General features: G+C 44.2%; 4 protein-coding genes and 1 pseudogene across 4 annotated transcripts; 3 read left to right on the top strand and 2 right to left on the bottom strand.

The window, feature by feature from the left end:
* Window positions 1–16100: 16100 nt before the first annotated feature.
* LOC139367324 (elastin microfibril interfacer 3a) lies at window positions 16101–19837 on the bottom strand. The gene is made up of 4 exons (XM_071105538.1): window positions 19683–19837; window positions 19321–19440; window positions 18353–19035; window positions 16101–18073 (listed from the first exon to the last, which is right to left on the bottom strand). Exons 1-4 carry the CDS (start codon window positions 19835–19837, stop codon window positions 16101–16103), a joined length of 2931 nt encoding a protein of 976 aa, XP_070961639.1.
* A 9524-nt stretch (window positions 19838–29361) lies between these two features.
* Window positions 29362–35124, top strand: LOC139367643 (sterile alpha motif domain-containing protein 10-like). Its single transcript, XM_071105913.1, has 5 exons — window positions 29362–29457; window positions 32109–32287; window positions 34356–34524; window positions 34807–34947; window positions 35059–35124. The coding sequence occupies exons 1-5, from the start codon at window positions 29445–29447 to the stop codon at window positions 35082–35084; spliced, it is 528 nt and encodes a 175-aa protein (XP_070962014.1). The 5' UTR covers window positions 29362–29444; the 3' UTR covers window positions 35085–35124.
* A 2885-nt stretch (window positions 35125–38009) lies between these two features.
* Window positions 38010–43370, top strand: LOC139367323 (uridine-cytidine kinase-like 1; annotated as a pseudogene).
* Window positions 43371–48552: 5182 nt separating this feature from the next.
* On the bottom strand, window positions 48553–65854 carry LOC139367642 (uncharacterized). The gene is made up of 7 exons (XM_071105911.1): window positions 65645–65854; window positions 52125–52347; window positions 51980–52037; window positions 51778–51856; window positions 51058–51617; window positions 49954–50091; window positions 48553–49712 (listed from the first exon to the last, which is right to left on the bottom strand). Exons 2-7 carry the CDS (start codon window positions 52256–52258, stop codon window positions 49155–49157), a joined length of 1527 nt encoding a protein of 508 aa, XP_070962012.1. The 5' UTR covers window positions 52259–52347; window positions 65645–65854; the 3' UTR covers window positions 48553–49154.
* A 1132-nt stretch (window positions 65855–66986) lies between these two features.
* On the top strand, window positions 66987–70630 carry LOC139367641 (sodium/potassium-transporting ATPase subunit beta-1-interacting protein 3-like). Its single transcript, XM_071105910.1, has 7 exons — window positions 66987–67040; window positions 67983–68120; window positions 68641–68721; window positions 68896–69093; window positions 69393–69453; window positions 70009–70078; window positions 70272–70630. The coding sequence occupies exons 1-6, from the start codon at window positions 66987–66989 to the stop codon at window positions 70062–70064; spliced, it is 588 nt and encodes a 195-aa protein (XP_070962011.1). The 3' UTR covers window positions 70065–70078; window positions 70272–70630.
* The last annotated feature ends 879 nt before the right edge of the window (window positions 70631–71509 follow it).

The following is a 71509-nucleotide window of genomic DNA, read 5'->3' as shown; positions in this document are numbered from 1 at the left end:
TCGGGTGATTGTGGAGGCCAGGTCATCTGAAGCAGCACTCTATCACTCACTCTGCTTCTTGGTCAAATGGCCATTACACAGTCTGGAGGTGTGTTGGGTCATCGTCCTGTTGAAAAACAAATGATAGTCCTACAAAGTGCAAACCAGATGGGAGGAGATAAGTCAGCTCACTCCAGAGCTAGCTTGAAATGTTGCCAATGGAGTTAACGAATTGGATCCTTTTCTATAGCTCAACTGGTCTGTACATTGTCAAGGAGGATATGTGTTTGCGTTCAGAGGCCCACTGGTTAAAACCCAGTATTGGGACAGGGACAGTGGAGGAAGCTAGTTTCCATTTATCATCATTGACATCCATTGTTTGGTATGATTGTGTGCTTGCTGTGTGTAAAGGCTCCTTATCTTAGCTATTTAAATGATCCTGCTTTGTTATGTTTAGTAACTTTGATAAACATTCAGGTATGGCTGTTGATTGTCCAATTGGTTACGAAAGCTATACCGTTGATTTGAGTCAGTATTTAGGAATATTAGTCCTGCTTTGTGTTGCTTTTTGTGACATACCCCCCTGGTCATTTTTCACTGGCTGCGCTGCTAAAAAAAGAAATAGTTTCGGCATATTAGACTTGCTTCCATTTCCTCTGTTACATCTCCGTAAGAATTCCGAAAGAATGTCTGACGTCTTGACAAATAGAGTTAGCTAAGACAGGCTAATGGGCATGTGAGTGTTGGAGAGCCTTCCTAAGACTACTCTGCTCCCATGGGAAGGAGATCAGCCCAGAGGAATGCAAATAAATGTTTTCGCTGCCCCAGCTACTCATGTCATCATCATCACTCTGTTCTGCCTCAAGATTCTCCCCCCCCCCCTCCCCCTAACCATATTACATAACCACCCTGTTATTTAACTAATAATAACACTACCACATGTACTACATGGAATATCAAATGTCATTGATTTACTAATGGGCAATTCTCACACTGTCAACTGACCTGATGTGTTGTCTCTGACACCATTGGTAATCAGTGGCTCCGCTAATAGGCTATATAGCCCTGATAACCTGTTGTATTTGTATCTTTATATGAGTAACATACATTTAACTTCTACAAAGTTTCAACGCTTTTGCTTAATTAAGAAAAAAAGATTAGACCTCCTGAACCAGTGCCCACTTTTCTTTGGAAAAATCCTCCACATTGGGGTCCCTGAGAGGTAAGAGATGGCTTTTTTTCTCCTGGGAGGTGAGGTGATATTTTGTTGTTGTTCCTAGTCAGGGCAACTGCAGGTGTTATGCAGCATTCAGTTAGTTAGCCTCATTCACAGCCAGTTAGTATGTAATGGTTTGATTCGTGTTTGTGAGCAAACATTACATAAGACTGCAACATGCTACTGTTGCTGACATCAACGATGCTCAAATCCATAAAAATCTAAAAGCTAGTACTAACATTAAGTCTTTTACTCTTTTATATATGCAATCCTCAAAAGTGCCCTCTTAAGATGTTAGCTTAGATATACAGTACCAGTCAAAAGTGCCCTCTTAAGATGTTAGCTTAGATATACAGTACCAGTCAAAAGTTTGGACACTCCTACTCATTTCAAGGGTTTTTCTTTATTTTCACTATTTTCTACATTGTAAAATAATATAGTGAAGACCTCAACAATTAATGAACAAATATGGAATCTTGTAGTAACCAGAAAAGTGTTAAACAAATCAAACTATATTTGAGATTCTTCAAAGTAGCCACCCTTTGCCTTGAAGACAGCTTTGCACACTCTTAGCATTCTCTTAACCAGCTTCATGAGGAATGCTTTTCCAACCGTCTTGAAGGAGTTCCCACGCATGCTGAGCACTTGTTGGCTGCTTTTCCTTCACTGTGCGGTCCAACTCATCCCAAACCATCTCAATTGGGTTGAGATCAGGAATTGTGAAGGCCAGGTTAGCTGATGCAGCATCACTCTCCTTCTTGGTCAAATTGCCCTTACACAGCCTGGAGGTGTGTTGGGTCATTGTCCTGTTGAAAATCAAATGAAAGTCCCACTAAGCGCAAACCAGATGGGATGGTGTATCGCTGCAGAATGCTATGGTAGCCATGCTGATTAAGTGGGCCTTGAATTAAAATCACATTTTATTGGTCACATACACATGGTTATCAAATGTTAATGCGAGTGTAGCGAAATACTTGTGCTTCTAGTTCCGACCATGCAGTAATATCTAACAAGTAATCTAACAATTTCAAAACAACTACCTTATGCACACAAGTGTAAAGGAATGAATAAGAATATGTACATATAAATATATGGATGAGCGATGGCCAAACGGCATAGGCAAGATGCAGTAGATGGTAAATTCTAAATAAAAGTTTTAATAAATCACAGACAGTGTCACCAGCAAAGCACCCCCACACCATAACACCTCCTCCTCCATGCTTCACAGTGGGAACTACACATGCAGAGATCATCCGTTTACCTACTCTGCGTCTCACAAAGACATGGCGGTTGGAACAAAAAATCTCATTTGGACTCATCAGACCAAAGGACAGATTTTCACCTGTCTAATGTCCATTGCTCGTGTTTCTTGGCCCAAGCAAGTCTCTTCTTATTATTATTGGTGTCCTTCAGTAGTGGTTTCTTTGCAGCAATTCAAGGCCTGATTCACGCAATCTCCTCTGAACAGTTAATGTTGAGATGTGACTGTTACTTGTACTCTGTGCAGCATTTATTCGGTCTGCAATTTATGAGGCTGGTAACTCTAATGAACTTATCCTCTGCAGCAGAGGTAACTCGGTGTCTTCCTTTCCTGTGGCGGTCCTCATGAGGGTCAGTTTCATCATAGCACTTGATGGTTTTTGCGACTGCACTTTAAGACATTTTCAAAGTTCTTAAAATTTTCCGTATTGACTGACCTTCATGTCTTAAAGTAATGATGGACTGTTGTTTCTCTTTGCTTATTTGAGCTGGTCTTGCCATATTATGAACTTGGTCTTTTACCAAATATGGCTATCTTCTGTATACCACCCCTAACTTGTCACAACACAACTGATTGGTTCAAACACATTAAAAATGAAAGAAATTCCACAAATTAACTTTTAACAAAGCACACCTGTTAATTGAAATGCATTCCTCATGAAGCTGGTTGAGAGAATGCCACGAGTGTGCAAAGCGGTCATCAAGGGTGGCTACTTTGAAGAGTCTCAAAATATAAAATATATTTTGATTTGTTTAACCCTTTTTTGTTTACTACATGATTCCATATGTGTTATTTCATAGTTTTGATGTATTCACTATTATTCTACAATGTAGAAAATAGTACAAATAAAGAAAAATCCTTGAATGAGTAGGTGTGTCCAAACTTTTGACTGGTCCTGGAAATCATTTAAACATCAGCAGCATTCAGATTACAGCAGTATTATATGTACTATGTGTGGGATGGCAGGGTAGCCTAGTGGTGACAGTGTTGGACTAGTAACCGAAAGGTTGCAAGTTCAAATCCCTGAGCTGACAAGGTACAAATCTGTCGTTCTGCCCCTGATCAGTTAACCCACTGTTCCTAGGCTGTCATTGAAAATAAGAATCTGTTCTTAACTGAAAAAAACAAAAACATGAAGCACATTGTTCTTTCCATGACAGGCTGGCCAGGTGAAAGCTGTAATCCCTTATTGATGTCACTTGTTAAATCCAATTCAATCAGTGAACGGGAGGAGAGGTTAAAGAAGGATTTTTAAGCCTTGAGACAATTGTGTTTGTGCCATTCAGAGGGTGAATGTTGTGTGTATCAAGATATGGACACCCAAAGGACATCCAGCCAAATTGACACAACTGTGGGAAGCATTTGAGTCAACACGAGCCAGCATCCCTGTGGAATGCTTTTGACACCTTGTAGAGTCCATGGGCCAACGAATTGATTCTGTTCTGAAAAAAGGGGGTCCAACTCAATATTCCTAATGTTTTGCACACACACACACACACACACACACACACACACACACACACACACACACACACACACACACACACACCCTGTGTGACCTGTTCCTCCTCTCCCTCTCATACATTCTCTATCCAGGCGCATCTAAACATTTCCATACATCTCCATCTGTCAATAAACACAAACGCTTTACTCCCCAGGCCTATAAATACACAAGCAAATGATTGTGTGAAAAACAACCTCAGTCAAACAATTTTGTGAAATAAATAACTTGGTCTAACACACCAGACTCGGTCTAACACACCAGACTCGGTCTCTCACACCAGACTCGGTCTAACACACCAGACTCGGTCTCACACACCAGACTTGGTCTAACACACCAGACTCGGCCTCACACACCAGACTCGGTCTAACACACCAGACTCGGTCTCACACACCAGACTCGGTCTCACACACCAGACTCGGTCTAACACACCAGACTCAGTCTAACACACCAGACTCGGTCTCATTTAGGACCCCTTTCTGGAGTCTCCTTGCATTTCCAATGTCTCCATTTCTCTGTCTGCGTGTTTATACCAAAGGCCCCTGTGTAGGTTAGACTCCATGGTACTGAATGAGCTTTAGAGATGAGCAGACATCAAGGGTAACTCAATACCAAGATCTACCATGTCGTTCACTTCCCCGACCTCATCTCTGCCTTAATTTGATGCAGTTCTTGGAAAATGGTCAATAAAGCCTTGAGTTTATCTTCCATCATTATAGCTTTGGAAACCAGGGATTTGCCAGAGTGCCAAATCACATCATGGACTTTTATAAGCTGTAGCAAGAAGATGCAATACATTATTTGTGATCTGAACAAAAGTCCAGCTTGACACATGAGGAGAAGGGGTGACATTGTTGCCTTCATCTAATCAGTAGAGACCCACAATGCAGAACATTTCAATCTAAAACAGTCACTTAAATCTACTCCAGATAGTGCTTCAACCTTGTTAGATAGCCTCCATGTACAGTACATATACACATACAACACTGCTGTCACACTTTTGAATGCTGCTTTTTCAACCATTTCCCTGACAACAACACCACATCAGGTGATGTGTCAAATACACTTAAACAGTAACAAACTAACCAATATAACATCTTTGAGAGAACACAAGTGCGGGAGACAGACATACAGAAATGCAAAAGACAGAGACATGCAGACAGTGTGAGGGTAAATATAACAAATGACATTCTCTCTACGACATGTGTGCTTCCCTTATATCAAATGTCATGCCTGTACACTATCCCTACACTAAAATAGTCCAATAAAATAACATCAGCTAAAACCTGTAAGGTCATGTAGCTGCGTCAACAACAGTGATCCCCATGAACCAGCCCTGTAATCCTCTAATCCCCAACACTGAACTGAAAGCAAACAGACAGAATCCTCCATGCAGCCATTTCCACAGCCTTCCTTAATTTAAAGCCCCACACCATGCAGCCCCATACCATGTCTGCCCATGGTACCTACCTTCCAGGGAGGAGATGTGTGTCCTCAGATAAACTCATGAAGGCCAGGTGGAGAGCCAGGATTGCATTAACAGACACACTCATTCATTCATACATACATACAGACAGTACATTTGCCTGCACACATTTCCTTGGAGATACAGTGGGTCATTGTAGTGCAGCCAGGAAGAAAAGGCCAAGGTGATGCTAATGTAACCAGAGAATGAGAGAGAGAGAAATCAGCATAACACTGACTGGGAGGCGCTGAGTGTCACTGACGAATCAAAGTATCACCGTTCCCCTACCCCTCTCTCTCCCTCCACTATACAACTCTCTCACTCTGTTCCTCCCATCTCTCTCTCTCTCATTATTTTACTGACTGTCTCTCTCTCTCTCCCCCTCTTTCTCTTTTCTGTCTCTGCCCCTCTTCTTCCCCCGCTCTCACCCTCTCTCTTTCTCGCTCTCTCTCTTTGTCCCCTCCCTATCTGTTTACCACTCGGTCTCTCTGTGTGAGGGCATACTTTCTCTGTTTATCTCTCACACACAGCCTTTCTTGTTTTTAAGCACCACAAAATGCCACCATCAGACAAACTATAAAATTCCGCAATCAGTAAATACCTATTTTAAATGCGTGCTTGACATTAACAGAAATTAATTAACAATATTGAAAAAAGTGATATACCATTGTTTGTTACTTGACCATACAAAATTGACAAACACTAATATCTCAACTGAACACAGGACAACGAACTAGTCACTGAACAGATACATAACAGAAGCTACTTCTGCTTGATATCAATCAATAGCATCACCATGCAACAAAACATTATGAAAAGCCTTTCTATTCTAACGTTATTCTTTCATTAATAAGACAGTCACAGGACCAGGATGGAGGTGGTCATGGCTGGCCTGTCCCCATCAGCGTCGCCCCTCTCTGCTGCTCGTCTCATGTAATCATGTCTCGATTTGCTGAGTGACTCGCCAGACTCATAGAAACACAAAGCAAACCTCGAAACCATTTGCTGTGTGCGTATGTGTCTCTTACATTTTATGCCAGAGGACAGACACTTCATAAACTGAGAATATAGATGAGACCAGCTGCAAGCTGAGCCTGACAAAACTGTCTGTCCAGAAATCCATGTATCAGATATACAGTGCCTTCAGAAAGTATTCAGATCCCTTGACTTTTTCAAAATATTGCTACGTTAGTCTTATTCTAAAATGTATTAAATAACAAAAATCCTTAGCAATCTACATACAATACCCCATAATGACAAAGCGAAAACAGGTTTTGAGAAATGTATTGCAAATGTATAAAAAAATGAAAACATTATTTACATAAGAATTCAGACCCTTTGCTATGAGACTCAATTGAGCTCAGGTGCATCCTGCTTCCATTGATCACCCGTGAGATGTTTCTACAACTTGATTTGAGTCCACCTGTGGTAAATTGAAATGATTGGACATGATTTGGAAAAGGTCCAAGAACACAGTGGGCTCCATCATGGAAGAAGTTCCATCCTAAATGGAAGAAGTTTTGAACCACCAAGACTCTACCTAAAGCTGGTCGCCTGGCCAAATTAAGCAATCGGGAGAAGGGCCAGAATTCCTCTCTGGAGATGGGAGAATCTTCAAGAAGGACAACCATTTCATTTTCTCCCATTCTTCTCTGCAGATCCTCTCAAGCTCTGTCAGGATGGATGGGGAGCGTCGCTGCACAGCTATTTTCAGGTCTCCAGAGATGTTCGATCGGGTTCTAGTCTGGGCTCTGGCTGGGCCACTCAAGCACATTCAGAGGCGTGTCCTGAACTCACTCCTGTGTTGTCTTGGCTGTGTGCTTAGGATTGTTGTCCTGTTGGAAGGTGAACGTTCACCCCAGTCTGAGGTCCTGAGCGCTCTGAAGCAAGTTGTCATCAAGGATCTCTCTGTACTTTGCTCCGTTCATCTTTCCCTTGATCCTGACTAGTCTCTCTGTCCCTGCCGCTGAATAACATGATGCTGCCACCACCATGTTTCTCTGTAGGGATGGCGCCAGGTTTTCTCCAGATGTGACGCTTGGCATTCAGGCCAAAGAGTTAAGTCTTGGTTTCATCAGACGAGCTAATCTTGTTTCTCATGGTCTGAGAGTCCTTAGGTGCTTTCTGGCAAACTCCAAGCGGGCTGTCATGTGCCTTTTACTGAGGAGTGGCTTCCATCTGGCCACCCTACCATAAAGGCCTGATTGTTAGAGTGCTGGAGAGATGGTTGTCCTTCTGGAAGATTTTCCCATCTCAACAAAGGAACTCTGGAGCTCTGTCACAGTGACAATCGGGTTCTTGGTCCCTGACCAAGGCCCTTCTCCCTCGATTGTTAGTTTGGCCAGGTGACCAGCTCTAGGTAGAGTCTTGGTTGTTCCAAACTTCTTCCATTTAGGAATGATGGAGCCCACTGTGTTCTTGGGGACCTTCAATGCTGCAGAAATGTTTTGGTACCCTTCCCCAGATCTGTGCCTCGACACAATCCTGTGTTGGAGCTCTACAGACAATTCCTTTGACCTCATGTCGTGGTTTTTGCTCTGACATGCACTGTCAACTGTGGGACCTTATATAAACACATGTGTGCCTTTCCAAATCATGTCCAATCAATTAAACCTACCACAGGTGGACTCCAATCAAGTTGTAGAAACATCTCAAGGATGATAAATGGAAACAGGATCCACCTGAGCTCAATTTTGAGTCTCATAGCAAAGGGTCTGAATACTTATGTAAATAAGTTATTTCTGTTTATTATGTTGAATAAATGTGCAAACATTTCTAAAAACTTGTTTTGCTTTGCTATGAGACTCAAAATTGAGCTCAGGTGGATCCTGTTTCCGTTTATCATCCTTGAGATGTTTCTACAACTTGATTAGAGTCCACCTGTGGTAAGTTTAATTGATTGGACATGATTTGGAAAGGCACACATGTAGGTTGATGTGTGTAGGTTGATGTTTTATTTAATCAATTTTAGAATAAGGCTGTAACGAAACATAATTGAAAAAAGTCAAGAGGTCTGAATACTTTCCGAATGCATTGTATATACAGTTTATTGGGTACACCACTCTGTTCACGAAAATGGTTCGCTCCTACAGATAGGTGGCTGTGGCTTGCTATATAAAGCAGGCAGACAGTCATCGAGGCATTCAGTTACTGTTGAACGTTAGAATGTGTAAAACGATTGACCTAAGCGACTATGAGCAGGGTGTGATCGTCGGTGCCAAGCGCGCCGGTTCCAGTATGTCAGAATACTATACCACACACTATAGTATCCCCCGATCATGTAGTGCTTACTTTAGAATGTTGTAGTATACTGTGTAGAATACTATACTACACACTGTAGTATCCCCCGATCACGTAGTGCTTACTTTATAATTTTTGGATTGATTGAACTGCTAGCTAGCTTTACTTCTAGCTGCTAGCTTTGTCGATGCTGTTTTGATTTGAACATGCTGTCCTTGGGGAGCTCATGTCGGGAATTCCCTCTGGGGTTCCCGCTCAATCGTGTAGTGCTTACTATATATAATCCACACTGTAGTATCCCTTGATTGATTTGATTTGATTATTTAAAAACACTATAGAACCACAACCGTAGGTACAATGCATTTAGACATTTGTCGAGAATAACAACATTTCAAATGTATTTCCATTGTGGTCCTGGTTCATACATGGTACACATTTACAGCTAACCCACATAAAAATATACTATAGTATAATAAAGCGCTAAACCTGGGGGGGGGGGGGGGGGGGGGGGGTGTGGTGTATGGTCAATACTGTTCTTAGCACGACACAACGCGGTGTGCCTGGATACAGCCCTTAGCCGTGGTATATTGGCCATATACCACAAACACCCGATGTGCCTTATTGTTATTATAGACTGGTTACCAACATAACTAGAGCAGTAAAAATACATGTTTTTTCATACCCGTGGTATACGGTCTGATATACCTTTAGCCAATCAGTCAGCATTCAGGGCTCAAACCACCCAGTTTATAATATGGTCTAAATAATGTTGTGTTATTATATTTATATACTATAGTAGTCACTGTTTTGTTTTTGCGGACATGACTGTAATACACAATAGACGGGTTGGTTGTTTAGCAACAAAACCGACGCATGCGCAAATATGGGGCAAAACTGACTGGGTTAGAACAGGTATTCCCAGGGGGTTTGTGTACCCCAGTATGTTATTCACATTTTCAAACAGTCCATTTTTATTATCCAACAGGGATATACATTTGGGTGAGTTTTTTTTCTCGCCTAAGTAGCTTCGTTTCACTGCCAAAAATAAAATGAAACCATCTAGTGTTCAGCGAAATAACAACACAATGTCAAATACAGCTAGCCTAGTCAAATAATTTAGGACACAACAGTAAACATTGTTAACTTTGTTAAAGCAAGGCCCCTGAACTCTCGTCTATTTTCTGCACTATGCAATGACATGGGCAGCGACCATGTAACGCTTTTACAACATACAGAAGTTATTTGGTTATCAAGGGGCAAAGTATTGACACGTTTTTTTAAGTTGAGAGACGAGCTTAAAGTTCTCTTTACTGACCATTTTCACTTGTCTGACTGCTTGCATGATGACGAGTTTCTCACATGACTGGCCTATCTGGGTGATGTTTTTACTCCCCTGAATGATCTGAATCTTGGATTACAGGGACTCTCAGCAACTATATTCAATGCGCGGGACAAAATTGAGGCTATGATTAAGAAGTTGGAGCTCTTCTCGGTCTGCATTAACAAGGACAACACAGGTCTTTCCATCATTGTATGATTTTTTGTGTGCAAATGAACTCAAGCTTACGGACAATGTCAAATGTGATATAGCGAAGCACCTGAGTGAGTTGTGTAATTGCGCACCCAGGTATTTTCCCGAAAGAGATGACACAAACAACTGGATTCATTATCCCTTTCATGCCCTGCCTCCAGTCCACTTACCGATATCTGAACAAGAGGGCCTCATTGAAATTGCAACAAGCGGTTCTGTGAAAATACTATTTAATCAGAAGCCACTGCCAGATTTTTGGATTGGGCTGCGCTCAGAGTATCCTCCCTTGGGAAATCGTGCTGTTAAGACACTGATGCTCTTTGCAACCACATACCTATGTGAGAGTGGATTCTCGGCCCTCACTAGCATGAAAACCAAATACAGGCACAGACTGTGGAAAATTATTTAAAACTGAGACTCTCTCCAATACAACCCAACATTGCAGAGTTATGTGCATCCTTTCAAGCACACCCTTCTCATTAACCTGTGGTGAGATATTCACAATGTTCAATTAACAAATAAGGTTTTATATGTAAGATGGTTAAATAAAGAGCAAAATTATATTATTTGTGCTCTGGTCTTATAAGAGTTCTTTGTCACTTTCCACGAACCGAGTTGTAACGAAACCTCACTCATTCTTATGTTTAATAAATGCATCGTATAATGTGTGTGGCAGGCTTACAATGAAGGCAAAAAAACATTTGAGTGCGCTGACCCTCACTGATGGTCAAACTCAACACATACCATTCAGAACAATCGACTACACCCCAAACATTTCTTCAAGACAACAAGGCCACAAAATGGTTGCTCACTGAAATAAACCAACAGCAACAACGCCATACAGCAAATAGACCTTCCAGGTACAAAGCTTTCTCCTGAACAAGTTCTCATTTGCAACTGTGACCTGGCCAAGATAAAGCAAAGCAGTTCAACACATACAACACAGAGTTACACATGGAATAAAGAAACATACAATCAATAATACAGTAGAAAAATCTATATACAGCATGTGCAAATGAGGTAGGATAAGAGGTAAGGCAATAAACAGGCCATGGTGGCGAAGTAATTACAGAATAGCAATTAAACACTGGAATGGTCGTGTGTGCAGAAGATGAATGTGCAAGTAGAGATACTGGGGTGCAAAGGAGCAAGATAAATAAATACAGTATGGGGATGAGGTAGGTTGGATGGGCTATTTACAGATGAGCTATGTACAGGTGCAGTGATCTGTGAGCTGCTCTGACAGCTGGTGCTTAAAGCTAGTGAGGGAGGTAAGAGTCTCCAGCTTCAGAGATTTTTGCAGTTCGTTCCAGTCATTGGCAGCAGAGAACTGAAAGGAGAGGCGGCCAATGGAAGAATTGGCTTTGGGGGTGACCAGTGAGATACACCTGCTGGAGCGCGTGCTACGGGTGGGTGCTGCTATGGTGACCAGTGAGCTGAGATAAGGCAGGGCTTTACCTAGCAGAGATTTGTAGATGACTTGGAGCCAGTGGGTTTGGCGACGGTAATCTGTTTGTTAACTTGGCTTTCAAAGACCTTAGAAAGGCAGCGGAGATATAGGTCTGTAGCAGTTTGGGTCTAGAGTGTCTCCCCCTTTGAAGAGGGGGATGACCGAGGCAGCTTTCCAATCTATTGGAATCCCAGGCGATACGAAAGAGAGGTTGAATTTGGAGGGCGAGTTCGTTATGAGGATATCTATCTGTGTTTACAGATTTGGGGTTGTACCTGGTAGGTTCATAGATAATTTGTTTGAGATTGAGGGCATCAAGCTTAGATTGTAGGATGGCCGGGGTGTTAAGCATGTCCCAGTTTAGTTCACCTAGCAGTACGAGCTCAGAAGATAGATGGGGGACAATCAATTCACATATGGTGTCCAGGGCACAGCTGGGGGCAGAGGGTGGTCTATAGCAAGCGGAAACGGTGAGAGACTTGTTTCTGGAAAGGTTAATTTTTAGAAGTAGAAGCTCAAATTGTTTTGGCACAAACCTGGATAGTAAGACAGAACTCTGCAGTCTCTCTCTGCAGTAGATTGCAACGCCGCCCCATTTGGCAGTTCTAGCTTGGCGGAAAATGTTATAGTTAGGGATGGAAATTTCAGGGTTTTCCTAAGCCAGGATTCAGACACGGCTAGGACATCCGGGTTGGCAGAATGTGCTAAAGCAGTGAATAAAGCAAACTTAGGGAGTAGGCTAACATGCATGAAACCAAGGTTTTACAGTTACAGAAGTCATCAAATGAGAGCACCTGGGGAGTAGGAGTGGAGCTAGGCACTGCAGGTCCTGGATGAACCTCTACATCACCAGAGGAACAGAAGAGAAGTAGGATAAGGGTACGGCTAAAAGCTATAAGAACTGGCTGTCTAGCACGTTCAGAACAGAGAGTAAAAGGAGCAGGTTTCTGGGCACGATAGCATAGATTCAAGGCATAATAGCAAGTTGCCCCAAACTGAACTATAAACTTAAATACGTTAAATACAAAAAGGGTAAACGGGGGGGGGCACAATTAAAATTACCCTACCAACTAACCCTACACTCATTAAAAACCCACCACCTTATTCCACTACTTTGACCCTATCTGATACTACCCCAGGCTAATGACATGAGAGGACAGGACACTACCACTCAACACACCCTGTAACTCTTCTGAAGTCAAATCTCATATACCCAAGTACTTCTCTGCAGCTGCCACCACATCTATGTTCTGCCTTACATTTAATCTCTGCAGTACCATTGATAACCATTGCTATGAAGGCTAAGAAGCCAACCTTATGGAAACATATCACTCATTGGCCTTGCCCTCTGTTCTGGCACAGATCTACTATTCACAGGGATCCTCTCAGAATCCCTCACCCTTCATCCACCCTCCATTATCTTCTTCCCTGCCGTAGCATACAACATCTTCTACACTACTCGCCTCTCTCGCACCGGCCAACATCACAAGCACCCCTATAGTTTCTCACCTGAACATGGCCAAGGGGTGCTTTTATACATATCCTAAATGTCCTCCCCTAATAAGGGTGCCCAGGGGAAACGCTGACCAAAACTTTGGTTCCTAGCCTGCCACACAATATTGTTCAGTTACAAGATTGTAGCTGAGTGATGTTTAGGTGAGGGTTATGGTGATGCCCATCTACTGTGGGACCCCAGTTAAAAAGCAGGCAGAGGCAGAGATACAGTTCAGTTTAAGGGTCTTTATAGGCTCAGGTAATGGAGATGATACATGGCAGAGAATGATTGACAATTGTTGACATGAGACTCTTGTCTTGAATTGAGACTTGGTTGGCTTTGCATGGAGTATGGTTCATCTAAAAGGAGACAGACACAGAAAGGTGCAAATAATAACTGTCAATAACAGCAATGAGCATGCATAATTAATCAGCAATAATCAATGGCAATATGCAAATGAAATAAGCATATAAATGGGTAAAGCATAAATATAGCAGCAGTTAATAATGATTGGCCAGAAAGGGGGTGCAGTAGCCTGTGGCATGGTAGACCGAAACTATAGCAGGCTAATTTAATGGTTACATAGCATAGCAAGCAAACAATATAAAGCTAACAGAAGTAGCAAGATTAGCCATAAAGGAGGCCTAGTTAGCATAACAAAGGCAATGCACAAAAAATGCACCAATTATTAATGTGGCCATTAACACTACAAGTACCAAAGAGAACAGATCAATAGACTCAAAATGGCTATTTGACTGATCCGCTAGAATTTTGCGGCCATCCGATTTTATAAGATAAAAGGTTTGTACTCACATTTTAATGACACATACTGGTTGTTGTTTATGAGAGTTGTTTGTCGTGCTCAACTACTCAGCTCTGTCTGGGTGAAAGGATTAGTTTGAACCTGCCCATATAAATACCTTGTAGAGTCCATGCCCGACTAATTGAGGCTGTTCTGAGGACGAAAGGACAATGTTCCTAATGTTTTGTGCACTCTGTGTATACTACGGTCATGTCCACAAAAACCCTACAGTGAATACTATAGTATACTATAGTCATGTCGGCAAAAACACTACAGTGATTACCACAGTAAAGTCTGCAAAAACACTAGTGACAATAGTATAATGTAGTATTCTGATACTATCAAAATTAGGCTTCTGTTAGTTTTTGTTCTTGTCTTTTTAATTTTAATCAGTTACTGAATTATATGATCCGGGAAGCCTAGTGAGTGCGCTGCACTCTCCGACCACTTGTGACAATAATGGTCAATTAAGTGTAGGTTAAATGAAAAACAGCAGGACTGCAACCTGCGCAGCCATGTTCTGTTGGAGTCAAGCCGAGAAGTGAGGGCTCTGCATTTCAAGATGGCGCCTTGCTCAGACAACATTTATCTCCAATGTAATGGATTTTCTGTCATGCGGCTCCCTTTCTGACCATCCCGTTCCCGAGACATAAGAACGTTTGATGGAAAGGGATATTCCTATCGCCTTTTTAATAAGAAGATCTGAGGTTGTCTTGTTTGTCCTGAGGAGAAATACAACTGAGTTGATTAGGAGAGATATGATTATAGGATTGATTTGTTTTGGTGTGATGCTGATTTAAAGGGAGGAAGTGGATGGTAAGGAGGCGGTGCTTAAGAGAGTGTTCTGAAGGTGATAACGTGTGACAGGGCCCACTGGATACAACCAACCGCAGTGCTGTGTGTGTGTGTGTGTGTGTGTGTGTGTGTGTGTGTGTGTGTGTGTGTGTGTGTGTGTGTGTGTGTGTGTGTGTGTGTGTGTGTGTGTGTGTGTGTGTGTGTGTGTGTGTGTGTGTGCATGCAGATGACTATCCTTCAGCACCCAATCTTGCCTCCTGCCTCTTATTTTTTTTTCTCTCCTCTCCCTCCCAGACATTGCATTAATATGCACCACCATTCTCCACCTCTGTGGCCAAAACACTTTCACATAACCGCAGTTCATCTCACACAAATCAGTCATTTTAATGGTGGGATGTCAGATGGGAAACAGGGACCAACAGGGGAGGGTTAGTAGGAAGGTCACCTATGGGCCGTCATAAGGACCCATCAGAGATGGGTGCTTTGGGAACAGAGACAATCAACAATCTCGGTATCGAGTGTCTGTCTAGTCCTCACCCTGATGATGCTTTTAGTTTCCTTTGATATGTATTATTTGCATTCAGGAGCGCCATGCACCACATTTTCACGAGGGCTACTGAATGGCCAATTTTAATATCAAATTCAGTTTAAGCAAAACTACATATTTTATTTCATGTTTTACAAATGGATGAAGTTGAAGGTACAAGTGACCCTTCAGTATCAATGGACTTGGCCAATATGTGTAATAAGACAGACAGACTGATTTGTCCAAGCTCAGTATTTTCTTGAGTCTGCATGCAGATGCTTCTCAGTGGGTAGTGACAGAGTAATCTGTCTCTCTGTTGCCCTCTGGTGGCTTTATATGTGGCCTAATGTCATACTTTTGCCATTGTGTTCACTCACTGATGGATTTAAGTGCATCCTTTTATTTACTGTTGTCAAATTGATACTTTTATTCTTACAAGTATATACATTTCAGACCATAGATCAACAGTGACATAACGCCTCTTTATTATACAAACAATACTTTAACAGCAAGAGGAAGGGAGGTCACAAAGAACTGTAATGTTTTATAAAAATGTCAAATACAAAAGACGATAATCATACAAAATAAAAATATAGTATCTTGGATACCTGTAAACTCAAAGGCCTACGAAAGAACAGCAATACAAAAAAATCAAGTGTAAACATTTTGCTAAACAAAACTCAACACAGTTAGAAATTCTCTATGGATTGCCAGTGGGTTGAAACATTAGCCTTTTGTTTCTACCACCAGCCCTTGTCTCTGGGGCTCACGATTATGGTCCATTATCATTCCGTACAGAACACTGGCCTCCCTCTTACAGTAAATGGTTTCATGACAAGTTACTGGTCTCCTCTTAATTGTTCTGGCTCTACGAGGAATAGGTTCTGCTGGGTGGGCTCTGCCTTCGACGTGCAGTTCCTGAGTTCCTGTCTTAGCTCAGACAGTTGGTGAGCGTGATTAGTGAGGGTGCCGTTGACCTTGGAGAGGTACACATCTGACTGCCTCTCCAGCTCTGCCCTGATCCTCTCCAGATCCTCGGCCAGGTGACTGAAGCCTTTACACTGGCCCTCCATGCTGGCCAAGCGCCCCCCCACCTCCACGACCTCCTTCTGGACTCCCAGCGCAGTGGAGCGGCAGCCCTGCACCTCACCGGCCAGCCGCCTCCTCAGCTCCTGGAGCTCTCCTTTTAGCCGGGTCAGCCTCCTCTCTCCCGCCCCCAGCATGGAGGCCTGGCGCCCCACCAGCTGCACCACGCCCTTCACCTGCTGGGCCAAGCGCTCCTCTCGCTCCTGCCATGTGGTGTTTGCGTGCCCCACATCCCGGACCACTGACACTACAGAGTCCTTCAGGCCCTTCAAGATGCGGTTCACGGAGCGGACGTTGAATTTAAGCAGCATGATTTCACCCTGGACTGAGCTCCCCTCTCCTTCCCGGTGGTCTTCCCTCTGGGACAGTCTGGTCAGGAGGCTCTGCAGGGTGAGATTAACGCTGTTCAGACGGTCAGCCTGCACATCCAGGAGACCCTTCAACTCTCCTCCTCCTTTCTTATCCTCCTCCTCCACCACATGAGTGTTCAATGTGGCTGTGTCTCCCTGGTGGATGGGCTGAGAGGAGGACATGCAGAGGAGTTCCAAGCCACGCAGCTGTTTCTGCACACTGTCCACATCCAGCTCCAGCCTTCTCCTGAGGGACTCCAGCTTTGTCTCCAGCGTGGGCACGACGTGGCCCTCAAGCAGGGCAGGGGCTGTAGCGTTCCCCAGCTCCTCCACAGCCGTCAGAAGACGACCCTCCAGAGACTTTAGCTTCCCCTCCAGACGGGCCTCCAGGCCACCTGGCCCCATCCCTCCCTCTAAGCTGCTACCCTGGACCCCGCCACTACCACTGCTCCCACTTCTGCCCCCCCTGACCTTTCCACTCCCTGTCAGGTTGAGCTTAGCCTCCACATACCCCAGACGGCCCTCCAGCATGCCCTCTACATGGGCCTTGTGCCCACCCAGCTCCACCCTCAAGTGCTCCTGGGACTGGTTGAGGACTGCCACTGACTGTTCCAGCATATGCACCCTCTCAGCCAGGCCAGTGACTGTACCACAGCATCCCTCTGTCAGGTCATGTCCCTGAATCTGAGCCTGCACAAGTCCCAGCTCCTTCCTCAGTCCCGTGGCGCTGCCCTCCAGGGCCTGCTCCATCTGTTCCTGCCTCTCCTGCTGCTCTCTGTGGCATTGCCGCCTCACCTCCCCAGCATTCTCTTCACAGCGGCTCTCAGCACTCTCCACGCGCTTCTCAAACCCATCGATGATCTCCGTCCGGACCCCACCCAACTTGACGTCCACTAGATCCTCCATGGCCTTCTGGGTGTCTCTCAATAGGGTCCCTGTTAAGCTAACCATCCCTCCTGACATCTTCTTCAGTGTATCGTCGTGCTTGATAACCGTGCCTCTCAGCTCCTCCAGCTCAGTGGCCTTTGTCTGCAGCTCAGCCCGGAGCTCCTCCACCCTTCCCGTCAGCTCGCCCAGCCCTGGGAATGCCTGGCCACCATCCAGGCCCTCTGCATCAGGGTTCCCTCCTGGGATGTCTGCAAAGCCTACAATGGAGTGGGGGGAGGAGGACAGAGCGGGGGGAGGGCCTGGTGATGCAGACAGAAGGGCGGAGAGCATCCTGCTTGCGTCCTCTCGTAGTGAGGCACGCAGGCTGTCCTCCAGACCGTTCACTGTCCCACTAAGTGTCTCCAGACCCTGCGATAGATGCCGCATGTCCTCCTCCATCCGATCCAGACGCTCTCCAGACTCACTGCCCACTGTGTCTAGAGCCTGGCCTACAGCGGGGAGAAGAGTGTTACATACACAATCATACATCAGAGAGATCGAGAGAGTAAATGTAATGTAACATAAGTGTTCATTTTTATGAGTATTTGTCTGCATAAAGCCTTTGAAGAATGTTGCCAAAATCAATGGAGTTTCTGTGCATTTATGCACTCTAAATACATATAGATATCCTCTTCCAGTAGAGGAAGCAATGCTAGAATCTTATGTACATGTAATATTCACGAATTGCAGCAGTACTGAAAATGCATTGGAATAACACTCTCTCTTACCATCGATTTCTTGGCTGCCAACAAGGGGAGCTGTTTCTTCAGCAACGGGCTCCAGCTCTGAGTGATCTGTGTGGTCTGGATGATCAGGTTGGTCTGGTCCAGGTTGCTGGTGATGGTGATGGTCTGGCTCTAGATCAGATTCAGGCTGGTGGTGGTCTGGCCCCTGGTGGTCTGGTTCCTCATGGTGGTCTGGTTCAGGTTGATGTTGGTCTGGCTCGTGGTGATCTGGATCTGAGTGATGGTCTGGTCCAGGCTCGTGGTGGTCTGGCTGTCGGTGGTGCTGTGGCACAGAAGGGTAACGCTCAAAGGAGGACACTGGGTAGGAGGGGTGGGTCATAGGAGGCCCAAAGTGACGTATAGGGTAGGACTTGCTGGGAAGAGGACCTTTTGCTTTCATGGGGTAAGACTTCATAGGAGGAGGTCCCTTCATGGGAGGGTCCTTGGCAACCATTGGGTAAGATTTCATGGGAGGAGGGCTCTTGGTCTGACTCCAGGGATTTCCTTTAATGGGTGGGCCCTTGAATGGTGAGCCCTTGAATGGAGGCATCGCCTTAATTGGGTGGTTGTAGGCTGGGGGTCCCTCCATGCAGCCATAGCCAGAGTAGCCTGGACAGCAACGCCATTCCAGCTCAGTAACAGTCTTATGGGCAACTTTATAGACTGGCTTGTACATCAGACGGTACCTGTGGGTCGATGGAAAAAATATTAAAAACATGACTCAAGAAACTGCATAAGGTGACGTCTGTGAACAGCAGAAGGAAAATGGCAGTACTGTTTTCCTAACCTTTTCATATGGTAATAGCAGCAGAAACAATAATAGCGGTTGTTTTTACAGCAGTTATACACATAGTAGCCATGGTATTGGTAGGCGGCAGTAGAAGCAGCAACAACAGTAGCAATGTCAAAGGCAGTAGGTTTGTTTGTAGAACTATTAGGAATAGTTGTCTCGTGTAGTATGGATCACTCACATGAGGGTTGAACACTTCTGACCCCAGGCACACTTGTTGTACTCAGCCTTGACATAGGGTGCTACACCATTCTGCATGGTGAATGACATAGTCTTCTCAACCACATAGGCACAGTGGTTCCTGTCAGAGGGAGGATGATGGGGGGGGGGGGGGGGGGAAATACATCAGATAACAGTCTTAAAAATGTATTTTATACCTAAAAAACAAACGTACAACATTTCTAACTGGCTTGAGAAAACTAGGTGAAAGAAAATTGACCAGGACAACCGATAATCAACTACAGTATGCACTGAATACTGAGCACATCTATAGTCAGCCCCCTCTGCCCTGTATAGCCTAGTATAGTCCGAGTGAGTACTCACTTGTGCCTGCTGGTGGGCTTCCCATGGACAAGGTGGTGAGGATTGGGTCCAGCTTTGTAGAGGTTGGACTGGTGGGGTCTGTAGGATTTGGCATCAGCCAGTGACAGAGTGACTGACAGGAGGAGAATGGGATGTAATGCCACCACAATGTGCATTGTTACTCCCACTCAAGGAAAGGTAGACGAAAAATAAAATAAACTGCTGACAGAAAGAATGGCAGTGTAGTTTCTAAAGAAAGCGTAAGTCTGCCTTACAGGCAAGTTTTGAGTTCAGCTTGAGGGAAATCCTAAAAGTTGAATCCTCAGAGGTGTCAGACGTTACAAGGATGTGTAATTCAGATGTATAGCATCTCACTAAAAACACCTCACAGAACTAGAAAACGGTCAGTTCTAAAGCAAAGGCTTCATGCTGAGTAACCAAAATCCATAGATGAGAAGCTGACATGGAAAAAAGTTGTCAGAGAAAGAGTTCTTCAGCACTTAGGAAAAGCCAAGTCAAGTGCAAGTCTGTCGGTTGGTGTGGCCCTGGTGCAGTCTGTAGCTACGGGTGTGGTGGACTCTCTGTCGGGGTGACAACAGTCCACTGTGAGCTGACAGGGCGGCTGCCGGGCCCTAATAGGGGGCACCCCTGCATTTATTTGCATATCCCCCTCCCACACTGCCTTCCTGAAAGTAACACAAGTGTGAGAGTAGAGGGAGAGGGCCCAGTCCTCTATTCCTTCATATGTGTCAATGCTCATTAATACTATATAATAGTGCTACCATGAATAGGCCTAGCTAGGGCCTCTACCATCACCAACATTACTCTGGCTGCGGCTTCTTATTCAACTTCCTCATGCAGGAATGGACAAAGGGCTTTCGAAGGAATGCAGGATAGTAACAGTATCCCTTATCCAACATACACAAATTCAGTATCTACTGTCTCCCTATCAAAATGATGACAGGGCAATATCTATTTCTGGAAGCCGTTACATGTGGGTTATTCTCTAACTGATATGATCTTAGCCATAATGAACCATGGGTCATGTCTAAAAGTTAGGTTTTTCCCATGCAGTTGAAGGTCATCTGAGGGGACAGTCAGGGTCACAGAATTAAATCAAACACGTTATTTAATGTCTCTCTATGGTCAGGGTTATGTGGGTTATGCCTCTGAATTTGAGCCCACTGCTAAGGGGACATCAGGACAAACTTACATAAGTCATTTCTCTGTTCAGATAAAAACAGCACATTTGCAAAACAAACGGCTCATGATGGAAATGAAGCTCGGCAGTTGACACTTCCCCTGCTCTGTCCACTTCATACGATTCGTACAGTAGATATATTTTATCCACAACTGAACAAACCTATGAGAAATAGCTACTGCTACGTTATATCTGTTACACAGCTGGACTCACCTCACTCTCACACACACCCCACCCAGACCTAACAGCTAACCACCTGGACCAACCAGGAACAAATACAAACAAATAGCCTGTGTGGAAACACACCCACCCTTCCCAGTACCTCATCCCCCAGTAAACCAACATGCTGAATCACAACATGTCTTTGTTCAGCAGGGCAGTGCTCAGTGAGGTTGTTGGCTGGTTAGTAATTATATCATAGGGGGATTTTAGGCCTACAAGCTCACAGTTAAAGTACATTTACATTTTCAATAACCCAATCTATTTGCATAGTGTTGCTAACTTGCTCGTAGAGAAAGTGTGACTCATCAGGTAGGCTACATACATGTGAGGCGTGTGCCTGTCTTAGAGACATCTTATGGGTTAAAAATAGAAAATAGTGTAATTTTGCAGTCATTGGTCTTACCCAGGACTCAAGCCCCTCAGTAGTGGCCACAAACCATGTACCACAGAATGTTTAACTAAGCAGCTGGTGCAGATCACTAAACACAAAAGTATGTATACTGAATAAAAATATGAACGCTACATGTAACGTGTTGGTCCCATATACACAAAAAGATCATTTCTCTCAAATTTTTGGCACAAATTTGTTTACTAAGTGAACAATTCTCCTTTGCCAAGATAATCCATCCACTTGACAGGTGTGGCATATCAAGAAGTTGATTAAACAGCATGATCATTGCACAGGTGTACCTTGTGCTGGTCACAATAAAAGGCCACTCTAAACTGTCCAATTTTGTCATACAACAAAAGGCCACAGATGTATCCAGTTTGTCTCAAGTTTTGAGGGAGCATGTAATTGGCATGCTGACTGCCGGAATGTCCACCAGAACTGTTGCCAGAGAATGTAATGTTAATTTCTCTACCATATTTGGTAGTACATCCAACTGGCCTCACAGCCACAGACCACAGGTAACCAATTGGCTGATTTCCTTATATGAACTGTAACTCAGTAAAATTGTTGAAATTGTTGCATGTTGCGTTTTTATATTTTTGTTCAGTATAACATGTACTAAATGTTACTTTGTGGTAATTTAGGTTAAAAGTATCCCATTTGTTTGTGTATTTATAATGACGGTATATGGAAGAACCATGTTAAATGTTGATACATGAAACTGCAGTGGTCAGTTTCTCCCCAGAAATGATTTATCAACTGGACCTTGTTAGCCTGCACTCTGTCAGGAACAGGACTAACATTGTATCCATTATTTCAGAGCAGGCTTTTGATTAGCCCTCGTTTTAAAGGGTCATTTCCTGTATCCTGTTTGTGCCTGGTCCCACCTTCTTTACCTGGGAACTCCCTGTCACGCGCTGATACAAAACAACAGAATTGTGTGTGTGTGTGTGTGTGTGTGTGTGTGTGCGAGCACAAATGTGTCCGTGTTTCCAATCCCTTAACTCTTAGCTATGCCACCATTTGATCTGTCAACAACAAGTCTTCATTGTGCCATAGGCAGGACTTGACATACTCTCAAACATAGGAGCTAGGCTTGATCCTGGACTGGTAATGCAACACAAGCACACCATTATTCTAATAGCTAGAGCAGGCCACTCCACCAGGAAGTGCACTGAATGACATCACAATGTAGCAGCTGTTCCAGGCTCTACTCCTCTACTCACCTGCCCATCGTAACTCTGACTTCAGAATGTAGAATGTTCACATACCTATTATCACAACTGTTTTCTGAATAGGGTGAGGTGTAATTTACCTGCCACATGCTTTTCCGCACACAGCAGAAAAGTGTTGAAGCCATGCAGTGACTAGAAGGAATGGAGCATGTGAGATGGTGTGCGTGTCCACATTACTTTCATGTCTCTGTCTGTCTCTGTCTGTTTACTATTGACACCAGACATCTACATTCAGAGCCTGCCTGTGAATTATTTTAAGTCAGGTTTATGTTGTCTATGTTTGTTTCTCCAAAGTCGGTGTGTCTAAGAGGAGTGTGACATTGTCAGTGTTTAACTAGGAATCTGCCACTGTTTTGATCGCTGGGATATTGGTTGGTCTTCTGCCAGATTCACAAACCCATGTATTTTTGCTATCAACTTAACCATAGATTTTTCTTGTGCAAAAACAATCTACTGCACAGTACTTTGTCTTGTTGAGATTTTATTTTAGGTCTGGCATTTAAGTGTCTGCTGGTCAGACTTTTCAAAGTTGCGTTATTTTCAGGTGTGTGTGTGTGTGTGTGTGTGTGTGTGTGGTTTCCGATTCTATGTGCATCGTGGAAATGTACATGTTAAAGGTTACAAACGCTATCATCATCCGCAGTGTCATATCTCTCGTAGGGGTACCTGCCATCGCATCATCTAGCTCCGAGCATCTTCCCTCTGAGATGAGGTCATTCCCCAAACAATTTAATAAAATGTTATGCATTCTGTCTCGGTCTTACTTTCAGTCTATACTAGACTGAACTTGATTTTGAGTAGGCCTACTGACAGCCATGTGGAAGAACAAACAGGGGTAATTGGTCACACCCCTCCATCAACCTAATGTGTTTCCTCTGCAGCTTCCTGAAGATTCTACTGCACCATCATACTTCCAAAGTGACAGTTGTTGTGGTTGTGTAAAGTACCTGTTCAAGTATTATTGTCTATGTAAGATGGAACTTCATGTCTTTCACGTGGTGTGTGTGTGGGAGAGGTAGCCTATTTGACACATTCTTGTGGTATGTCGATAAACTATTGATACAAATGTTAATACAAATGTTAATAAGACCAAAGCTCATTTGATGGCCACATGGGGAAGCAGTAGCTGGTGGCACACTTAACACCCATGTTAGAGGTTGTGTGTTTGTGTTAATCTGGTCTCATACCATGTGGCTCTGTAGTGTCCACACATCTGTAGACACAGTCAACACAAGACCTGCCTACACATACAGAACACCTCGTCAGTCCTCCTGGTCAATTGGAACAAGCCATTGTCATGAAATGTTCCATTTCATAGCAGGACCTGCTGTGTGTGTAGCAGAGGAGGCTGGTGGGGGAGGACAGCTCATTATAATGAGTGGCCTGGTATCAAACACGTGGAAAACCAGATGTGTTTTATACCATGACATTTATTTAGTTCCAGGCATTGCTATGAGCCCATCCTCCCCTTTTTTTAAATCTTTTTTTTTAAAGTGCCACCACTGGTGTACTGTGGCAATGGGTGTTTTCCATTTCCATACACAGTGAGAACCATGTTTGAGGCTGCCCCCTGTTGTAGCCTTCAGTGAAGTCCGTAGAGAGCAGCTTGATAGTGCCAGTGTATTCTTTCTTCTTTAGGGAGGAAAAAGTTTGGCCACACTCATTGTGTTGCTATGTCTCTATTGGCTGAATGGCTTGCTAGTGGATGAGGTATTTTAACCATGTGCCCTTGAAATCCACCTATTGTTGGATAATGAATAATTCTCCACTGATACACCATGTGGGAAAAAAAAAACTTTTTCTCAGCGGAACCTCAAATGTATTGTTAATTTTCTATGCGCTTTGATGTTCCCTCCAGCAGAAATGTTCTCATTCTAGGGGTTCCCTTTCATCTTTTAGCCCTCTAACGAGGCCAAATATGCCCATGCTAATATGTCAGCCCCTATGTGCCCCCTAAAGTCTCTGCTGCTCCGTAGATAGTTATGTTGTCATAGCAACAATGGTAGGCATACACCCCAGGAAGTGCCCATGCACTAGTAATTAGACCTAAAGGAATTGGCTGTTTGTTGTCACTGGGTCAGCATGTCCCACATGTGGTTTGTGGGACTGATTGATCCAGTATGTATTCTGGGATTTACCATCAAGTGCTGCAGCTGATCCAACCACCAGACATGATTGTATACCCAACTGTGAGAAAATAGGCCTATGGGTGGTACAGACTACAAAATGCACATGATTTTCTTTGGTGTAACATGACGCTTTGGTGTAACATGATCAAGCTATGAATGATTGTATACAATTGGATAAATTACTGATTAACTCAAGTCTTGACACTCGGCAGCCTATTGATGTGTCAAACTTCTCATTTACAGTAGGCTACCACTCCTGAAAGCCTTGGGTTTCCACAGTGCCTGGGCTTGGGCTTCTGCCCCGGTTGTTTTTGGTCCAGCCCCGACCCTTTTGAGTTTCCATAACCACACATAATGCTATGCAGTATTTAAACCAAATGTTTCTCCTGACACATTTTGATGACAAAAATAAACAATACAATATATTGCACTAGGAAGTAGTAAGGTAATGCGCTAGGCAGTAGTAGGGTTGTCACTAGTTAACACAGCAACAAAGTCTTAATTATGGTTAAACTCCCTCCCATTTCGAAAATGTATCTTCTTTCAAATCTGATTTTAAACCAAACCTTAAACACACTGCTAACCCTTCTTAACCCTAACCTTGAAATATGACCAAAAAAAATATTTAGATTTGAGGGATTTTGTAATGGGGAATCCCTGCAGTAGGCATTGCAAGAAGCCCCTGAAGTGACGCGGTAGCTACTGTGATTGACCAGGATTTTATAACGCAGTGGACCGTTCACGTCCCCTACAACTATAGCACCGTTTAGATGGCATTAGCTTTCCATCCAATTGGTTAGATTTACAAGCCAATATTATAAAATCCGCATAAAGAACATATTGTTGTGTTTCCACCAAACGGACTGCAGATAATCAGTGCGTGACGAAGTGCAAACAAAAAAAGTGTCAATGTACTACATTAAAAAAATAAATTTGTTTCCATTGCATTTTCAACTGTACAGATAGTTTTGTCACAAACTGTTGCTTTTAAATGGGAAATGTGCCTACTCTGGTCTTGGCACATGCACGCTAGCCAACACTTCGCAGATACAATAGTAGGCTGTGTGGGTAGACTAGTCTACATGATTCCATTTTTATGGATAATATTTACATTTGTCAAACCGCAGTCAATCATCATGTCACCAGAATTTAGACCCTCGATATTTATTGGAAAGGCATCAATATCACCGTGCACTTTCACCACCCAGTGAAGTTCATAATTTGTCATCTGTAGCCAAATTAACTGCATTGTTTCCGGAGTCGTAGTGGGAGCACCACACATGTCATCTCGTGACTCCAAGTTTACTTCAATATGATGGTTGTTATATCAATATTTGCGCATAAAGGCGTTTCCACCGGCTCTTCTCGCATAATTTTACCGAAACAAAAAGATCCCACCATGTCGAACGAACAAATGATCTGTCAGCATTTATAAAATTGTACCGAAACTTCCTTTCCGAAACTTCCTTTCATCACAGCTTTCTTTCTTTTTTTTTTATATGGTATGACTTTAAAACATAAAAACTGTGGCTGGAAACGTGGTAATTGTCATCATTCATCAAAACGCCTGTCATTCAATCTGCAGTTTAGCACAGCACAGAGCAAATACGGATATTCTGAGTTTCTCATGTTGAGCAGGCAGCAGTGAATGAGGCGGAAAGGGCAGAATAGCCAGAAAGTAAAAGTGCAGCTGCAGAGTTGGCCACTGGTTTGTGCAGGGTTAGTGGTAGCTAACTAGCTAGTCTCCCTCAGAATAAGTGTTGACTAACGCTAATGAGCTTGCGTTATCGCTCAGCGCGGGGGGGGGGGGGGGGGGGGGGGGGTCATTGGTTCGAGCCCTGAATGCTGATTGGTTGAAAGCCATGGTATATCATACCGTATACCATGGGTATGACAAAACATTTGTATTTTTACTGTTCTAATTACGTTGGTAACCAGTTTATAGCAATAAGGCATCCCAGGGGTTTGTGATATATGGCCAATATACGACGGTTAAGGGCGAGTGCTAGGACACAGCCCTTAGCCATGGTATATTGGCCATTTATCACAAACCCCCGCCAATATTCCACGGCTAAGGGCTGTGTCCTAGCACTCCGCGTTGCGTCTAACATAGGAACAGCCCTTAACCAGCCCTTAACCGTCGTATATAGGCCACATACCACACCCCCTCGAGACATATTGCTTAAATATCCCACGTCTGTCAGCCAATCAGCATTCAGGGCTCGACCCACCCAGTTTATATTTAACAGTATATTTTGTGAATGGGCAAGTTAAGGATGTTATAAGTCATGATATTAGGAAAAGTGTTTATTTCCAGCGAGTGTATTTCATGTGTTTCATTTCTGTAGCTACGGTACTTATTTATTTGACCTTTTATTTAACTAGGCAAGTCAGTTAAGAACACATTCTTATTTTCAATGACGGCCTAAGAACAGTGGGGTTAACTACCATGTTAAGGGGCAGAACGACAGATTTTTACCTTGTCAGCTCGGGGATTCAATCTTGCAACCTGTCGGTTACAAATCCAATGCTCTAACCACGAGGCTACCTGCCGCCCCATATAGTGTAGCTCGACTGGCTAGCCACGTTGCTAGCTAGCTCAGACTAAAGAGATTTGTTTTTCTGACTAAATCACATACGGTATCTTCTGACAGTGCCCCGCTGTGGACTGACGCTGAACGTTACTACAGCTTGAAATAAACGAGGCCAAGTCAGGAAGTGCCGTCGCCCTTTAAAACAAACTGGTGACATGTAACTCTACCTTGCAGATGAGCCCAGGAGGAAGACAGATGAGAACAGCAGGCCAGTGGAACACTTAGAACAGCAGGCCAGTGGAACACTTAGAACAGCAGACCAGTGGAACACTTAGAACAGCAGCAGCCAGAGGCAACTGGTAGGGAAGAAGATGATTTAGGTGGCCCAGACACCGGCCCAAAACAAGTTAAAGCTACCCTAGTATCCCCTTGACCATTTTTGGATTGAAAAACTAAAGAGACACACCAGACAGAGACAGCAACAGAAGAGTAGATGATGGAGAGACACCAGACAAGACACAGAGACAGCAACAGAAGATAAGGATATGATGGAGGGACACACCAGACAAGACATAGACCAGAACAGAAGAATACGTGATGGAGAGAGATACCAGAATAACAAAATGGGCCATGACAGAAGAGGATAGACAAAGAAGACATTAACAAACAAACATGAGACAGCAACAGACAAGACGCAGACAGCAACAGACAAGTGACAAAAGGGATGCAGAGAGAACCGTGGTGGGTTGAGCACACATTAGACTGTATCACTTCAAGCTGCTCTATAGATTCTAATTTGTTTTATTTATTTGCACAAATTATAACACGCGAGATACAGACAGTGAACAAGTACAAAATGGTTTACAAAGAATTTGCGGGTGAGGTGAAAAGGTCTGTAATTACAATTAAAACCATTTTTACAACCAGGACAGGATGAGAGAGGAGGTAGACAAAAGAGACCTCAACATAGAAAATGGAAGTGAAAAGTTATGGAGGCTTTTGGCAATACACTGTGGGTGTATGCGTTTCAGAGTAGATAGTGTTCTATGGTAGAGAGAACCACAGTAGCTAGTGTAATTGAGTACTGGCAGTGTCTGCTGTGCCAGGAGGGAAGGTGCAAGTTACCTGAAAAATATATAGTCTTTCAATGTTCTCAAAATGCACCAAATTCATGCATTTAGCTGTTTAAATTATTATTTATTTTTTTGCAGGGGGAGGATTCCCCAGGGCCCCCCTACTGGCTTTGGGCTATGCCCCGGATGTTTTTAAATCCTAGAAATGCCCCTGGGTCTCTCTCTGGGCTTTATAGCTCTGAGGCTCCACCACAGAACATGCCATCTTGGGAGCCCACAAGCTCTGGCTCCATTGGGCAGGGGGATTCCTTATGCTGAATGTTCTCTATTTTATTTATTGGGCTGGCTTTTCATCAGCCCGTTTTCAGTAGCTCTCCACTGGCTGCGCTAATTACAGGGCTCCTGGCAGCACTTTGAGTCAGCTCGTTCTGGCTCTTGAGAAAAAGCAGTGCGCCTGATTCTCACGAGTAGATAAACCACACGCATATAGTTCCGCACTGACAAAACCAGTCAGCCAACTTCATTGGGACATTCCGCATCGAAAGGGACATAACGTCACCCGGGACAGGACACTATGAGCAGCACCATCTGATTAGAGGTTGCTAAAGAGCGCATCCCTATTATGGATTTTTTTTTTTTACTTTAAAAAAAACTTAGGCTACAGTCATGCTTCGTGTCAATTTAGGCAGTTGGTAGCCTGTTCCATGTGGTTATTTCTCACCTCACCACTGCATATAACCGGGCAATTTACGAGATTGTTGTTCACCGGCAGTGGCACCTGTGCGACTGTAAAGAGGAGCTAACTTGCGCTTCTGCAGTCCTGTTCAAGTAGGCTATAATTGGTTGTCCGTGCTGTCAAGTTTGGCGGAAAGGACTATGCTGTAGCAGAACAGAGAGGTGAGGAGAACGCAAACGGGGATTACCGGTCGGTCAGCGGTTACCGGAGAGGATGGGATACTTTTACTAGTGCATTCACTGGGAAGGGAAGGAGACACGCCATGGCTGTGGACGGTAATAGAGATCTAATAGTTTTGCATGCGGACATCTCAAATATCATCTCCCATCTTCTCCTCTAATAGCCTTTTTTGTTGTTGTCGGTAACTAGGCCTATTAACTACAGGCTATTCGATGTGCAGGCTAAGCTAAACAAGTGTACATAAGTTTTGCTGAATTTGCCTGACCGGTTTTCCATCTTATTTACTTAGGCTTCAGCATTCAGTTGGGATTTTGTAGCCGAATAAGACACCACTGTTCAGACCTTGTGGTGCTGAAATGGACAGCGACTTAAGGGTGACAGTGGCAACTGACCACAGTCCATTTCTTTCAAGTAGTAGCCTATTTTGATCACTTATGGCCGTCTTTAAGTGAAATCGAATTACATTGGGTACATTTTCTAAGTAGCATAATTTCTTATTTGTGGAAAAACATGACATGGCCAAAAGTATGTGGACACCTGCTCGTTGAACATCTCATTCCAAAATCATGTCCACTAGATGTTGGAACATTGCTTTGGGGACATTCTTCCATTAGAGCATTAGTGAGGTTGGCCACGCAGTCTGTGTTCCAATTCATCCCAAATGTGTTCAATGGGGTTGAGGTCAGGGCTCTGTGCAGGCCAGTCAAGCTGTTCCACACCGATCTCAAAAAAACATTTCTGTATGAACCTCACTTTGTGCATGGGGCATTGTCATGCTGAACCAGGAAAGGGCCTTCCCCAAACTGTTGCCACAAAGTTGGAAGAACAGAATCGTCTAGAATGTAATTATATGCTGTACTGTTAAGATCTCCCTTAATTCGAACTAAGGAACTAGCCCGAACCATGAAAAACAGCTACAGACCATTATTCCTCCTCCACCAAACTTTACAGTTGGCATTATGCACTGGGGCAGGTAGCATTCTCCTGGTGTCTGCCAAAACCCAGATTCGTCCGTCGGACTGCTAGATGGTGAAGAATGATTCATCACTCCAGAGAACGCATTTCCACTGCTCCAGAATCCAATGGCTGCAGGGTTTACACCACTCCAGCCAACGCTTGGCATTGCATATGGTGATCTTAGGCTTTTGTGCGGCAGCTCGGTCATTGAAACCCATTTCATGAAGCTCCCGATGAACAGTTATTGTGCTGATGTTGCTTCCAAAGGCAGTTTGGAACTCTGTAATGAGTGTTGAAACCAAGGACAGATGATTTTGTGAGCTTGTGTTCTGTGAGCTTGTATGGCTTACCACTTTACAGTTGACCAGGGCAGATCTAGCGGGGCAGACATTTGAACTGACTTGTTGGAAAGGTGGCATCCTATAACGGTACCATGTTTAAAGTCATTGAGCTCTCCAGTAAGGCCATGCTACTGCCAATGTTTGTCTATGGAGATTGCATGGCTGTGTGCTCGATTTTATTCACCTGTCAGCAACTGGTGTGGATGAAATCACTGAACCCACTCATTTGAAGGGATGTCCACATACCTTTGTATATATAGTGTATGTGTAGGCCTATTATTAAAGTGACTAAGTGTCTTATGAAGACACACACATGCTCCATGCTGAAGAGGTTTGATATAAAAGGGTTGTGTTCATTATGGCAATGTTCTTCACCAGTGACATTGGAATGGCTTGGGTTGATAACAAGAGCTGCCTTTGCAGAGCCCGGCTCTGTTGGGGGTCTGTGATAAGGGGGATGCTGAATGATGCAGAGGAGGGGTACAAGCAAGAGAGCCAAAAACTCACCCTTTCATCTCCTCTGTCTCTTATTCTGTCCTCATTTCAATTAAACCTTCTGTGTCATTTAGAGAGGAGACATTTTAATGAGCATCACACACATGCACTCACACATGCGCACACTCTGACACACACTCTGCTCAAAACATTGCCTCCAACACAGCCAGAAAATCAACCCAATCTGGCACAGAATCAGTAATGACCTGTGGCTGGTTGCCAGGTTCGGTTTCAGTAATGGTGTGTTTACTCTAGCTAGCACCTTTCCCTTCATTATGGTACTGAAGAGACACCTGCTGCCTGCAGAGTGGGATAGGGTGTGTGTCTGCCAGTAACTTAGCATAATGATGAGCGAATGGCACATCTGTCGTATATACATCCTATATGATTTATATACAGTAGTCCATATGACGTTCCCATAATTCCCTGGGAGCTATCTGGGTGAAAGTTGAAATCCCTTTGAACAACAGCTTGTAACGACTCAGTTTACTGGCTCCGCTATTATAACACGCGCCTGGGCTGCCTGGAAAAACACCTAGTAATGATGTTTGAGATCATCTCTCAATGAGTAGGCACACATTTTAGTCCTTTGGTACACACAGGGTTGGGTAGGTTACTTTCTAAATGTAATCTGTTACTAGTTACCTGTCCAAAATTGTAATCATTAACGTAACTTTTGGATTACCCAAACACAGTAATGTAATCTGGTTACTTTTGGATTACTTACTCTTAAAAGGCATTCGATTTTTGCTGGTAACGTAACTGATTTCGTTTTTTTTCTTCTTCGTGTAATCAGTTACTCCCAACCCAAGGATATTTTTCCAGATCTCACATGCCTTTTTAGGGCAAATTACAGACTTTGAGGGTGTTTCAAGTAAGAACCACGAGCTTGTGTATTGGCTACTAGCACTGTTCACTCATTTCTCATTTCTCTCTCGCTTCTTATCTTCTAGCAGCCTCCAGTTTCAGTTTCTGCCGGCCTGCTGTGGAGTATAGGGCACTGCCTGAGGACTTCAAGCACCTGAGTCGACAGACGGGAGGGAACCTCACCTGGCATGACGGGCGTGGTCAGAAAACAGCAGGGGGCCGGACAGTGAAGCTGCTCCAACAGCCTGGGACAGAGAGCTATCAGGTAGAGTACCTCAACTTCTCTGGATCTCTGTGATTTTCTGCATATCATATCATGATCACAGATCAGATGCAAAATCAAATTGTATTGTTTGCATACACATATTTAGCAGATGCTATTGGGGGTGTAGGAAAATCCATGTTACCCCATTTCTGTATTGCTTTTCAGCCATGATGATAATGGATGTCTTTTTGTGCTTTATCTGCTTCTCGTCATCCACCCCATCTCTCATCATTGTAGGCCTATTCTAGATGCACATGCAAATAAGAAAAGGAAAGAGCTTCCTAGGTTTTCATTCATCTCAGATCAGTCTAAGAAAGCCTTTGTTTTCCATTATTAATTGATGTGTACAGTATGTAAGCTCCTCTCTAGCCTTCTGTCGTATGCCAACATAAAGGCTCCTCTCTAGCCTTCTGTCGTATGCCAACATAAAGGCTTCTCTCTTCACAAAGAAAAAATATTTAAAAAATAATCTGACAAATGCAATGCACTATCTGGTGACCATCCATTGTTCCAACATGAGCAGCACTTTGTTTGTGGAGAATGGAAGATGCTGTTAACCCAGAGGGCTATGAGGCACTCAGCCGGTCCAGCATTTTAGAATGGATTTAAATAGAACTGCTGGCCTTCCTATGTGCAGAAGCTCCAGCACTTGTCTGTGGACTAAGAGCTTAAAGGGGCATGATAAACTGGGTGGTTCCAGCCCTGAATTCTGATTGGCTGACAGCCGTGGTATATGAGACCGTATACCATGGGTATGACAAAACATTTACTTTTACTGCTCTAATTACTTTACTAACCAGTTTATAATAGCAATACGGCACCTCAGGTGTTTGTGGTAAATGGCCAATATACCACGGCTAAGGGCTGTATCCAGGCACTCTGCAATGCGTTGTGCCTAAGAACAGTCCTTAGCCGTGGTATATTGGCCATATGCCACACCCCCTTATTGTTTAAATATACTGTATGAAATATAATGGCTGTAGTGAACCTTACAGTATGTGCTTTTACGGATATGTTTTCTAACAAAGCATGTCTAGCTATTTCAATTAATGGTATCTGATATATTATGGTATCTCCTTCATGTGGTATTACAGCACAGTGCACCTTTTGTGTTCTAAATGTACTTTTAAATCCTGCTATTGTAATTTTGACATGCCTGGTTGTTGACCAATTAATGAAAAATGTCTCACCTATACATTAGGGTTTCCGAGTACCCTACAAATTTGGGTTGATGACAGAGGTACATAGTTTTTTTGCAACCGTTTTTTCAATCCCCTTGCATGTATGCATGCATAGGCTTCACTCTTTGTGTCTTTCACGATCACTGCAATATGTTACAGAATTTTGTATCATGAATGTCTGTGCTAAAAAATGCAGGGAGGGTAAGGGGGGGGGGGGCTAGCACTAGCATGTTGCGTTCCAACCTTTTGAACTTTACGCGGGGCTGCTCTACTCTGGAGAAGAAGATCAGAGCAGAGGGAACACTGCATTCATTATTTTTTTTAAAGTGAATGAATGATCAAAGGCTTCATTTGATTAGTCACCCACATCCTGCTCAGATTCCAAAGGAATGAATTTGGTCTTTGGATACGACTGACCCACATGCACCCTGGTCTGATGCTTATTCCTCACAAAACTATGCTCCCTGATCTTCGGGCTTCATATGTATGTATGCTTTGATCTGCAGGGGGACCTTTTTATATGATAGTCCTTGTTAGTAATGGGTTTAGTGTGTGTGCTTTTGTCAGAAGTGCAGTGGTTGCAGAGAAAGTAGTATGTGACCATAAATAAAGGAAAGTCACTCACATCACTATATTCTTGGCAACTGCATTGACATGCATCATATCTGTGTGGCTAACATCATGAAAGTGGTCCCTGGTTAGGGTTAGGGTAACAGAATTAACATTTAAGGAAGGACCTCTGGGTGTCTGAACAGATTCCTTGATGGATGTGCTTACGTCTGACTGGAGTGGTCATCCCTTGGGGTACTCAAGGTTAAAACACTGTACGTACAAGCAGTAGCGGTCCATTACAGAAACGTTCTCTGTGTGCGTGCTCATGTTTCCAGCATCGTTCAGGTGACTCCTATGGAATCTACCACACCAGCCCCACCCAGCCCAGTCTGATCCGACCTGTGGTGTTGTGGACTCAGCAGGACGTCTGCCGATGGTTGAAGAAACACTGTCCTCACAACTACCTGACCTACGTAGAGGCCTTCTCTCATCACGCCATCACAGGTATCAACCAGGGAAAATGGCACTAGCACAAATCAGCATTTCCAGTCCTAAAATGAGAGTGGAATGCAGTTAACGTGAGTGGCTGGCCGAGTAGTGTCAGTTGAATCAATAGGGTTGCTGGGATTTACCCTTCATGCCATCACAGGTATCAACTACTGCACGAGCACAAAAAACATAATTCATAATAATATTAAAATGTGAGTAAAATACACAATACAGTGGGTATGGTTGAGTGAATTGCTAAGCTTTTAATGGCAGCCTCCTCTCTCTGCTCCCTGTCAGGCCGTGCTCTGTTGCGTCTGAATGGAGATAAGTTGGAGAGGATGGGCTTGGTGCAGGAGACGCTGAGGCAGGAGCTCCTACATCAGGTGCTTCAACTGCAGGTGCAAGAGGAGGAACGTAATTTGCAGCTCCTTAGCAGAGGTGAATACTGAGTTGTTTTTTTGTATCGTGATTATGTGTAAGATGACTGGTTAAGTTTGGATGCCATTCTAATAGTTACTGTTTTTTCCCCCTCATATTTTATTTTCCTAGGTGGCTCTTTTGGGAACCTGTCGTAACATGGATATTATTTTCCTAACTGGGCTGTTTACACTGAACACTGGAAAAATGTATTCAACAGTGTGCATGCAGGGAGACGGTCAGAATTCATATGAATCACATGGAAACCATGAACTTTAAAGAGGACACATGGGATGATCACATGCAGCATCAAACTTGGATGGGACAATCAATAGAGCACAGCCCCAAGTTTACAAAGTTGAGTATCTGTTTTCCATCAACCAAATCTGTCTGGACTGAAGACTATAATCATGATTATAGACTTTGTCAATATTGGTTGTGTCTTGTAGCCATTTGTATGCTATTCTATGTTTTACCCTAACAGTTGCAAGGTTGTGAATGATTCCTTTTTGTCTCACTTTTTCTTTAGAAGTATCCTATAGATTCAGTGTTTAATTGTGAATACACTCTAATCTGGATTTTCAAATGGGTTTATTTGAAAATATTTTTGTGAGATGCATTTTTGGGTAAAGGCTCATTATTTCTGACAAATAAAATGTATTTTACATTGGTTTACATTGTTTTTGTGTATCATCTGACTGGAGATAAACTACATTACCCACTATTTATTTATTTATTTTTTATTTCACCTTTATTTAACCAGGTAGGCTAGTTGAGAACAAGTTCTCATTTGCAACTGCGACCTGGCCAAGATAAGGCATAGCAGTGTGAACAGACAACACAGAGTTACACATGGAGTAAACAATTAACAAGTCGATAACACAGTAGAAAAAAGGGGAGTCTATATATACATTGTGTGCAAAAGGCATGAGAAGGTAGGCAAATAATTACAATTATGCAGATTAACACTGGAGTGATAAATGATCAGATGGTTATGTACAGGTAGAGATATTGGTGTGCAAAAGAGCAGAAAAATAAATAAATAAAAACAGTATGGGGATGAGGTAGGTGAAAATGGGTGGGCTATTTACCAATAGACTATGTACAGCTGCAGCGATCGGTTAGCTGCTCAGATAGCAGATGTTTGAAGTTGGTGAGGGAGATAAAAGTCTCCAACTTCAGCGATTTTTGCAATTCGTTCTACTATCCACATCTAAGATAGTATTCCTACTGAATGCCAGTGGTGGTTCCTCAGAGGAGGAAGGGGGGGACCATCCATCATCAGTGAATTTCATAAATACAAATAGTGAAACATTAAAGTTAACCCTTTTAGATAAAACTATACTAAATCTATTCACGTCACCAAATAATTAAAACACTGTTTTGCAGTGTTCTACAGTAGCCTCAATAGCACTCTGTAGGGTAGCACCATGGTGTAGCCAGAGGACAGCTAGTTTCCATCCTCCTCCAGGTACATTGACTTCAATAAAAAAACCTAGGAGGCTCATGGTTCTCACCCCCTTCCATAGACTTGCACAGTAACTATGACAACTTCCAGAGGATGTCCTCCAACCTATCAGAGCTCTTGCAGTATGAACTGACATGTTGTCCACCTAATCAAACGATCAGATAATAAATCTAGTACTGAAAGCTACAGCTAGCAAGCACTGCAGTGCATAAAATGTAAGCAGTTAACTCCAAGATAAAGACAAAAGAACAGTTTAGAACAAATACATGTCTTTAAAAATTAAGGAGAAGCAAGAGAGCTATATTTCAGTGGGGGTTTTTCACTTAGAGAATATTGTTTAGCCTTCCCGAACACCTGGCTCAAAAAGAAAGGGATGCTATGTTGGATAGCCATAGCCAGCTAGCTAACTCTGGAACCCTTCCAAGTCAAGGCTTTTGGTTTTATTAATTTATTGCCACCGGGGACCGCCGGTGAAAATGCTTTCTGACTGTACACTGTACTGCATGATTGTAGCGGATTTACTGTTGGCTATGATGTTAGCTAATATGATCACTATGATGTAGGTTGTGTGAGCGGTTAGTTGATATGATATAAAGGTTTGGCTTGTATAATTCCTTCTCGCATCTACATGCTCTCCTCCCCTCATCTTTCCCTTTGCTTGTGGACTTCAGTGCACAACACATCAGCTGTCTGTGACCAGGCGAAAAAAAACTTTCCAACGAGCAATATTATCATGCTGTTGGTATGTGGCTGCTGTCCAGACTGTATCACATCCAGCCGTGATTTGGAGTCCTATAGGGAATCGCTCAATTGGCCAAGCATCATCTGGGTTTGGCCGGGGAAGGCTGTCAATGTAAATAAGAATTTGTTCTTAACTGACTTGCCTAGTTAAATAAAGGTTAAATAAAATATGGTGAACTGTGTTTGCATGTGATCCGGAGTGTATTCATTCCGCCGATTCTGTTAAAAAGACGTTTCGTAAACTGAAGCAAAAATGAACTAAATGAGGATAAACATACCTGAATTTGTCCAATAGAAATGTTTGTTTGCAACTGTTGGACTAATGATAACCCATCAGCTAGATGCAAGCAAGAGTGTGCAAGGCGGTATTGAATGTGTGGCTGTCTGTCACCTTGATTACTCAAAATGTTTTCTCGACCTGTGCACCTACATTGTAAACTTTAATTCAAAGGCTAGGTTGAGTCAACCTCATGATGGCTATAGGGAAAATTTTTATATAATGTAGTAAACTAAACCTATTGATGTTACATCACCCAAATCCAGAGAGCTGATGTTCTGAAAGAGCTGCAAAATCTGGACCTTTACAAATCAGCTGGGCAAGACAATCTGGACCCTCTCTCTCTTTCAAATTATCCGCTGCAATTGTTGCAACCAATATTACTAGCCTGTTCAACCTCTCTTTTATATCGTCTGAGATCCCCATAGATTGGAAAGCTACCGCGGTCATCCCCCTCTTCAAAGGGGGAGACACTCTAGACCCAAACTGTTACAGACCTACAGTATATCTATCCTGCCCTGCCTTTCCAAGGTCTTCGAAAACCAAGTTAACAAACACATCACCGACCATTTCAAATCCCACTGTACCTTCTCCGCTATGCAATCAGGTTTCCGAGCTGGTCATGGGTGCACCTCAGCCACGCTCAAGGTCCTAAACGATATCATAATTGCCATCGACAAAAGACCATACTGTGCAGCCGTCTTCATCGACCTGGCCAAGGCTTTCGACTCTGTCAATCACCACATTCTTACCGGCAGACTCAACAGCCTTGGTTTCTCAAATGACTGCCTCGCCTGGTTCACCAACTACTTCTCAGACAGAGTTCAGTGTGTAAAATCGGAGGGCCTGTTGTCCGGACCTCTGGCAGTCTCTATGGGGGTGCCACGGGGTTCAATTCTCGGGCTGTCTCTCTTCTCTGTATACATCAATGATGTCGCTCTTGCTGCTGGTGATTCTCTGATCCACCTCTACGCAGACGACACCATTCTGTATACTTCTGGCTGTTCTTTGGACACTGTGTTAACTAACCTCCAGACGAGCTTCAATGCCATACAACTCTCCTTCTGTGGCCTCCAACTGCTCTTAAATGCAAGTAAAACTAAATGCATGCTCTTCAACCGATCGCTGCCCGCCCGCCTAGCATCACTACTCTGGACGGTTCTGATATGTGGACTACTACAAATACCTAGGTGTCTGGTTAGACTGTAAACTCTCCTTCCAGACTCATATTAAGCATCTCCAATCCAAAATTAAATCTAGAATCAAATTCCTATTTTGCAACAAAGCATCCTTCACTCAATGCTGCCAAACATACTCTCGTAAAACTGACTATCTTACCAATCCAGTGTGTCAGGTGGATTGGACCTGTGTTTCTGTGGGGGTTCACTTTAACTACGCTTGCTGCCTCCGCAAGGGTTAGCCTGTGTGTGCTCTACTGTGTGAGTACTGTACCGGTTGGGCCTGAGCTGTCTGACAGCCAGCCGCCCCTGTCCAAGGCAAATATGACTCTGCCTGGGTACACTGGCGCCAGAATCTCAGGCTGCTGGTCCACGAGGGCCCGAAGGTAAGTGTGTCTGTTTACTCAGTGTTGTCCATGCTTATTGGATTGTATGCTATCTGTCTGTGTTTGAACACTGAGCAACCACAGACCGGGCTGTGGAATTAATTTTGCCTGTGTGTGTGTTGAGGGTGTTGTCCCATCCCATGTCAGTTTGAGACATGCTGATGATGAGAGGTGCAGGGAAATGGAGGATCTATCTACCAAAAATATATGTTTTGAAACTAACCAAGATGTTTTATGTTGGTGCTTTAGTGGAGCTTGAACAGTACTAAATGTGGATTCAGAGTTTGATGTAACCGTTAGGCTGTTTTTTGACATTCAATTTAGCTGGATAATAAACAAGGGTGTGTGAGGGTGTTGGTATAAACCTATCTGTGACAATAAGGACCATTATAGTCCTGTTATAACACTCCAGCATTGACTGTAAAAGGATATGACCCTCCCTGCCCTCTCTCAGATTTGAATAAAATGAGAACGTTTAAAACATCCTTCATTTTTCTGTTATTTGTACTGCAATTCTACCTATAGCTCTTTGTAAATAACAGCTTCAAACCCTTTCCTGCAATCAAATGACCAAATCGCCCTCTAGTGGCCTCATGGGTGGAATTATTTATTTTACACAGAAAATCCAGTGTTTCTACGTCAAACGTTTTTGTTATTTTTCAATCTTCTGTGATGTATATAATGTGTCATATTGGGATGCAAACTCAAAATGTAATACATTTCAACTATATCTGACAAACTAATAGTCGTGTGTGAGGTGTATACTTTTGTTTCAAAGAACATTTGGTTAAGACTACCAATAAACACTCTGTGTGACCCAGATTTAGCCCACTGCAGTAAATTATTGATTATATGATGATTGTTGTGTTACAGTGGTAGTGGGGAAGACTCATTGGACCGGCTCCTGCCTGGCCCCCCTATCACCGCCGTATGCAGGAAGAGCACATCCCAGACTAAGACAGAGCCGCCCCTGCTCCGCACCTGCACACACACCATCTACACAGCAGGCAGACCCCCCTGGTACGATGAGCATGGTGCAGAGTCCAAAGAGGCCTTCGTCATCGGCACAACATTCATGGGTGTATGCCTTATTTTATTGTCAGTGTGTGAAGTGTTACTCAGGTGTTTTTGCTGTTATATGTGGTGGCGTAATGGTCTTTCCTTATTGTTGACAGGTTGTTGTACTCAAAAATACATGTGTGTTTGTCTGTGCAGGGTTGTGTGGGGGCAGTGCCTCAGGGAAGACCACGGTGGCCAATAAGATCATTGAGGCTCTGGATGTCCCCTGGGTAGTGCTGTTGTCCATGGACTCCTTCTACAAGGTGAGAGTCTGTCATTCATTTGGCTTGCTTGGGCTTTAGCCTTTCAGAGATGCTACTGTATTTTCTTCACAACAGCCTGGAGCCTTATTGACAGACATGTCACCCTTGTAATACTGTATGAATGAGCCTACCCACAATCCCTCACTCTTAATAATGTGGGGAAGAGACTGTCATGGGGAAGAGACTGTCTACAGCCTGGGTAATCCCATCCCTCCCTCCATGTCTATTTATAGACCAGCAGGGAACAACACGCATCCTGTCCCTTGGACTCAACATGCACGCACGAATGCACGCACACGCACGTGCACACACGTACACATTGTGTTTCTGTGTCCATCCATCCCTGAAGTTTGTTCTCCTGTACCCCCTAGGTTCTGACCCTTGAGGAACAGACCCTGGTAGCCAGTCAGTAACGACTATAACTTTGACCACCCAGGGGCGTTTGACTTTGAGCTGCTGGTGGCCACCATGATCCCTGTGTATGACTTCACTACACATGGCAGACAGAAAGACTGGGTGAGTGTAGAACTGATGAGAGGCCATGTACCAAGTGAAAACTGTAGATTCTCTTGATATAGTTATCCACCGTAAACATTATTGGATAGAGGAAACGGGCAGCTGTTGCAGTTCTGAGCATTTCTGTTGTCTCTGTCTCTCCCCTCCTTAGAAAACTGTGTATGGTGCCAGTGTGGTCATCTTTGAGGGGATCATGTCTTTTGCAGACAAAGAGCTTTTGGAAGTAAGGCTGTATGATCATCACATGTTTAGGGTTTCTGATCTCTTTACTGAATCAGTCGAGTCCTCTGTGACTGCAACGTACAGGAACATAGTGCTCTGTTGTTGCTCTGTCTGTCTCCAGCTCCGAGACATGAAGAGCATTGTGGACACTGACTCAGACATCCGGCTGGTACGTCGGCTGCGCAGGGACATCACAGAGCGCGGGCGGGACATCGAGGAGGTCATCAAGCAGTACAACAAGTTTGTAAAGCCTGCGTTTGAGCGGTACATCGAACCCCACATTCAGCTGGCAGACATCGTTGTGCCACGAGGTGAGTGATTTAGCACTAACCATTCGAAATGTCAAAAGTGCAATATCTTGGTATCTTCCGGTCTTTATCTAATATTTGTTAGCCATTAGGAGCTAATACCCATATGACGGCATATATATCCTGCAGATATGCTATTATTTCATAGCAAATTTTCTGTGCAGATATTTTATCATGTTAATTATGAGGTAGCCATATGAGCTAGCGAAATGTTTCTGACCAAGTGAAAATATGTTGTTTCCAAAGTGAAAATATGTTGTTTCCAAGTGAAAATATGTTGTTTCCAAGTGAAAATATGTTGAATGTGTACCTCTGCCAGGTGGTGGTAACACGGTGGCCATTTACCTGATAATCCAACATGTTCACAAGCAGATGGAGGAGGTGAGTGAGCCACAGAACACTGTGCATGAGAAGAGGGCGCCACACTGTGGCAGAATGCTGAAGTGTCTATAGAGGCATGGTGAAGGGATGAGTGGCTGACATCTCTTTGCCTCTTTCTCTCTTTCTTTCTGTTTCTTTCACCCTTTACTACATTCCCTCTCTAGCTCTCGCTCTCTATCTCTTTCCCTCTCTCTTTGTGCAGCACGAGCTCAGTGTCAGGTAGGCTTACACATCTCCTACAGCTCCTCCCTCGTTCCACGCCTCTCTTCCTGGTGTTATTCACAATACCCCCACCAGGTGTCTCAGTGTGACTACATGGTTGACTTCTACTGAAGAACTAGTGGGAGAGCAGAACAGTCTCTTGTCATTGTCACCTATTCAAATTTATTCTCCTTTGTGTTGTTTCGTCCAGGGCAGTCCTGTCCTCGGCCCAGCACCCCCCCCCCCAGACCCTCAGAGTGTTGTAAAGTATGCCCCAGGTCAAAGGCCTGCACACCATCATCAGGTCAGATCACAGTCTATGGGTCTTGGTAGTACTCCTATTTTGCTCCACTGTGTGTGTTTGGTGTTCCTTTCTAATAGTGCAGAGTTTGTGTTTGTAACCATGCTGAAGCTGGATTCTCCTTTCTCCAGATCACAGGAGTGTCCATCCTGCGGGCAGGGGAAACCATAGCCTTCCCTGAGGGCAGTGTGCAAGGATGTCCGCATCGGCAAGATCCTCATCCAGACCAACCTGGACTCAGGAGAACCAGAGGTACTTTAGAATGTAACAGAATAGAATAGATCTTTATTAGCTGAAGAGAGAAGTGGCCTTGTTTAGAACAGTCACACTTATATCCACCTCACTGGGTGTCTCCTTAGTAACCAGATCTGCCTCCTCCACCTCCTGATCGTATCTCCGTGGTAACCCTGTTTCTCCTTCCTCCTCTCTCTGCCCATCCCTTTCCAGCTGCATTACCTGCGTCTGCCCAAAGACATCAATGAGGACCATGTCATTCTAATGGACAGCACTGTGTCTTCAAGCGCTGCAGCCAGGATGGCTGTGAGGGCCCTATTGGTAAAGTAGCAATTGACATCCCTATCCCATAATAACTGATAGCCCCCCAACTTCATGATTAATCATTATAGTAACCATAGAATTATAATTAGTAGTTCTGTTTCTATGAAAGTAACCCCCATTACCCACCATACTAAATGGCTGGGTTTTAAAAAGTTGGCATAGCATTGATTGTGTGTTGTGTTAAATGAGTGTTGTGATGTATCTGTGCAGGACCACAAGGTGCAGGAGGAGAAGATAGCGCTGGCCTCTCTGCTGAGGGCAGGGTTGGGGGTGCACTGGGTGGCCTATGCCTTCCCCAAGGTCAAAATCATCACCACCGCTGTGGACAAGGGTGTTGATGACTTCCTCCAAGTCATTCCTGGGATTGGTGGGTTTGGCTCTGCTGTAGCACTCCGGTTATGCGTCATGGACAGTGGTGGAAGTCATTGAATGTATTCTGTACTCCGTGTGATGTAAGTTAACTCTGTGTCATACAACTCAAACTGTGTATCTGTGTGTTCTGTTGATACAGGGGACTTTGGGGACCGCTACTTTGGGAGAGATGGTAGAACATCAGGCTGGAGTGACGGTGAGGAACAGGAGTGACCGAAACAACAAACAATGAACTTGATTCTGTGAAACACAAGGTTAAAGGCTAGCCTTGTGAAACCAGACTGTGTGCTTGCTCGATCAGGCTGGTTTAACAAGGCTAGTTCAGGGCAGGACTTCCTGGCCACACCAGTCACATTCCATTCAGCTGCTATACAGTAGATGGACCCAACAAAGGGTCTCAATAAACGAGTCAATACTCAAATGTATGTACAACAAGACATTTGTGTATGGTTTATATTAGATGTTAATGGGTCATTATTCTATTTATATGGTTGGATGTTTCAGTTCTGGACTGCTCAAGCAAGCTAATGTTTATAATGTATATGGTGCTACATGAAACTGAATCAGTTTCATCCCCTCTCAAGACACTATTTTGAAATTACCTAGCTATTTGTTTTTTTTTATCAGATGATATTTGGCAATTGTATATTAAATATAACATTATTGAAAGTTTATCTATGTTTTATTAGGTAGAGAAGCTTTCTAGCCTGTAGGGGGGAGCATTGTTCAATTATAGTTGCTGTGTTGCCATGTTGTGTGTGCTCCCAGATACTCAAAGTACACTAGAAACCATATGAAGGCCTGTAATTGGTGCATTTCATTCAACTCATTTCATTGAGTGAATTGACAAATCATGTGCAGGGAAATTGACCATTATTTTCAAGTATTTGAAAACGTTTTGAAATTTGAAAGGTAGTGAGTGGAAATGGTATTGAATCCTCTCCACCCATGATGGAGATGATCGAAAACAGTCACTAGAAATTTGTTGAGGATGATCTTCACCTGAACAAAGAGATCGTGACATGTCCTGATGCCCAATGCTAAATACCAAATATTAGATATCTTTGTATTTTTCTTACCCCGTTTTTTAAGGGATGTGACACCCATTTATACATTACGTTTATTGTATTCATTTTTACCTGACATAGTATACACACATGTATAAGTGTTGAATGTATTTTATCTCTGCCTCTATGATTGACAAGCATAGCCTACATTTAGTCATGAGAGAACACTGTTTTGGGGGAATCTCTTTTTCTCTGTGATATCCCTTACAGAGTGGGTGACTGTGATCATGGATGTCATGCTGTATTCTCCAAGACAGCACAAGACCCCGCCTGCCCATGTGACTACTGCCTCAAGGTTAACCTGTTACTATGGAGACAAGCCCACCAATGAAAATTCGGCAGACGGTTGCGATGTTGACTGCAAGCTTTTTGTTTTAAGGGTGACCTATTTTGTTCTACAGCTAGTCAGACACACACACACACACACACACACACACAATAACACACGTAAACAAGGATACTCACACACATTGAGATTTATAGACTGTAGGAGGTTATAAGGATACACAAAATAAATAAACACACTCAAAGATAATAAACAAAAAAGCTTTTTAATTAATTTCAAGATTACAGTTTCTTGCTTGAGCACATTTGTCTAAACAGATTTCACTTTTTCAAAATAATTACCACGCAGCCCAAAACTGAAACATGTTGGCCAAAATGACACATTTAATTTGCAAAAATGCATTAAGGCTTTCAAAACATGAAATACATGACGCGAAATCAACTACCTCCATCAAAACATACAACCTCTTATCTAATGAAAAGTTATTTCAATCAATCGTTGCACAATGGCCCAATAAATACTATCTACAACTATCAATATTGTCTAACAGGGTTAACCCTGCCATTTGTTGATACTATAATTATAAAAGACAACAAAACATATTATCACAGCATAGGCTGTATTCTTTTTTTTCCCAAAATGATTTTACCAAAGACGATGAATGCAGAAAGAAGGTCACTCAAACATTTTTACAAAATTCAAAAAAATAGATAATTTAAAAAAAAAATACAAAATACGAATAAATAAAAATAGAATGCCACTCAAAAGCATGAATATCCAGAAACAAAGGCTTTATTTTAAAACATTTCATTTGAACTGAGAGCTGAATTATCTTCCTTTACAGACCCCTCTACCCCTCCTTTGTCTTTGCCCTCGGCCTCTAACTTGGTCCGTTCTTGCAAACAGCAACTCAGAAGTGACCTTTTTTATGCATGAATAAGGACTGATTGCTGATGTAACACCGTGCAAACAAGTTTTGCTCACATACAGAAGAGGTTCACATCCCTGGGAGTAATTTGTATCAGCTGTGACCAAATGTTCGAATGTGGTTTTGTTACGATTTACTCAACTGAGTTTTGCATCTTTTATAGAGTTGTGTTAAGTGTTTTTCAACAATGTGCTTAGCATTTGCATTGTGTGTGAAAGCAACGAGAAATTATTTACCGTTTCGAAAAAATAATTATGTTGTGCTCATTAGGTTATGATGGAGATCAAGTGTAATATTTTGACATGGCAAATTTGAACATTTATATCTGGGAAATGCATGAGTGTAATTATGGAATAAAGTGAATGGCAGATTACCATGTGAGGAAACAACCCCCCCCAACATCTACTTGCAAGAATCTGACTTTCTCAATGCCTTAATAGCCAATTAAATCATTTTTACCTGTGATAAATCTATAGCACTATTGCAGAACCTTTGTCTTCCATTAGTCATCACCAGTGTTTTTCAGAGTTGCCTTTGGTTTCAGGATCAGTTTGATATTGCTATATATTTGGCCTACAATGAGGGTTAAAGGCCACCGTGTGTTTGATTTGCGAGTTTGATCTTGGTCAATGCTTGGATCAAATCCAACTGTGTTTGTCACATGCTTCGTAGACGACGGGTGTAGACTAAAAGTGAAATACTTTCTTACTGGTCCTTTTCCAACAATACAGAGTTAAAGATAAAATATCAAATAAGAAATAGTGACACGAGGAATAAATATACACAGTGAATAATGAATAATGATAACAAGTAAAAAGTAACATGTATAACATGGCTATATACAGGGAGTACCAGTACCAAGTCGATGTGCAGGGGTAAGAGGTAATTGAGGTAGCTATGTACATAAAGGTAGGGGTAAAGTGACTAGGCAACAGGATAGATAAGACAGTAGCAGCAGCGTACGTGGTGAGTGTGGGCGTGTGAGTGTGGGTGTGTGAGTGTGTGTGTGCGTGGCGTCAGTGTGCACGTGTGCGCATGTTATGTGTGTGGGTGTGTGTTGGGATGTCAGTGTAAGTACTGTATGTGTGAGTGTGTGGGTAGAGTCCAGTGTGTGTGCATAGAGTCAGTGCAAGAGAGTTGGTGCAACAAAGGGTCAATGCAGGTAATCTGGGTAGCCATTTGATTAGCTATTTAGCAGTCTTGTTTAGTAGTCTTATGGTTTGGTGGTAGAATCTTTTCATGGTCCTGTTGGTTCCAGACTTGGTGCACTGGTACCGCTTGCCATGAGGTAGCCGAGAGAACAGTCTATGGCTTGGGTGGCTGGAGTCTTTGACATTTTTTTTGTGCCTTTCTCTGACACTGCCTTGTATAGAGGTCCTAGAAGGCAGGGAGCACTTGGCAGTACTTCCCTTCCCTCTGTAGTGCCTTCCGGTCATGTGCTTTGCAGTTGCGGTACCAAGTGGTGATGCAGCCCGTCAAAATGCTCTCAATTGTGCGGCTGTAGAACTTTTTGAGAATCTGAGGGCCCATGCCATCTTTTCAGCCTTCTAAGGGGGAAGAGGTGCTGTCGTGCCCTTTTCACAACTGTATGGGTATGTGTGGACCATGTTAATTCCTTAGATCATGATGTTATAATAGACATAATAATAATAATATCTTATCAGATCATGAACGGATGGAAAAGGGTCAAATGGAAAGAGTGCTTTCGACTGTGCTGTGTTTTAGTGAAGTTAGCTGGCAAGGTTGGACAAATAATTATTTCCTTCTGGTAAAGGTAATCCTATCTAATAAAAGGCATATGAGGTAAATGTTTAGATTTTTTAAAAGTCAAGCTTAGAGAAAACACATTTTTCAAAGTGCCACTTTATTACAAAAGTATAAACTTGACCGACATTTTCATGAATATTAATCTTGATATAAAACATTACAATCTTTTTCATTTTTAGCACTTAATTACAAGCTTCGGGCACAAGACCCCGTCGTCTGATTAGCAAACACACAACAGTAGCTGCCACATAAAACTTAGCTGGGCTTTTCAATGAACACATCATAGCTTAAGTGGCCTGGAAAAATGTAACAAAAGCACATCAAACTTCACATTGCTAACTTACTTCTTTGCAAATTTGCCACCAGAGAAGTCATTCCAAAAACACAACCAAACATAAATAGTAAAAGATAGATTTCTTGACACCAATTATATATTTATTATTATTTCTCTTTTCGTAACATACACACACGCACATTGCGTCAACATACATAATAATAATAATAACCACATTGTGTGCTGGTATATTTGGTCAGATAAAGTTTTCTTCTTTAGTATCCAGGTTTAGATGACGTTCTACTTTTTATACTCTCCTTCACAATCTCTGCGTTGGATCATTGGCATTTATTGTCACTTGCACTGTTGTTGTTTTTTCCTGTATATTTAAGGTGTCACTGGGGATCGAGAGTAGATCAAAATGTTCATCAGTGGCGTGATGAGACACAGCTATGGAGGGTTTGTTGGTGGATGTCAGTTCCGCCATGCGTTCAGAGTTGAGGATGGTGGAATCACCATCGTCAGCGATCAGGACTGTGAGGCAGAAGCGGTATCTTGGCTGATCCACAGTTTTGTGAGTGATGATGGAGCTATTCAACTTGTGTGGACTCCACCAGCATGCCCCCTTGACTAGATATGGCCCCTGTAGTTCACATAGTAGTTTCCTATCCTCTCTGTGGTGAAGACGAAGGCAGTGACCAACTTGACAGTAACAATTACCAGAGATTTCCAGTGACCAAAGCTATCCTGAATCAGAATGACATTTTGCTCTCTAAGAGAAACAAGGCAACATAATAACTAAACAATCAACAACATTATCAAAAAAGAAACCGTTCTTAGATACCACATGACAGTGCTTGATTTGAGTTTTTTTAGCATGCAACATTAAGCAGGCAAAGTGCAAGAAAAAATAAAACACTTCATTTACAGATGGCATTGGAGACAGTTGTCAGTCCATGTGATATGTAACAAATGAAAAGGGAAAAATATCTGCTATTATCATCTGAGAATATGGTCAAATTATTTGTGTTTTTTTGGGGGGGGGGGGGGAAAGAAAACAACAATGTGTGCAATTTAGTTAATTATTCTCTCATAATTTGACTCTTGGTCCCTGAGCTTTCAAGTCTTTTGATTAATATTTAATTTATTTACTTTTAATACTTTTAATTCCTTCCTGAATCACACCTCGACCAACTTGGGGGAAAGGTCTGCCGTACACAGACTAAGTGCTACATAGGGAGTAAACTGAAAGTTGTGCTCATTCCTAAACTAGGGCTCCAGGATAACACTGTTTTAACCATAGAAATGAATTATATTTCAATGGTTAGACCTGAAAAAATTGGGAAGAATTTTCCAAATGTTCCCTCTAATTGTGCTCTGCACATTGTTAAAATAGTGCTGCCATCCTACAGATTTTTCTGTAATAGTTTTGTGCTCATTTCTCATCACTACCTTTGGAATCAAGGTAGGGGTTTGACCCAGCGTTTGGGCTTTCTCTTCAGCCCAGGTCGTTAACCACTGACCAACACTGTTGCCCTAGGCTCTGAAAGGCAGGAAGTTATGACTGTAATGTAAACATGTGAGTGAGCATGAGAGGGGCTCAACCAGCTCTCCTCGACCGTGGTCTTCTTTTTAAATGCTAGGAAGGAAGTGAGAGGTCACAGAGGGAGCAGCCTTAGAGCCCAGTGACATACATCTCCATGCCGTCGTTGAAGGTGAAGATGGTGGTGGTGCTGGAAGTGGCAGTTCCGCCCTGCTTCATGTCCCCTATACTCTCGTACAGGTTCTCCCCGGGCAGCAGCAGGGCTTTGGCTGGAAGGTGCTGTAACTTGGGGGTTTGCTGTGTGGGTGGTGGCGGGGGAGGCTGCTGCTGCTGCAAGGGCTGCTGGGACTTCTTCCTTCTGGGCCTGAGGGTGGCGCAGGTGTTGGGAGGCCGTTCGGTTCCTCCAACTCGCTTCCAACCACCACCACCTTCTATAGGCTCATAGGCAGGGTTGCATTCCTCCCCCGTCCCGATGGACTCGTAACAGTGGTCCTCCAGAGTTGCAGAGGCTCCTCCGACAGGCTTCCCTTCCTGCGGGGCCCAGTTCTGGGGCTTGACCACCACACTGAACCCACCGTCTCGGTCCCGGTCCCGGTCACCGCGTCCCAAGGTACGGAAGCCAATGTTTGCTGGGGGAGACCCAGGAACAGTTCTCTTCTTCTTGACTGGTTTGGAGTACATCTCTGCAGCCTGGAAACCACACAGCACAGGACAACCCTCAGTACTAATCAGTCTGATAAACACAACACATACTTTGTAATGACAAACATACTCACCAGGGGAGGCTGTTGGGAGAAGCTATAGGAGGACGGGCTCATTGTAATGGTTGGAATGGAACCCACGTTCGACTCCGTTCCATTAATTCCATTCCAGCCATTACAATGAGCGCGTCCTCCTATACATCCACCCACCAACCTCCACTGATACTCACCATAGCAGTAGATGGCTGAATGTTCTCTCCACTGTGAGGACTTAGAGGGCCTAAGGGTTTGTTTTGGAGCATGATTATGTCATCATCCTCTGGAGGCTTCCATATATACTGCTCTCCATTACCCATGAACACTGCCTCCTGCCAGCCAATCAGAGAACGGGAAGAACGGGTTGTCAACACATCACATATGATTGAGATGAAACACAGCAATAAAACAAACAAAACATAGTGCTTTTGTATAATACTTGGGAGAGTGTAATGAAAAGTTCAGTTACAGGCTTATTATTTAAAATGCCTTTGCTCTCCTCTGCTAAGGAGTATACAAGTCATTCCTTGTGTGCAAACATACATATAAATGCATTACATTACATTGGCACTCTAAACATCTCAATGAAATGTTTAGCTCTCAACAGAATTACTTGAGCTGCAGAGGCATCAGGAGAAATTGACTAAGATTCAATGCTCTCTAGGGGCTGCCTAGGGACCCAGCATCCATGACAGATCCTAAAGAAGATGCATGCTCATTCACAACACCTCAAACAGCCTTGCAGGCATAAATGTAGGAAGCATCTAGATTCTAGACCATTACAGTTGATTCATGCAAGCTGTACAGCTCTACATTATTGGAGCACAGGGGATACTAACCAAATCAAGAATACATTATGTATATTAAAACTAGGATTAGAGACTTGACTTAAAGTACCACATCTTGTGGATTTTAACTGATAGGTGCAGCTTGCTAGTTTGAATGACAGGACAGCCAAGCAGCACCATTGTCTTTCTGCAGGGATAATGATCTGTGTTTCAATGCATTGCGTCATCTATATGGCATTGAGCCCGAGAGAGCAGCGCTGTGAAGAATGCTAAGTACAAAACGTAATCTTATACAAAACACACAAACATACACACACACAGTCTGTGAGTAATACATGTAGTGAACTGGAAGTACATAAAGAGACATGTATAAACAGGCAGGAAAATGCAGTGAAATTAATCATAATTTCTGCAAACATGGCCTTCGTCAAGGTCTGACTTTCAGACTCCCCTAACGAACAGAAATCTGTATCTGTATAATTCTGTATTATCAGCCTTTTTTCTACCAACCTTGGGGAAGGTGGGCAGGTTGAAGGCCTCCGCGTTTTTCCGGAGCATCTTAACGCTGTGAGGATGTGGCGGAAGCGGGGCAGGATGTGAAGGTGGGGCGTGGCGAGGAGGCGGCACCGGTGCCTCCCCCATATCCGTCCCACTATCTCTCTTTTGGGGGACAGCCTTGTCCACCTTCAGGAGCTTCCGGACGCAGGCGTACTCTGCAGTCGTCTCCGGGGGGTGTGGAGGAGCCATGGCCTGGGGGATGGGATCTGGCTCGGGGAGCGGTTCATTCAACCCATCCCCGTCTGGGTCAGGGGGGGCAGGGGTGTTGGCTGGGACGGCCGGAGGGGCTGGGGTGTCTGTCTCTCCGGCCCTGCCCACTATGGCGTAGAGGTTATTATCAGGGCCACGCTTCGGGGAGGAGCGTTGACCGACCTCAGAGTAGGTGTGCTCCTCTCCCGTACCAGAGGGTACCTGGGGTAGCGTCCGTCCCCCGGAGCGCAGGTCAGAGTTGGACCGGCGGCTGGGCAGCAGCAGGAGGTCCATGCTGGCCGGACGGTTCTTTTTGGATGACTCTGCAGGACACATGGAAACCAGAAAGGTTAGCATTCTTTCACACCTAAATAAAAGAAGGCTTTGTAAAAGGTGTCAATTTCATTGTTTGTTATGTAGTGAAGATTTCTCGAAATGGAGCTCAACATTTGTGATAGTCTTATACCTAAGAGTTCTACTCACTCTTGCCATTGCAGTTTAGCTTGTTCATCTCACCGTCCGACTTGCTGATGGAACGCAGCCTTGACTGCTTGAGTATACTCTGAAAACACACAAACAAATTATAGTTTTCTCAATCGCTTGAATGCATAATGTATCCATATTTTACCTAAAATGATGCTCACAGCTGAGGTAAATGTGGTAATATGAGGGATTCTCTGCTCACCATGTCCATCAGCCTGTGCTTCCCACCTTCACTGGAGACATTATGCGTCTTTCCCTTCCTATAATAAACACAACATTTCATGTACTATAAAGACGCAAATAGCTGTGTGCGTGTGCACATGGTCATGGTCATTAACTCGTCTCACCTCTGGCAGCCCACACAGAGCACCACGATGAGGATGGTGACGACGAAGGCTGAGGCAGCAGCGATAGCGCCCAGCAGCAGGACCTTGCCGTAGGAAGGAGACGTGAAGTTCAGCCCGTCCTGCATGGAGGCCATGTGGGAGCGCTGGCGCTCGCTCTCTCACAACCACACACTCACCACACACATGCACACCGCACACGTAGGCACCACAACCTCCCTGGGCTCTGCAGAGACGGAGAAGGAGAGGAAAGAACTGTGTGTTTGTCATACAGATCAGCTGCTCTTATTTAAGCTCATGGAATTGTAAGGGGGAATGGGGAACTTGGGCAAACATGTCATTCAAATAAAAAGGAGAAGACATCATGAAAAACAGTTGCTTGAATTGCTCCATTTATTCCATTGCTCCAAGGACCAACAAAAGAAGGACATAGGAATAACCAAGAGATCAACCACAGCATTTCTGACCTCCTTTTCTTTGTCCTCGTTTCCTCTCCACTGACTGTCATTTACCCTGTGGCATCTTTATCTTCCTTGGCTCGTTAAGGATTTGGGGCATTTCTGACACATCCACAAAACGTCAGGTACCTAACCTGTTGTGTCCAAAGAGCCCATAGTACTACAATCAACATCAGTGGAATTAATATCCAGATTCAAATGTGTGCTGGACTTTATCTTTGAAACTACGCTTAATCTTTAGTCTTTAGTCTTTAGTCTTCAGGGACCACCCTCACCGGGACCTTTCCTCTACACACACATATGCTGTACTGCGAGAAACCAGTTGAAGATATGCTGATATATGTGTTTGTTTAAGTGTAATGTAATTCACCCCATGTAACTATGTCACGTTCTGACCTCTATTTCCGTTGTTTTGTATTTATTTAGTATGGTCAGGGCGTGAGTTGGGTGGGCAGTCTATGTTGGTTTTTCTATGTTTGGGGCATTTCTATGTTTTCGGCCTAGTATGGTTCTCAATCAGCGGCAGGTGTCATTAGTTGTCTCTGATTGAGAATCATACTTAGGTAGCCTGGGTTTCACTGTGTGTTTGTGGGTGATTGTTCCTGTCACTGTGTTTGTTGTCACAGGATAGGCTGTATAGGTTTTCACGTTCCGTTTGTTGTTTTGTAGATTAGAGTTATTTCATGTATCGTTCAGTTTTCCATTAAAGAACATGAATAACCTCCACGCTGCTTTTTGGTCCACTTCTCCTCCTACAGACGAACGTCGTTACAGAATCACCCACCACAACAGGACCAAGCGGCGTGGTAACGGGCAACAGCAGCAGCAGGAGAAGGAACAGAGGCAGCAGCAGCAGGAACAGCAACAGCGAGATCAGGATTTTGGGACATGGGAGCAGAATCTGGACTACACAACTTTGGAGGAGATAGACAGGTGGGCGGTCGACCCAGGGAGAGTGCCGGAGCCCGCCTGGGATTCGATGGAACAGTGCGCGGAAGGTTACAGGAGAATGAGGTTGGCGAAGCAAGCACGGCGGCGCGGACGGAAGCCCGAGAGTCAGCCCCAAAAATTTCTTGGGGGGGGCACAGGGGGAGTGTGGCAGTCAGGAGTCAGACCTGAGCCAACTCCCCCCCCGTTTATCGTGAGGAGCCAAGGAGGAGCTCAGAACCAGAGCTGGTGTTGGAGGTGAGCGAAGCAGAGACTGTGAAGGAGTTAATGGGGAAATTGGAGGAGAGAGATATGAGGGAATTGCCGGTTTGGTGCATGAGGCACGACATTCGCCCGACGGAGCGTGTCAGGGATTTAATGGCACAGGGGTCAGCTCTCCATACTCATCCTGAGGTGCGTGCGAGGGGTCTGGTGAAGACTGTGCCAGCCTCACGCACCAGGCCTCCTGTGCATCTCCCTAGCCTTGCACGTCCTGTGCCATCTCAGCACTACAGTGCTCCTAGCAGTGCTAACTGTGGCGGGCGTGGTGCTGGTCAGGCACCGTGTTATGCAGTTGTTCGCACGGTGTCCCCAGTACGCGTGCTTAGCCCGGTGCGCTACATCCCAGCTCCCCACATCTGCCGGGCTAGGGTGAAGATCCAGCCAGGGCGGTTGGTGCCAGCCCTGCTCTCAAGATCTCCAGTACGCCTTCACGGTCCGGTCTATCCGTCACCACCTCCACGCAACAGCCCTCCGGTGGCAGCCCCCCGTACCAGGCTGTCTCTCCGGCCCATCCTTACAGGGGCTCCCTCCTCTCCAGCGCTGCCGGAGCCTCCCGCCTGTCCGGCGCCGCTGCCGGAGCCTCCCGCCTGTCCGGCGCCGCTGCCGGAGCCTCCCGCCTGTCCGGCGCTACGAGAGCTACTCAGTCCAGCGTTGCCGGAGCTTCCCGTCTGCCCAGCGCCATCTGAGCTTCCCGTCTGCCCAGCGCCATCTGAGCCTCCCGTCTGCCCAGCGCCGCCCGTCTGCCCAGCGCCGTCAGTGCCGCCCGTCTGCCAGGAGCCGCCAGTGCCGCCCGTCTGCCAGGGGCCGCCAGTGCCGCCCGTCTGCCAGGGGCCGCCAGTGCCGCCCGTCTGCCAGGGGCCGCCAGTGCCGCCCGTCTGCCAGGGGCCGCCAGTGCCGCCCGTCAGCCAGGGGCCGCCAGTGCCGCCAGTCAGCCAGGGGCCGCCAGTGCCGCCAGTCAGCCAGGGGCCGCCAGTAAGCCAGGGGCCGCCAGTGCCGCCAGTCAGCCAGCTGCCCCACTGTCCCGAGCAGCTGCCGCCCCTCTGTCCCGAGCAGCTGCCGCCCCTCTGTCCCGAGCAGCTGCCGCCCCTCTGTCCCGAGCAGCTGCCGCCCCTCTGTCCCGAGCAGCTGCCCCTCTGCCCCGAGCTGCTATCGTCCCTCTGTCTCGAGCTGCCCCTCTGTCCCAAGCAGCCCCTCTGTCCAGTGGGGTCATTGAGAGGGGTGGTCATGGTGAGAAAGCCACGGAGGCGGACAATAAGGCGGACTAAGACAATGGTGAAGTGGGGTCCGCGTCCCGCGCCAGAGCCGCCACCGCGGACAGACGCCCACCCAGACCCTCCCCTATAGGTCAAGGTTTTGCGGCCGGAGTCCGCACCTTTGGGGGGGGGTACTGTCACGTTCTGACCTCTATTTCCGTTGTTTTGTATTTATTTAGTATGGTCAGGGCGTGAGTTGGGTGGGCAGTCTATGTTGGTTTTTCTATGTTTGGGGCATTTCTATGTTTTCGGCCTAGTATGGTTCTCAATCAGAGGCAGGTGTCATTAGTTGTCTCTGAGAATCATACTTAGGTAGCCTGGGTTTCACTGTGTGTTTGTGGGTGATTGTTCCTGTCACTGTGTTTGTTGTCACAGGATAGGCTGTATAGGTTTTCACGTTCCGTTTGTTTTGTAGATTAGAGTTATTTCATGTATCGTTCAGTTTTCCATTAAAGAACATGAATAACCACCACGCTGCTTTTTGGTCCGCTTCTCCTCCTACAGACGAACGTCGTTACAAACTATCATGATTTGCCCCATGTTTGAATCAATCCTGCACAACAGTGTAAATATTAACAGGGTCAATGAGTCACATGGAAGCTAAAAATACTGTAACACAGACACAGGAACAGAGAGAGGCACACATCATTATCTTATTCCGAAACCAAAGAGAAGATAGAGAACAGAGGAAACCATATTTTCTTTGATTATATTGTCCTCCAAGCTTTTTCCTCTCTCAGTGAAAGAGGAGTGTAAGGTGGACGGTTTGATTGAAACAAAGAGGAAAAGTCCTTATCAGGATTATTTCATGATGCCCTCCAAATCTCAAAGCGACAGCAAATATGTTTCTGATATAACTGTCCTGGCTGACTAATCAGTCGCATATTTTCACAAAATCCGTTAAACTTATTGAACTACATGACAACAGAAGAAAACACCAAGTATTTTGAACCAGCAATCCCCAAGGTGCTAGCCTATTTTGAAACAGGTTCCCAAATCTCTTCTCACAGATATATTCATTGGTGAATATACTGTCACGCTCTTTATACATTACGATTCATATGACTCATTTCACTCTGATCTATAGTCTAAAGTCTCTCTATACCTTCAACTTTACGACTCCTCCAGAGTTCATCATAGCCTCTTGTTGACTAACATTTGAAGTTGAGTCGGGATGGTCTCAATTAGTACAGAAGGAAAGAGTTATATCGCTTAACTTTGTCTCTGCATGTGGCTATGGTTGGACATCTGTGCTTCTGAATATATTAATGCTAACTATGGAGTGCCATAACCTGGCATGAAAAACATTTGACATTTAAATTCTCAGGTCACACAGCATGCTGAGGTACAGTATAATGTGTTCTTTATGTCCTTGTTAACAGAGGAACATTGTTTTCTGCACTACTACCCCCATCTCCCCCCAAACACTGGTTCAGACCAGCTGCTAGGTAATTAGGAGGTACTGTGATGTATGTCCAGTTTCACAGGTGCTTTTCCCCTCTTCAATTAACTCCTATTAGGTTCCTCTTATATTTTTTATCTCTCGCACACAAAAACAAACCCTTATCTCCCATGACTGTCTGACATCCCTATCGCTCAACCATTTCTTCAGTTAGACATAATAGTAAATTGGCTCCTACACACTGAAACAGAGAGCTATGCCCTGAATCTTGTTCCGGTACAGCGAAAATGGGATGGGGTGTGTTTGGGGGGGTTCTGGGCAGGTGGGGGGAGTTTTGAGCTGTGCGCCTTTGTGCCTGCATCATTCACTCTATAGAAATAGATGAGGTTGTGAAGAATGTAGCACTGATTTGCAACATATGGATATTCCACACAGGGAATTTCAACACCAACAGATATGCATGTTTCTGCCAAGTGTTGATATCTTTAAAGCATTTATCTTATGTCCTCCTTGGGAATTGGAGTAAATAATTGGTGGAATGCACACACATTATTTTTTGGTTTTAGCCAAAAGAGTGTCTATGGTCAGATCAATTCAGTGGCTATGGGACCAATGTGCCAATTTGGTAGGCACTTACATGGTTAGTATTGTAGCTCATTAGCATACCAGTGTGGGTATCCAAAATGGCTGAAGCAGCCCAGATAAATTAGCCTTAGCCTTGCCATTGCAGTGGGCTGTGGTGGTGGTCTGTACAGTGCTAGTAGGGCACATGTTTACATTGTAAATTATATGGGAGAGAAAGTTCTGATTCTTCCCAAAAAATATGGTTTCATCCTTCAGCTGTTCTCGTAAGTATGATGCAGAGTGCCCTCAACAGGGCACAAACACAAACTGTGCTCTTTCTTGACTCGCAAATTAGTCCCTGCTTGATAAATATGAATAGAATTTATTAATAAATGACATTTCGCAACAGTAGAGAGCCAACCACTAGATAGATACCTGTACAGATCTTTTGACAATGACTGTACAATACATTGAGGCAGGAAACATGCTTCATAACACATCTGTATTACCTTACAACTTAACGGACATACCTATATATTGTATACTGTGTGTAAAGCATGACATAAAAGTGTTAAATACAGGGGAAGTATAAACAGGAGAGGTGAACAAACCTTTAACTTTACACAATTTTTAAAATTCCCACCAGAATTCAAATGTCTTTAAGTGCTTTTCAACTCCCTCCCCAGAGTTGACCCAGAATATATATTTTGTAACACTCTCACAAGAATATCCTGAATATTCTGAAATACACAAATGGATCCAGAAAGACATATTCTATTCATTCAGAAATCTGACAGTGTATCTATGTTCTGAGAACAGAACACAGATGTTTTGAGCAAGGGTAAGGCAAGAGGAAGTAGAGCAGAGTAAGGCTGAAAGGAGGGTGAGGAAGAAAGAGAGAGGCAGGCACATCAGTGTGTGCGTGGGAGTTCCGTGACAGGTGTTTTGAAGAAGCTGAAAAGCTGATGATGAGAGGAGACTGTAACATTTCCAGAGCCAGGTTCCCAGAGCTGCTGCCTTGTTGTCTCTGTCGGTCCACCTCCTCCTCCTCCCAACATATTCTACTCTACTCTCTCTCTCTCTCTCTCTATCCCCTGCCTTACCCCTTGGCTCATAGTCAGAGTGACGCCTCGGCACTGCAGTGTAATCTCTGGCCCTGGAGCAGCTTTCTCTAAGCCAACCAATTGGACGTTGCGCTCCGAGCAGAGCAAAGCAGTCAAATGGCCCTCCACCAGAGGCTCCTCTGCTAAACAAAGCCCCTCTCCCCAGCCACAGAGAAAACCCCCTCATCCTATGGCAATCTACTATGCGCTTAAACCTCAAACTGTAAATGTTCATTGTTCTTCTACCCCTTGTGTTGCCCTACCTGTCTGTGTGTTACTGGGATGACAGGAGGCTGGGCATGTCAGGGTATAAGGGAGCTAAGAACAGGACATGTGGTGTGGGTCCTTGAAATGCCATAGAGACACGTTTTAGAGCATGTTGATGCACCTCTTTATGCCTACATTATGTCTTTAAGCCTGTATCTGCATGCACATCTGTTTTGTGGAGAAGGGATCCGCATGTGTATTTCATTTGTATAGTCTGGAAAGGGTACTGGGTTGGAAATCGTAAAAAAGGGTACAAGCTAGCCGACAACTCAATGAGCGTGCCGAACGCCTTCCAGAACGGGCATGAGATCTCAGCACCCCGGTCGGAGACCATGTCCACTGGGAATCTGAGGATACGGAAGACGTGCTGCACCATAAGCTGGGCCGTCTCCTTGGCCGAGGGAAGTTTGGGGAGAGGAATGAAGTGGGCGGCTTGGGAAAACCAGTCAACCACAGCCAGGATGGCAGTGTTACCCTCAGACGGGGGGAGACCCATGACCAAATCCAGGGATATATGGGACAAGGGACGGTGAGCGACAGGCAGTGGTTGAAGCAGACCAGCCAGAGCTTGCCAAGGAGTCTTGTTCTGTGCACAGACCGTGCAGGCGGCGACTAACAAGGCAACATCCGAAACCATAGTAAGCCACCAAAAGCGTTGTCAAACGGGAACCCGGGTGGCAGGCAAGCCTGGAGGAATGGGCCAAATCCAAAACCGCGGACCGGACTGCGTCAGGCACAAACCTCCGGTTATCTGGGCTCCCCCCATCTGTTTCCCTATACCCTAGCTGAGTGCTGTCGCCAGGCACGAGGTGGGAAGGGTTCCGGGATGGTAACCGTGGGGTTATAGCGGCGAGACATGGCATCCGGCTTGACGTTCTTGGACCCGGGCCGGTAGGAGAGGGAAAAGTTGAACCAGGTAAACAGCAGGGTCCATCTCACCTGTCTGGAGTTGAGGCACTTGGCCGTGTGGAGATACTCCATGTTTTTGTGGTCGGTCCACAAAATGAACGGATGTTCCGCCTTTTCTAGCCAATGCCTCCATTCCTCCAACGCCATTTTCACCGCAAGAAGCTCCCGATTCCCCACATCATAGTTCCTCTACGTGGCGTTGAGGCGGTGGGAGAAGAAGGCACAGGGATGCAGCTTAAGGTCCAGGGCAGAACCTTGGGACAGGACAGCCCCCACTCCGACATCCGAAGCATCGGCCTTCACCAAGAACTGACGGGAAGGGTCAGAATGAACCAAGATAGGAACAGTGGTGAAGCTGCGTTTGAGGTCCCGGAATGCTCGGTCAGCGGCAGAGGACCACGTGAACGGAACCTTGGTAGAGGTGAGTGCAGACATGGGGAGACCAGGGTGCTGTAACCCGGATAAAGCGGTGTAAAAATTGGCAAACCTCAGGAAGCGTTGCAGCTGCACCCTGGATATAGGCTGGGGCCAATCCACCCCCGCTTACACCTTCCTGGGATCCATCTGGACACTCCCAGCAGAGATGATGTAGCCCAGAAAGGGAACGGTGGAGCAATGGAACTTGCACTCTCCACCTTAACAAACAGCTGGTTCTCCAGAAGGTGCTGGAGAACCTGTCTGACGTGGAGCACGTGTTCTTGGGGGGAGTGGGAGAAGACAAGGATGTCATCAATGTAGACGAAGACGAACCGGTTCAACATGTCACGGAGAACATCATTCACCAGAGCCAGGAACACAGCAGGGGCGTTGGTGTGGCCAAACGGCATGACCAGATATTCGTAGTGGCCGCTGGCCGTGTTGAAGGCGGTCTTCCACTCGTCCCCCTCTCGTATCCGCACCAAGTGGTAGGCATTTCGTAGATCCAGCTTGGAGAAAACAGTGGCCCACTGGAGTGGCTCGAAGACAGAGGAAATAAGTGGTAGTAGATAACGGTTCTTCACAGTAATGGCATTGAGTTCCTGGTAGTCAATGCACGGGCACACGGTCTTGTCCTTTTTCTCCACGAGAGAGGAGATAGAGGGGAGAGAGGAAGAGGAACGGATAAATCCTGCTGCTAGGAAGTCCCCGATGTAGGTCTCCATAGCCTTGGTCTCTGGTCCCGACAGAGAGTACAGACGTCCCCGGGGCGGCTGGTGCTAGGGAGAAGGTCAATTCCGCAGTCATAGGGACGGTGCGGCAGAAGGGAAGTAGCCCAGGACCTGCTGAACACCTCCCGGAGGTCCTGGTATTCCACGGGAATGGCGGAGAGGTCTGGAGCAACTTCCGAGCCCCCAGGAAGACGTCCAGGGGCAGGTTGCGCCGACTTCAGACAATGGGCGTGGCAGAACGGACTCCAGCCCATGATAGCACCCATAGACCAGTTGATGAGAGGATTGTGTCGCTGGAGCCAGAAGAATCCCAAAACCATGGGAATCTGGGGAGATGAGCAGGAATTGAATGGTCTCGCTGTGATTCCCTGACACACGTAGGTTGATGGGAGTGGTGTAATTGGTGACCCGACCTATAGATTGCTGTCTAGCGCTCTACCATCCATGGGAATGGAGAGGGGTTGAGTGGGGATGTTCAGCTCGGAAGCCAGTGTGGCATCCAAAAAGCTCTCATCGGCCCCAGAGTCAATGAGGACACGGAGAGATTTGGACTGGTTTCCCCACAGCAGAATGGCATGAAAAGGGGTGCGAGTAAGGGGAGCAGAAAAGTTCTCCATATGGCCCACCAGAGTACTCGCTCCTACCGGTGAGCCTGGTCTTTTAATGGACAAGCGGAAACAAAATGACCAAAAGTCCCATAATACAGACAGCTCTTTGTGTTGATCCTGTGTTGCCGTTCCGCTGGCAACAGCCCACCTCTGCCTAGTTGCATAGGCTCGGGAAACAGTGCCTCAGTCGTCTTCGGCGACTCTTGAGGGAGGTCGGGAAACCTCGGGTGCTCTCGGCAACGGGACCGTTGGGGACTTCAGGGATGACTTGGAGGCGAGGTGGAATTCCTGGACGTGTGAGCGAAATTTAATTTCCTCTCCATCCGTCATCCCGTAATCGCCCATTGATGCGGATGATGGTCAGGACGATCTGCGGTCCGGAGTCCGCGACGACAATCTACGGTCCGGAGTCCGCGACGACGATCTACCGTCCGGAGTCCGCAACGGCGATCCCCGCACCAGAGATGCCACCAAAGTTGGGGGAGCCTCAAGCGGAGCGGGGTCTGCGTCCCGCACCAGAGCCTCCACCGAGATAAGATGCCCACCCGGACCCTCCCCTATAGGTTCAGGTTTGCGGCCGGAGTCCTCACCTTTGGGAGGGGTACTGTCACACCCTGACCTTAGAGAGCCTTGTTTATTCTCTATTTGTGACTTGGGTGGGCAAATCTATGTTTCTATTTCTTTGTTGGCCTAGTATGGTTCCCAATCAGAGGCAGCTGTTTATCGTTGTCTCTGATTGGGGATCATACTTAGGCAGCCTTTTTTCCCACCTTTGATTGTGGGATCTTGTTTTTGCATAGTTGCTGTCTAGCCCTGCAGAACTTTACGTTCGGTTTTGTATTTTGTAGTTTTGTCAGAGTTCAGTATTAAAAATCATGTACACTTTCCACGCTGCGCTTTGGTCTCATTCTTCTAGCGACAGACGTAACAGGTGTGGGAATTTCCACGTGTTGATCAAAAACGAGGGCACTGTCAGCCGTCAGTGTAGCTAACTAGCATGCTAACTTTTTCTAGCTAGCTAATGTTATCTGTTGTTGCTGTGTGTTTTTTTTTAACTACACCGCATTCAAAAGATTTGCCAGCTGACTATGGCTTCTAAAACTGGACTTGTCACAAGCACTAATTTAGGGAAAACTTTGCCACAGATGGAAACCACTGGCCTATCTTTAACTTCGTAATCTATTGTTGTCTCCAAAGTTATGGCATTTTCCATGAATTGCGGCAGGCAAATCCACCATAGAAACAGTTAGAAGGAACTGTGATGAAGCTCCAGAAATTATGGATAACTATTGAAAGATAGCTGATATGCGTTTTTCTACATTGTAATGGACACGGTGCAACCTTTGGTAGGCAGGCTGCTGGTAGGCTTCAGCTGCGGTACAACAAAGCCAAGTCAGATCGTGCTCATAGTTCTCACAGGGGAAATGAAATGATAGGCTACAATGACTTTGCTCATGATCATGCACGCCACAAATGACATAAGTTCCTTGAATTTTCTTTTGCGAGTGCCCTTTCATTATTTGGATAGACACTTGTGGTTTCTAGCTAACATTACTGTCACGCCTTGACCATAGAGAGCCTTTTTATTCTCTATTTTGGTTAGGTCGGGGTGTGACTAGGGTGGGTGATCTAGTGTGTTTATTTCTACGTTGGCCTGGTATGGTTCCCCATCAGAGGCAGCTGTTTAGCGTTGTCTCTGATTGGGGATCATATTTAGGCAGCCATTTCCCTACTGTGTTTGTGGGATCTTGTTTTTGTGTTGTTGCCTGTGAGCACTTCATTTATGTCACGTTTTGTTCATTCTTTATTGTTTTTGTGCGTTTCACTCAAATAAACATGTGGAATCCAGATCACGCTGCGCTTTGGTCCGAGTATGCTTCCAACGATGATCGTGACAGTTACACCAATCAAAGCAGTGCAGTGTGTAGTTAAAACTTTAGTGTTCAAAACCATTCATCTTGGGGGCGACAGTGGGAGCAGGTTTTCAAAGGCTATCATATCACGCAATTATATATTTGACCATTTATAAAATGGTCATATATAAAAAAGAATAATACAGACTAGCTCAAAAATAAGTGAACATTTACAAATTATCCAATGGATATGATCATTTTCTGGTAATAAAAAACAACAACTTTTGTGCCCCTTATTATAATTTGCTCCATGGCTCAGGATGCCAAGTGGACACATGGCTGTTTGACTCATCTCAGTCATGAAGAGGAATAACTTTGCAGCTGTTTGTAATTAATAAACAACGCCATGCTGGTGGGTGGTAACATTCAAATAAAACCCAGCACTGAAACGAAACGTAGGCTAAAAATCATTTATATGGCATGGGAAAAGACCGCATTCACACGGATTTGAACGAAGTGGGCAGTTCGGATTTGTCAATTCAAGCCAAAATATATCATACTTTGACTAAAACGATGACTTATTGACTTAAATCATTGTGCAACATCATGGGTAATATTTGGCCTTCGTTTCTCATCTCAAAAAAGTAGATTTCTACTGGTGTGGGCCTTTAAATTTTGACCAATATGGCATAAATAAATACTACATTTCACAGAAAGCATTAGCTAAACTCTCAAGTTGACCATGAGGACTTCAAAAAGAAGCCAAATAAATGAAATGGTTGGTGGAAATATAATTGGCTATTGTAAGCGCTATGTTTAAAATAGTATATGAACATTGTTTCTAGAGAACAGTTATATATTCTTTATTATCTGGAAGTGTGACCTGTCAGATTCAATGAAACTCTCATGTTCTATTGCTGAGTGGAATTTCTTTGAATTGCACTGAATTGAATTCTACGTCATGTCACTCAAGCTGAAATTCAAATTCTACATCCTGTGGGGTGTGGCCAATTCAACTTGAATTCCAACTCATTCCACAATTCTGAATTGAGCACAACCCTGACACACACACACACACACACACACACACACACACACACACGCACACACACACACACACACACACACACACAGACACACACACACACACTCATATGCAAACAGATACATTGTCTCTATTCTCTCTATGTCCTGAACTCACCCTGGCCACAGCAAGCATAGCACTTAAGTCCTGATCAATCAATTGGGAGATGATGTGGAGAGCAGCCCCACCTTTTATCTGTGAGTCATTCCAGCCACACACATACAGACACACACACACACACACACACAGACATACACCATGAGCACATTGAGCCACAATTCAATCTGTGTGTGTGTGTGTGTGTGTGTGTGTGTGTGTGTGTGTGTGTGTGTGTGTGTGTGTGTGTGTGTGTGTGTGTGTGTGTGTGTGTGTGTGTGTGTGTGTGTGTGTGAGTGTGTGTGCGTGTGAGAGAGAGAGGGGGAGAGGGGGGGGGGGGTAAAGGAGACATGATGATGATGTGAATGAGGTCAGATGCTTGCTTGCAATAACATTAACCATTTTAGCCTTGAGTGAGGGAGAATATTGTCTGTGAGAGGATTCTCAGTAGCATGTATTCATCCATGCATTTAAGTGTGCACTGAATGCTAAATAGATCTATAAAGGCTTAGGCTACTACAGGGAGCTGGCTCATACACTGGCCCTGTGGTTCTTCTCTCCCTGGCTCTGAGCTCCAACTGAGATTAATTTGTCTGCACCCTTTGCTGCTGACAAAAGCAAATCCCAAACCACCTTCTCCTTTGATACATTTTACCCTGTAGCAAACTCAAATGCATTTCGTCTTCTCCACAAGTAGGCTACACACAATGTTTCCTATTCAACCTCTTCATTATGCATCAGTCGAGTAGCCTGGTATGTGAGCCTAATGATTTGCGCCCTTGCCTGCACTGCACACCGTGACTCTCTCATAGGTTGAATGGGTTTTAACATCTCATCGAGAACCCCGACAGCTCAAACTGCAGTGATTCCGGAGACAACAGGTTAGAGACCAAACACGGAGCAGGCATAGCTGGCACAACATGACTCTAGCCATGACATAGAGACTGGGTGTGAGCACGCGAGGTGAATTTGGCAGTGCCAAGGCATATGAGAGAATCACCAAAAAGGTTCAGAGACACACGCACACATGAGAATCGATGTAGTGATTGTCATGTGTGCGTGTTCTCATTCACTGACCAAGCTTGGTGATTGATCTCTTATCAAACACAAATATTGGTCTAATATGAATTATCTTCATGATTCAAAGAAGCCTCTCGAATACTAAGCATGCGATGTAAACGTAGTCTAGCCTATACATAACGTTTCCATAATGCCCGCATGCAATTACATTAAGGTTCTCTGACGAATCGGTTAATTAGACGTCTAATCACAAAAGCCAGGCAACGAAATTACATTGTGGCTGTTGCACACGTGTCTGCTCTATTAAATGCATGACCCATTGGAAATAAAGGTAACGGAGCCTGTGAACACAAAGGAAAAAAATCGCGAGGAGAAATGCATTTAGTTTACCAATCAATTATCAAATTGAAAAATATTAATAAGCTAATCAAATTTATGTCAGCAGAAAATCTATAATACAATTATGGGGATATATGAAAATCCCACATGCTGGAAAAGAGAGACATGCTCTAGGCAGAGCATTGCGCCAGGAGCTGATTTCATACTCACTCAGCTCAGAGATTCGGGAGGCGCGACGGCGCGCAGCGTCCACTTTGGTCTGTTCCTTCAATTTCTGCGTCCACTCAGACCATCCACTCCCCGCTAGCATAATCAATTAAAGCGATAACTGGAGCCTCTTGTGTGAGAAAACATGACCCTAATGCACCATTGCATTTGGCATTTTTGGACACCTCCGCAAAAAGCAAAGCAAGCAGACAGATTAACTATTTTCCTCTGTATCCCCTGTGTTGTATCGAACCGTCAGATGTTCCTCCACAGTTTTTCAAGCCCCCTCCATCTCTACACTATGCCTCAGCTCGGTGGTAGAGCCATGTGACAGGGGAACTGGAGAACCCCAATTATGAATTTGTGATTTGCTTCTAGCGTCATCTCTCGGAAGAATGGAGAAGTGCTGTGAATGGAGTGCGTGGAGATTGGAATAACATTTCAATCTACACCATCACACAGATGTGGACGTCTGAGGTGAAATAGATGACCATGTGTAATAATAATGTGTTAAGTGGTAGCCTGATGCTTTGAAATCACCAAGGATGGGTCATAATTTGGTTGATCAGGCTGTGTTACCACATCACTGGATGAAAACAAATAATTATTATGATGTGTTTTACTTTGTCACAGTCATAGAACTGCCGTTTGACAAAAGTGCTGACAAATCATCACCACGATTCCAACCTGGCCTATTGACTGGCGCTGTCCTTCAGCTCCACCCAAACACGTGCACAATGGAGTGCGCGGGTTTTTCTGTGCCCGCGTTTTCATGTTTGGGTTATAGACTTCAATATGGGTTGGTCTTGTCTTTTTAGTACTTCCATGGTCCACAGTATAGGAATCAGTTATTTTAGGTCCTATGCTATGTTTGTGTATGACCCCAGGTGAGAGTTGCTTGAAAGTGGACAATTTGGGTGGAAAGAATGGACAAATATTTGTTTTTGAGAAAATATCACTGAGACCAAAAATGTTCTTGGTCCTCTGCACAGATAGGCTACTAAACGTTTATGCATTGTCCCTTCCACCAGCACCAAAAACTACTGGAGTGTTACACTAGTTGGTGCACTAGTGCAGTGTCGAGCGTCCCTAGCGCCACACCTAGCAGAGCATCCGAGTAGGGGAATTACTATGCCCCCTACCCTCCCCCTCGTTGTAACAACCTTAAGTGTTTTTCCTTCTCAGTTCGTTTTGTTCCACCGCTGCAAACCACGACACGTCCCCGGACCGGAGAGCTTGTTTGGATATGGGAAGGACTATTCAACTTGCCCCCTATGAATTTATAAAAAGTTGCTTTGCTGTTTCGATTCGCCTATTTGGAAGCCATTTATGCAGATAAGAGAGAATGGGTTGCTGTTCAGGACGATGTATGCTGATCTTCCTCTGCACTCTCCAAGTGGTGAGATCATTCTTCTGCGATGATGCTATCTCTATACAGACTTTCAAAACACACCTGCTACCATAGCCTTGGTTTACTTCCTTCAGTGTTTTACTGCCACTTCTGCTGGCTGATGTTGTTGAAATTGTTTTTGTAAAGACAAAACAAAGTTTGAGATAAACGTGTAAATAAATTACAGTTCCCACGACACACCAGTCAGTCTTTCCATTTCCATATCCAACTAAATTGAATTAAACATATTTGAAGTAAAACTATGTAATAATAGGCCATATATATTTGTGTGCTGAGAAAAACAAATTTAAGTGTATTATAATAATATAAATATTTCACATCAAATACAACGTCAATCAAACATAAATTTATATTTCTCTCTAAGATACATTTTTTAATTAAGATTTTTGTATTCTTGCTCACCATAACTACAAGCTATGGGTCAACACTGAAAATAAAATAATTGATTGTGTGCTTTTAGAATACAAAAATATGCATGTTTATCTTGCTTGCATGAGTTGCCTAAGGGGAAAGGGAGTCAACCCCCACTCTGCCTGAACCTTAGTCCCACTTTGTCCCGCTCTTTCTTCCAACCCTACCCCCCATTTTGAGTGATTGAGAAGGCGACTCAGAGGACAGAATTCATATCCCTGCTCTGCCCCTCTCCCTGAAACATGCATTGTCCCAGTGACTCAGTTACCTTGACAACCCAGAGAGAGCAGTCAGCATGGGGAAAAAAATAGTCTAGTGAATGCTTTGTAGGAGAGATGACCGTTTAACACCACCATCCATCAATTCAGAACCAACTGTTTAGATGAGAATTTCTGGAGAGTCTGGAAGCAGTGAGTGGATGACTTGATAAGATGCTTCCTCATGCATAATGCACGTCATAGAGATTCTTAACCCACCATCTCTTTCTGCCCCTCCTACTCTCTCCCTTTCACATCCCAGATGACAGCATTGGAGAGGCAGGCTTTTGACTTCCTTGGTTACCAGTGGGCTCCCATCATGGTCAACTTCCTGCAAATAATCATGGTTATCCTCAGCCTCTTTGGAACCATCCAGTACAGGCCACGCTACGTTGTTCTAGTAAGTCACATCTAGGCCACACTACTTTTGTGTTAATCTGCCCCAGGCTATCCTACAATGGATAATGTTATGTTTTTTGTCTACGATAAAGAAAATAAATGTTCAGTCCTCACTGAAATATTACTGTTGATCCATAATCCAATCTACAATAGCTGTAAGGGATCACCTGTGATGTAAGAATGTTTATGTGCTGCAAATATAAATATTGATCCCACGTTATATTAAGCATAGAGAAAGTTGTGTAATTAAATGGTTATTACATAGGCAAGTTTAAATGCAGTGTACTGTATTTACTTACAAATTACACCTTGAAAATCAACGTGGATAATTGCATGAAATGTGCCTATTCTTCATAGAAGAATGGAACTGTACGTGCTGAAGGCAAAGTCATTTGTATAACTACTGTGGAAAAGCATTGGCCATTGTTACAATTCTGTCATGTATAGAGGTTTGCCTCCATACAAATAGATAGACATTATGTGTCTAAAATGGTCATCAAATATTTTGTTTCATGCCTTAGTACCTGCTGTGGACATTACTGTGGGTGGCCTGGAATGTCTTTGTGTGCTGTTTCTATTTGGACCTGGGAGGCCTTTCCAAGGTATTGGTCACTAATATTCAGACCTGCTATCAACTAATATATTTGCTTTGTCTTCAATTGTGTATTATTTTGGCACTGGATCAAACTGCTTTTCTATTCCCAAACAATAACATACCATAAATACATAACCATGCTAGTAAGAACATGAACAACCCATATGCTGTGTCACTGCAGGAGAGCGACCTGCTATCCCTGGGTGTATCCTCACACCTTTCATGGTGGAAAGACAACGGGCCAGGCTGTGATGACAGGGACCTTCCTGCCGCTAGGTGGCAGAGTCTGGAGAGCCCAGAACTCATCTATGCTCTGGGATGCTGGCTGGAATACCAATACATAGAGGTCCTACATTGTATCATACAACTCCTAATCTCTGTGAGTACTCTCTCTCTCTCTCTCTCTCTCTCTCTCTCACACAAACACACAATTAAATAAATTCAGAATGTACCCATGTGGTGTTATTCATTGGAATGTAATGTTACATGTTACACACACACTCACACATACTTACGCTGACACTCCAATACACAAACGCACACACACACCCACACAAATGTAAATGTAAGTAAGCATTTCACAGTAAAGTCTACACCTGTTGTATTTGGCGCATGTGACAAATAAAATTTGATTTGATTTGATTGTTGAATTGGTGGTCTCTGTGTTTGTGCCTACAGCTCTTGGGATTCGTCTATGCCTGCTATATGGTCAGCACCTTCACTGAGGAGGAGGACAGCTGTATGTGAATTTAAAGTGCATTTTATACATGGTCACAACACACTTTACAAAGAAAAACGCATATACAATTTAACACGTACTAGAACAGATAGAAAGGCATAAGGTCACAGCCACATGTAATACTGTCAAGTAGGGCCGGGACAATACCAGTATCGCGATACTTGTTAGTATGGTGGCAAGGAAACAAAACACGGATCAGATTTAACTTCTTTAGAAAAAAACGCCATAATGTTGGAAACAAACATAATTATGTTGTCATCCAGAGTCACATGAATTTATTTCCCAAGCTATAGCACACACTATTTTACATACAGCAGGTTTTTAAAGGACTAAAGAGTTAGGTCTGCTTCATGTTTTCATTTTTGCCACGAAATGTTTGCGATACTGGTATCATCACTGCCCTACTGTCAAGGCCTCTTTTTTCCTTTTTTATTTTTATGTTTCACTTCTTTTAATCATTTAGACCCTTTTATTTAAGAGCATGAAATTAGTATTGAATTATTTGATATTTATGTGTTTGTTTTATTTATGTGTTTATTGTGTTTTCTTTTTCAGTTAATTTCATTGGTGGGGTCCATTACCCATCTAAAACATCGCCGCTGTATTTATAGTGTACAATTGGGCTGTAAGTACCATTACTTTCTCAGGGGGAACAAAATCGTACATATTCGGCCCGTGTGTGTGTGTGTGTGTGTGTGTGTGTGTGTGTGTGTGTGTGCGTGTGTGTGTGCGCGCACTTATTTTATATTGCAACATGTATTCCGTATGTTTCTGTCTGAGACTGTGCAGTTACTTTACCATCATGTCTTGATTTACAGACTATAAGTAAAGGCTTGCAAGTGGATTGAAAATGACTGACAAGCAAGGAGGGCAGAAGAGGAACGAGTGAGTGAAATACCTACTTTGGAAGAGTGAAATCACATCTCCAGTCACTGAAACAGAAGACATTCCCACACTGCACAAAAACATAATTCCTCAGCCTCCCGGGCACTCTTAATGCATACTAGCCTACACCAACAGTTCAGTGCAGTTATGGTCAATACTAGCCTGGTCCCAGGTCAGTTTGTGCTTTTGCCTACTCCATTTTCATTGTCAAGCTGTTTGGCATGACAATTCCATAAGTAGTTGGCAAGAGAGAAGAAACAACAGAGTGGCACCCTGCGGGCTATACAGTAGGTCAGTACAGGTACAATCAGAAAACTACTGATACTTCTGACATAACATGTATCAGTGTACAGTATGTGTTGTATTTTTGGTATTTGGAATTTTATTAGGATCCCCATTAGCTGTTGCAAAAGCAGCAGCTATTCTTCCTGGGGTCCACACAAAACATGAAACATAATGCAGAATGACATAATACAGAACATCAATAGACAAGAAGAGCTCAAAGACAGAACTACATACATTTTTTTTTAAATGCACACGTAACCTACATATCAATGCATATACACCAACTATCTAAGTCAAATAGGGGAGAGGCGTTGCGCCAAGAGGTGTTGCTTTATCTGTTTTTTGAAACCAGGTTTGCTGTTTATTTTAGCAATATGAGTGGTAGCCTGATGCTTTGTAATCACCAGGGATGGGTCATAATTTGGTTGATCAGGCTGTGTTATCACATTACTGGATGAAAACAAATAACTATTATGATGTATTTTACTGTGTCACAGTCATAGAACTGCCGTTTGACAAAAGTGCTGACAAATCATCACCACGATTACAACCTGGCCTATTGACTGGTGCTGTCCTTCAGCTCCACCCAAACACGTGCACAATGGCGTGCGCAGGTTTTTCTGTGCCCGTGTTTTCCTGTTTGGTTATAGACTTCAATATGAGTTGGACTTGTCTTTTTAGTACTTCCATGGTCCACAATATAGGAACCAGTTATTTTAGGTCCTGTGGGCCTATGCAATGTTTGTGTATGACCCCAGGTGAGGGTTGCTTGAAAGTGAACAATTTGGGTGGATAGAATGAACAAATATTTGTTTTTGAGAAAATATCAATGAGCCCAAAAATGTTCTTGGTCCTGTGCACATATAGGCTACCAAACATTTATGCA

Source organism: Oncorhynchus clarkii, chromosome 16 (assembly GCF_045791955.1).
Source record: "Oncorhynchus clarkii lewisi isolate Uvic-CL-2024 chromosome 16, UVic_Ocla_1.0, whole genome shotgun sequence".
Taxonomy (NCBI): Eukaryota; Metazoa; Chordata; class Actinopteri; order Salmoniformes; family Salmonidae; genus Oncorhynchus; species Oncorhynchus clarkii.
Note: the sequence above shows the minus strand (reverse complement) of the source record. Positions and strands in the feature narration are given on the sequence as shown.

Bases quoted from the DNA above. Each gene is read 5' to 3' on its own strand.
- LOC139367324 (XM_071105538.1), bottom strand. From the start codon at position 19,837: ATGCACATTGTGGTGGCATTACATCCCATTCTCCTCCTGTCAGTCACT. The intron at 19,036-19,320 runs GTGAGTGATCCA...ATCGACCCACAG, and splicing joins CAGAAGTGTTCAACCCTCAT to GTACCGTCTGATGTACAAGC. The intron at 18,074-18,352 runs GTAAGAGAGAGT...TCCCCGCTGTAG, and splicing joins TGGCAGCCAAGAAATCGATG to GCCAGGCTCTAGACACAGTG.
- LOC139367643 (XM_071105913.1), top strand. The intron at 32,288-34,355 runs GTAGAGTACCTC...TCATGTTTCCAG, and splicing joins CTGGGACAGAGAGCTATCAG to CATCGTTCAGGTGACTCCTA. The intron at 34,525-34,806 runs GTATCAACCAGG...GCTCCCTGTCAG, and splicing joins CTCTCATCACGCCATCACAG to GCCGTGCTCTGTTGCGTCTG.
- LOC139367642 (XM_071105911.1), bottom strand. From the start codon at position 52,258: ATGGCCTCCATGCAGGACGGGCTGAACTTCACGTCTCCTTCCTACGGC. The intron at 51,618-51,777 runs GTGAGTAGAACT...TGTGTCCTGCAG, and splicing joins GCTAAACTGCAATGGCAAGA to AGTCATCCAAAAAGAACCGT. The intron at 50,092-51,057 runs GTTGGTAGAAAA...ATTGGCTGGCAG, and splicing joins ACCTGCCCACCTTCCCCAAG to GAGGCAGTGTTCATGGGTAA.
- LOC139367641 (XM_071105910.1), top strand. From the start codon at position 66,987: ATGGGTTGCTGTTCAGGACGATGTATGCTGATCTTCCTCTGCACTCTC. The intron at 67,041-67,982 runs GTGAGATCATTC...TTCACATCCCAG, and splicing joins TCCTCTGCACTCTCCAAGTG to ATGACAGCATTGGAGAGGCA. The intron at 68,121-68,640 runs GTAAGTCACATC...TTCATGCCTTAG, and splicing joins GGCCACGCTACGTTGTTCTA to TACCTGCTGTGGACATTACT.